Here is a 72,089-nt window from a genome sequence, read left to right as displayed (position 1 = left end):
TCATTTACTATGTGCTTAAATTGTGATGCATGAAGGAGAAGTAGTCTGTGCAGGTGTAACCTAATTAGTATGTTTACTATTTCTTTCAACTCATGTTACTATGCAACATATGGCGCAAGGCCGGAGGTGGTGGGTGCAATGGTAACCAAATTAATTCTTTTACTATATTTTACAATGATTGTTACTATGATTAGAAGAACGCTGGGGATTACTATTCTAGTAGCTATTTTAGCAGGAATAGAATAAAGTCTAGTTTGCCGAGCGGAGTGTTGTGCGTGACTAGCAGTAACCATTTTAATTCCATTACTTTTTCCTGCATCCGGTTTTACCATTATGATTAGGGGTGGCACGGAGCCACGGGACGGTGGTGGGGCGCGTGAAGTGGTAACAGAAATTAAATGCATTACCATATTTTCTATTTCTGTTTACTCTCAAACAATTAGCGGGGACGAGGATTGCGCTGATTTAGCGACCGGCGCGTAGAATAAGAGCTTTGTGCTCTCGCTTAGTTTAGCGCCACCGTGTGTGTGTGTCTATATATATATATACCAACACCATTATTCACACATACACATGTATATACATATACAATTTCTCCTACATATGTTGCCTTGGTGCCTCCGGAGCACGATGACAAGTGGTTCATGGGGGCGGTAGCGGGTAATAGTATTCTCCTTTGGGATTTATGACCTGGTCGAGCAAAAATCCGGTTATTTCCTTTTGAAGTGCTTGTATGCGCTCCTCAGGTAGGAGCTTATCCCGCACCTCTCTGAACTGTTAAGAAGGAGATCAATAATATGCATGTGTGTTATTTGTGTGACTAGATATCGATAATAGTGTAAATAGTGTTCTGACAAACATACATAGTCCTGTCTATCAGATCTGCTCCTTTCGAACGTCATCATGCGAATGTTCTCGCAAACGTAAAATGCACACAGATTATTCCCCGGCGTCTGCTTCAGGGCCTTTACGAGAATGGAATTGAATCAGATAATGATTAATCAAGCATGATAATTAATTAATGATATTGAAACAAGAATTAAAGAGATGGTAGCTAGCTAGTACTACTTAATTACTTACCTTTGATCGATGCCAAAACAACTTTTGTTTCCATTCGCCTGGAGTCACCGCGATGAACTTTGCCCATGCCCTGCCCGCCAGCAAAGAAAATTAATAAAGAGGTTATTAAATAGTTCATATCAGAAAATGACGAACTAATAATAGGCCAAGATATATATAGTTAATAATGATTGAAATTACCTGTTGAATATCCCCTTCACGATGGTGAAGTCACTTTTTTCTTTAGTTAGCGAGTCCAGTAATTCAACTTTTCCTTCCTCAACTTTAATGTCTATCAAGACCCAGTGTCAACTGCATGCGCACACGTTTGCATGTCTTAAATAAGCGGGCATGTGCATAAAATTAATCAATTACCGTAAACCGTATGCACTTAATTATTAACATCTAGCTAGCTAGTAAGCATAAACAGAATTTGTAGTACAAGACAGTGTGATTCACGGGAAGTTGTAAGGAAGTAGTATATCTTCATTGCTATTGAGGCGCTTCAAGAACTCTACCATGCTGGCCTCTACACCTGCTTGATAAAATGGAAACTTCCATATGTCCTCATTAATGGTATTTGGGTCAATGAACCCAATGCCATAGCGTCCAGATTTTTTTATTTCATACATCTTCATCCTGCATATAATACCACAGAAAAGAATATAGTGAGGATAATTACATGTAATGATTGATCAAAATTATTACTACATAATTAGCTTGAAACTTAAATTACAGAAAGAAATCACTTACAGACAATAGCAACTGGCGATAGACTTGTCGAGTGCGTCTTGATTGAATAACTGATATAGTTCTGAATACTCAATGGACAGAGCTTTCTCATGGTAATAATGCTCCTTCTTGACATTCACCATGAGGGACACTCGATTGGAAATCTTGGTCATGTTCATGTACCATTGATGCAATTCATACATTCTCGTTGGGAGGTCCTTGACCTTGTCTGGATGGACCAAAGGTTGGCCCCAAGCATATTTCCATTTTATTTCCGATTCTTTAAGCGGAGACATGGACTCGATTTCGAGGAGTTGTCCAACAGAGATCTTGAGCATTTCAGCCTGCATTATATGCTCCTCCGTTATTACCACATCGCCCTGCTGGGGAACGCTAACAGTTTGACCACAATAATATTTGGTGCGCGTACCCCTCTCATGTGTTGTTGGCACAACAAGCGGGGTGATCTCTTGCGCCGCCTGTTCTCCCAGCTGGGGAACGGTTTTCCCGCATTTTTTGCCAGCTGCTTGTTGGCTCGAGATTGAGCTTGCTTCCTTCCGTAGCCGTGCTCGATGTAGCTTTTTGATTTGACGCTCATAGTCTGAGTCAACAGGCTTGGGACCTGGTGCTCTAGCCATATGAATGAAGTGGTCAATCGTTTTCTCAGGCACTTTCTCCTTTGGCGGCGGTGCCGATTTCGGTCCAAAATAGGCGTCCACTTGGGCCTGCACTATGGCTGCGTTTTGCTCCTCGGTCATGTCGTAAGGTCTCTGAGGAAGAGGAGCGAGGCTTGGACCATATTTATATCGCTTGTCTCTGCCTGTACTTCCTGGACTACCTCGACTCGTACCGCTACGCACCAAAGCTGCGGCATGTCTCTTCTGTGATTGCTGAGACGGCGGAGACGGCTGACGTGGAGTTGGACCAGGAGAAGTGGGCTGACGATGTGCCGGACTTGAAGCAGGAGGTGTGGCCTGACACGGTGCCGGACTTGAAACCGGAGAAGTGGCATGACGCTGTGCCGGACTTGAAACCGGAGGAGTCAGCTCACGCGTTCGGGGACTTGGAGGTGGTGGCGGACTTCGAGGAGGAGTCATCTCACGCGTTCGTGGACTTGGAGGAGCGGGAGTCTGCTGACTCGGTGGCGGACTTTGAGGACTCGGCAGACGACGCGGTGTCGGTGGACTTCGAAAGATGATGCAATCCTTTCTCCATAGGATGATACGATGTATGGCCTGTCCCAGTGTGCGCTCGTCTTCACCTCCAGGAATGTCAAGCGTTAGCCCCGAATATGGGTCCACCACTTCATCAACCATGACACGAGCATAGCCCTCTGGAATCGGGATGCAATGGTAGGTTGCTTCGGGGGTAACTGGAAAAGCAACGCCGTCCGCCACCTTCATGGATATGTTCTTCATTTTGGAGTGTAGCTCACAGTTAGTGTTCTCTATGATGTCATCCACAGGGTATGTATCCAGCAGTGTGTCGCCTGGAGCAGAACCAACGCTGCTTCTCGGCATGGATGGGATGGTGCTATCCAATGCTGGACGATCATCCGCTTGCTGTTGCCACTGCTGAGACCCCCTTTCCTGGCTAAGTGAGTCGATCTGCTGTTGCTGCTGCTGGAATTTGAGTGCCAGGTCCGCGTGCCTTGCTTCTAGGCCTTGAAGACGTTCTGCGTCCTTCTTCCACTGCTCCTCCTCCAGCTTCCTCTTCTTCTCCTCCTCCATCTTCTTTCTTGCACGGGACCTGTAGTCGTCATTCCAGTCTGAAAAGCCCTCATACCAGGGAATAACACCCATGCCTCGTGTTCTTTCCGGGTGTTCAGGATTTCCCAGGGGGCGCGTAAGCTTGTCGTTCTCTCTTGGGCGTGAACACCCCCGCTCGAGCTTATTCTATTGCATCAAGTATATTTTGTTCGACTCCTTTTAGACTTGCCTTCTTTGAAACTAGGCCTGTCTTCGGGTCCAACGCCCCCCCCCCCCATGCGCATAGAACCAAGTTCTGCACCTGAAGGGCCAGCTCCTAGTAATCAGAGTGACCCCTGCACCCTCCATCTCTTGCTCAGACTTATCCCACTTAGGCAATCCCACCGCGTAGCCACCTGGACCCAGCCTATGGAACTACGTCTTTCTTGCGGCATTTGCCTTGTTTTTCATCGACCGTTCCTTAGATAATTCTGAATCCTTGAAGGCCATGAAATCGTCCCAGTGTTCTCTTTGCTTCTCTAGTGTTTCCTTGAAATCTGGAGTCTTCCTTTCATTAGCGAGGTAGTTGGCCCATACAGTTTTCTTGTGGGTGTTGAATGCAATTGCCATCTTCTTAAGAGCAGCGGCCTTGACTTTCTCCACATCTGCTTTATTGAAATGATCTGGTAAGGTGAAATGTTCCATTAGAGATTTTACCAGGTCTTCTTTGGCTCTGCCATCGACCCAAGTAACACCTGGACTTTAGTCTTTGGCTCTTTCCATTCTTGAATGGAGACCGGGAGTTTGTCCTTCACAAGAACTCCGCACTGACGAGTCCACTTGCCCGCAACGTTCTTAGGCGTGAGGGGTTCGCCACTAAGTTTGGTGGATTCGATGTGGTACTTTACACCATCCTTCAACAATCTGCCCGGGCCTCGCTTTGTCTTGCTGTCTATAGAAGCAGATTTGCTCGATCCGGGGGGCTAAAAGAAGAAAGATCGATTCGTTAATATATCTTCAATAAAAAAACATGTGATGATCACCAGGATGCATGCTTATATAAATATATACCTCGCCAGAAGTCTTTGTTATTTGAAGATCAGCATTGTCTGTGTCATCACTAAAATTGTCTGTGTCATCATAATCATAGTTCATGACTTCATCAGCTCGGTCGTCGAGATCAAATATCTTTTCGTCACCCTCTCCGGTATTGTTCAGATATTGGGAGCCGTCATCATTCAGATCATCTAGCCTCTGAGGGCTGCGTATGATGTCGAACAATTCCTCTTCTCTCTCTCTGCCGGTATTGTCCGCCATAGCTTTTACTTTACTAATTAATACAGAAGAAATATAAAACAATTTAGTATTCAAATTACAATGCATGGATGCAATTAATCAATAAGGAAAAACTGAATCTCGAATACATCGTCTCGAATATATAATCTCGAATACATCATCGTCTTAATATATATAATCTCGAATACATCGTCTCGAATATTATATATCGAATACATCACTGGCTAGGTACCTAATAAAGATCGAGTACTACAAAAGAATCTAGGGCGCCACTCGCGGTTCCTGGGGCGCGGGCGGTGCACACCCAAAGAGAAGGAACCATCACAGGATCATATCTCCGGTCATCTGCCCAAAGAACCCGCCAAGTAGTGGAGAACCTGACGTCGTCCATAGCAGCTATGTACCGATGGACGTGCTCATCTTCCTCCCTGACACGGCGACGCACCACCTCCGGCGGGGCCGGCTGCCTCTGCACCGAATGTGGCCCACGCGAACGCCACCAAAGAAGATCAGGGTCGACGACGGGACCCGAGGTCGGGTTCCTCACCAAGCGGCGCGCCCCTCCAGGTAGCACCTCCCAGTGCCAGCCCTGCGGAGCCCAGTCCCGGACATGGGTCCTTTGAAGCATGACGTCGTCGCGAACGGGTCGACGGCGAGGATGTGGGCCGGGCATATCGTCGAGAACAAATACTATATGCCTGCAAAAAGTAACATTTTTTAAATGATTGGATTGTGATAACTAAAATTCTATATATATGCAAATTCTAACAATTTGACATTAATCTAATTCATCTAACTAAAACTAATTCTAAAATTTCTAGATTATATAACTAACATTTCTAATATTTATATAACTAAAAAACAGAAAAATTGCTAACATTTCTATAAATATTTCTATAACTAAAAAACAGAAAACATTTATAACATTTCTATATAACTAACATTTCTAATATTTATATAACTAAAAAACAGAATAATTTCCTAACATTTCTATAACTAAAAAACAGAAAGAAAAAAAATTAACAAAACAAACTAATAATGTGTGTGTGTAGTGTGTGTGTGTGTGTAGTGTGTGTGTGTGTGTGTGTGTATAGTGTGTGTGTGTGTGGACATGGCGGCCAGGGCGAGCTCACCGGCGAGGCGACGACGGGGCGGCGACGACGGGGCGACGGGACGGGGCGGCGACGACGACGGGGCGGGGCGGGGCGGGGCGCGGCGACGGGGACGACGGGGACGGGGACGGCCGGGGCGGCGACGTCGACGGGGGCGGCGACGAGGGGCGGGGACGGCCGGGGCGACGGGACGGTGCGCGGCGGGGCGCGGCGACGGGGACGACGGGGACGACGGGGACGGGGACGGCCGCGGCGGCGACGTCGACGGGGGCGGTGACGAGGGGCGGGGACGGCCGGGGTCGGCGACGAGGGGCGGGGGCGGCGACTTCGACGGGGACGGCATCGATCAGGGCAGGGCGGCGCGACGGAGGGAGGAAACAAAGGGAAACTGAATTTTTTTAAGTGTTGTATATATAGGATGGACCTTTAGTACCGGTTGGAGCCACCAACCGGTACTAAAGGTCTGTTTTGGCCAGGCGAAACGGCGGGAAGCGCACCCCCTTTAGTACCGGGTGGTGGCTCCAACCGGTACTAAAGGGGGGGTCTTTAGTACCGGTTGGAGCCACGACCCGGTACTAAAGGGGGTGCGCTGGCTCCAGGCGGTGCGCAAGTTTAGTCCCACCTCGCTACCCGAAGGGCTACCGCACTGGTTTATAAGCCCAGTGCGGTAGCTCTATCGAGCTCCTCTCCTAAGCAGGCCTACCGGGCCTACCTGTCCTCTTCTGCCCTGTGGGTCTACTGGGCCTTTGCAGGCCTGCATCCTGGCCCAACTAAAGGTTGTGTTCCTAGTCGTATGCAGGCCGCTTTGGCCTAGTAGGCGGGCTTTTTAATTTTCTTAATTTTTTTCACTTTATTTATTTATTTTTGAGTTGTTTTTTGCTGTATTTAGAGTTTCTTTGTGAATATTTTTGCTTTAGGTACAAAAATTTACAAACTTTCTGTTAGTGCCGGTAGTTTTCAAATTTGAATAGTTTAAATTTTGAATTATTTGAAATTTGTGTGAATCACTAGTTTGTGAATAACTTAACTTTGAAAAAAGTTTTTTCAGTGATTCTTTTTTCTTATGTTTAATATTAGTGTGTTTTATCATTATATTCAATTTGGTAATGCTTAGGTTATTTAAAAAATGAAATGCCTTTGTAACATTTCAGTTTTCGTCGGAAACCCTGATACTTCGAAAAAGATTGTCCATTTTGTACACGAAGTGTATCCAGTTTTTGCCGTAACCCTCTCTACTTTTTTGCACATGCTATTTGTATGGAATTATGATACCATGCCAACTTTCAACCTTTTCTGAGTTTATTTCAAATGCTTTTCAATTTCAGGGTCATTTAGCTGGAAAAAAATCAGTAAATGCATGAAAAGAATTAGTTTGCACATAAACTTTATTCGCGTTTCAAATGCCAAAACACATAATTAACTACCCTAACTATTACAGACATTCCCTCCTGGGTGTGAAACACAGAAGAAAGTGATGATAGTGAAGCCGATCACATCCCAGATCTTTGGGTGTGAAACTTTTTCTTCTCGTGTGTCCCTTTGCGCCGTAGCCATGGAAAATCTTCATCATTTAACTGGATGCTCGGGTCAATATTCACTGTGAATGGAGCAATTTCATCAAACTTTTCATAATCTTCTGACATGTCTGTCTTGTCATCCACTCCCACGATGTTTCTTTTTCCTGAAAGAACTATGTGGCGCTTTGGCTCGTCGCATGATCCATTCGCTTCCTTATCTTTTCTTTTTCTCGACCTGGTAGACATGTCTTTCACATAAAAAACCTGGGCCACATCATTGGCTAGGACGAATGGTTCGTCTGCATAAGCAAGATTGTTGAGATCCACTGTTGTCATTCCGTATTGCGGGTCTTTCGTTACCCCGCCTCGTGTCATATTGACCCATTTGCACCGAAACAAGGGACCTTCAAATCACCCGATCCATAGTTAAGTTCCCATATGTCCTCTATGTAACCATAATATGTTTCCTTTCCCGTGTTGGTTGTTGCATCAAAGCGGACACCACTGTTTTGGTTGGTGCTCTTCTTATCTTGGGCGATCGTGTAAAATGTATTCCCATTTATCTGGTACCCTTTGAAAGTCATTATATTCGAAGATGGTAACTGGGACAGCGAGTACAGGTCATTTTGAATATCGCCATCATTCAGGGCACGTTTCTGCAACCAACCGGCGAAAGTCCTCGTTTGTTCGCGTGTAATCCAGTCGTCAGAACTTCTCCGGGTGTTTGGACTGTAGAAAATTCTTCTGTTCCTCCATATACGGAGTCACCAAGGCGGAATTCTGTAGAACTATGTAGTGTGCTTCAGTGAGAGAATGCCCGTCCATACATATTATTTGATGCCCTCCTAGCGTGCCTTTTCCTTCTAGTCTGCCCTTATGCCGCGATTCAGGAACACCAATCGGCTTAAGGTCAGGAATAAAGTCAATACAAAACTCAATGACCTCCTCATTTTCATGGCCCTTCGAGATGCTTCCTTCTGGCCTAGCACGGTTATGAACATATTTCTTCAAGACTCCCATGAACCTTTCAAAGGGGAACATATTGTGTAGAAATACAGGACCCAAAACGTTAATCTCTTCGCAAAGGTGAACTAGGACATGCGTCATGATGTTGAAGAAGGATGGTGGGAACACCAACTCGAAACTGACAGGACATTGCACCAAATCATTCTGTAACCTTGGTATGATTTCTAGATTGATTACCTTCTGAGAGATTGCATTGAGGAATGCACATAGCTTCACAATGACCAATCGAACGTTTTCCAGTAGAAGCCCCCTCAATGCAACCGGAAGGAGTTGTATCATAATCACGTGGCAGTCATGAGACTTTAGGTTCTGGAACTTTTTCTCTGCCATATTTATTATTCCCTTTATATTCGATGAGAAGCCAGACGGTACCTTCATGTTGAGCAGGCATTCAAAGAAGATTTCCTTCTCTTCTTTGGTAAGAGCGTAGCTGGCCTGACCCTGATGTATGTCGTCTTTTCCGTGCATACGTTGCTGGTCCTCCCGTGCCTCTGGTGTATCTTCTGTCTTCCCATACACGCCCAAAAAGCCAAGCAGGGTCACGCAAAGATTCTTCGTCACGTGCATCACGTCGATTGCGGAGCGGACCTCTAGGTCTTTCCAATATGGCAGGTCCCAAAATATAGATTTCTTCTTCCACATGGGTGCGCGTCCGTCAGCGTCCTTCGGAACAGGTTGTTTGCCAGGACCCTTTCCAAAGATTACCTTCAAATCCTTGACCATATCATGTACATCAGCACCAGTACGGTGTCGAGGCTTCGTCCGGTGATCCGCCTCACCTTTGAAATGCTTGCCTTTCTTTCTTACAGGATGCCTGCTCGGAAGAAATCGACGATGTCCCAGGTACACATTCTTCTTACAACTATTCAAATATATACTGTCGGTATCATCCAAACAGTGCGTGCATTCGCGGTATCCCTTGTTTGTCTGTCCTGAAAGGTTACTGAGAGCAGGCCAATCATTGATGGTCACGAACAGCAACGCCTTTAGGTCAAATTCTTCCCCCATGTGCTCATCCCACGCACGTACACCTGTTCCATTCCACAGTTGTAAGAGTTCTTCAACTAATGGCCTTAGGTACACATCAATGTCATGGCCGGGTTGCTTATGGCCTTGGATGAGCACTGGCATCATAATGAACTTCCGCTTCATGAACAATCAAGGAGGAAGGTTATACAAACATAGAGTCACAGGCCACGTGCTATGGTTCCTGCTCTGCTCCCCAAAAGGATTAATGCCATCTGCGCTTAGACCAAACCATACGTTCATTGGGTCACCTGCAAACTCCTCCCAGTACTTTATCTCAATTTTTCTCCACTGCGAACCGTCAGTGGGTACTCTCAACTTTCCGTCTTTCTTACGGTCTTCTGCGTGCCACCGCATCGCCTTGGCATGCTCTTTGTTTTGGAACAAACGTTTCAATCGTGGTATTATAGGAGCATACCACATCACCTTGGCAGGAATCTTCTTCCTGGGGCGCTCACCCTCGACATCACCAGGGTCATCGCGACTGATCTTATAACGCAATGCACCGCATACCGGGCAAGCATTCAAATCCTCATACTCACCGCGGTAGAGGATGCGTCATTAGGGCATGCATGTATCTTTTGCACCTCTAACCCTAGAGGGCAGACATCCTTCTTTGCTTCATACGTACTCTCGGGCAATTCGTTGTCCTTTGGAAGCATATTCGTTATCATTACCAGCAACTTTCCAAATCCCTTGTCAGATACACCATTCTCTGCCTTCCATTGCAGCAATTCAAGTGTGGTGCCCAACTTTTTTTTGTCAGCTTCGCAATTCGGGTACAACAATTTCTTGTGATCCTCTAACATGCGCTGCAACTTCGTCCTCTCCAGATCACTTGCGCAGTTTCTCTTTGCATCAGCAATGGCCCGACCTAGATCATCAGCGGGCTCATCTGATGCCTCTTCTTCAGCTTCTTTCTGCATTGTCGGCTGAGCTTCTTCCCCCATTGTTGTATCATCGTATTCAGGGAACCCATGGCCAGGATAGCCATCGTCGTCCTCTTCTTCTTCATTGTCTTCCATTATAACCCCTATTTCTCCGTGCTTGGTCCAAACATTATAGTGGGGCATGAAACCGGACTCAAATAGGTGGACGTGAATGGTTCTTGACGTAGAGTAACCGTGACCATTCTTACAGCCAGCACATGGACAAGGCATAAAACCATCCGCCCGCTTGTTTGCCTCAACGGCAAGCAGAAAAGTATGCACGCCATTAATGAACTCGGGAGAGCATTTGTCATCATACATCCATTGTCGGCTCATCTTCATTACACAACACCGAATAGACCAAATTAATACAAGTTCATACATAAAGTTCATATACAACACTTAAATAAATGCAACATACAAATAACTCTCTAGTTAAAGAATTTAAATGCAACAACAAATGCGATGAAGATCGCAACTAAGGTAACAATTGATCCAACAGCATAATGATACCAAGCCACACTATCAATGGCATATTTTCTAATCTTTCTAATCTTCAACCTCATTTTCTCCATCTTGATCTTGTGATCATCGACGACATCGGTAACATGCAACTCCAATTCCATCTTCTCCCCCTCAATTCTTTTCAATTTTTCTTTCAAATACTCGTTTTCTCTTTCAACTAAATTTAACCTCTCGACAATAGGGTCGGTTGGAATTTCCGGTTCACATACCTCCTAGATAAAAATATCTATGTCAACTTGATGGGCATAATTTGTCATAAACACGAAATGCAATAACTAGTTTTAAATGAGAATATACCACATCCGAATCATAACAAGGACGAGGGCCGACGGGGACGGATATCAAAACCCATGGCACTATGTATAACAAACAACGTATGGGTAAGATAATTATACGAGTAACTATATATCCAAATCACACAAACATCAATTTGGTAATGTAAAACATTTATGAACAAGAGCCTCACCACAAGGTGGTGCCGGCGACGGGACGGTGCGGGCGATCGACGGTGGTTACGACGGAGATTTAGAAGGCACTAAGTAAACCACACCTACATATGCAAACTAAGTGTTATTTTTGACCTCAAATTGCATATAAATCAAATACTAGCAAATATAATTCCTCCCAAATTAATCACTATACAAAGCGTTGCAAGAGCTAATCTAGCAATGAGAGTTGAAAGGACAAAGTTGCTAACCTTTGTGATCATTTGAATGGATGGGGGCCTTCAAATCTTGACAAATTTTGTGAAATATTTGTGAGGATCTCGAGGAAGAGAGGGGAAGAACAGAGGAAGTGAGGGGAAAGGGGAAGAACAGAGTGGCTCGGGTGGACGAAGGGTTTATGTAGGTCGACCTTTAGTACTGGTTCGTGCCACGAACCGGTACTAAAGGTGCTGGAGGGGCCCCAGACTGACAACACCCTGCCACCACTCTCTTTAGTACCGGTTCGTGGCACGAACCGGTACTAATGAGAACGGCCAGCTAGCCGTTGGAACCGGCACTATTGGACACATTAGTGCCGGCTCAAAATCAAACCGGCACTAATGTGTCTCATATTAGGTCCTTTTTCTACTAGTGCCTTGAGCTCTACCAAAAGCAGCTAGACCATCACTGGCCTTATTTTACGACCACGAGATATGAGTAATACAAGATTGACGAAGACTAAGAACATATCTAATCTCCTTTACTAGAAAAGCATAAGCAGACCGATCACACCCATCACACGTGATCATAGACACCACCACAAGAGAATCCAATTCGACTGCAATAGGCAAATCTGACCGCTGTAAAGCATAGGAGAGACCCTCCATACAGGCGCACGATTCAGCCTCCAAAGCATCTCTACAGGAGTATAGAGCCTTGCACGCCTAGAAGATGATCTTTCCATCCGAGCCTCTCAGAATCATCCCTGCTCCAGCTATTTCACTTGAAACAAATGATCCATTTGTATTAAGTTTTACCCATCCATTCACTGGCCTAGACCAAGTCGGCGAAGCGCCCACCTCTTCATTTGTACGCTTAGTGGCTCCGTCCAGAACGATAGCCGACTTCCCCTTAGCTGGGTCACACCGCGAGTTTGACTTTACTGCCATCAAAGACTCCATGTAACTTTGCAAGAACCTTATGGATACGTTCATTGGTGGTGCATGTTTTGAGTGTACTAGATCATTCCGTACATACCAGCATCTTCAGAAGATCATCAACAACATGCACCGTTCTAAATCACTCAAGTCAGCTAGGGCATGCAGCAGCCATTCTTTGCCTGTAGGGATGAACGTGTCCACATTAGGCAAACTCCATATTTTTGCCATTGATCTATACAAGTCCCGACCATATTGGCACTTCACAAAGGGGTGGAAATTGTCTTCTGTCTCAACTCCACAAACTGGGCACATACTAGTGATCTCAAGGCCGATCCTGCACTTATTCTTCCAGGTCAGAAGACTGTCTGTTGCCACTCGCCATGCAAAGTTTGCTATCGATGGCGGAGCGCCGCAATTCCAGATGAACTTATAGCAACCCCTCGCTCTCGTCGGCTCTGTGCTGGAGGAGGACACGGATCCTTGGTGCAGATCGTCAAACGCCAGGCGGTAGGCGCTCCTAACTATGAAGATTCCATGTTTTTCAGGTGCCCATGCAAGGAAATCATCATCCAATCTTGGGGAGGCCCTGATTGTCGTGGTTCTAAGTCTGACAGTAGAATGGGGGGTAGGTATGGAGAGGCAAGATCCTAGCTATGGAGTAGTTGTACACACGAGTGTTTAGCGAGTTCAGGCCCTTCTCGGAGGATGTAACAGACCTATGTCTCGGAGGCCGGAGGCGGTCGACTGGTTTCTGTGTATATGAGTTACAGGGGTGCGAACCCTTCTACCAGTGGAGGGGGTGGCTTATATAGAGGACGCCAGGACCCCAGCCAACCCACGTAGCAGAGGGTTAAAGTACATTAAGGCCGGGCGTTACTAGTAACGCCCTACATAAAGTGTCATCATGACCATTAAGACTACTTAATTACAGACCGTTTGGATACAGAGTAGATCCTGAACTCCTGGTGGTCGAGTGAGTCTTCATGGTCGAGTGTCTTTAAGTTCGCCGAGTGTCTTCTAGCCGGTCGAGTGGAGTCCCTCTTGATCGACTGGAAGGTAGCTTCGTCTAAGGATGTCCCTGGGTATGGTATCCTAGGTAGGTCCATGACCCTACCCTAGGTACATAACATCATCATTAGCCCCCGAATGGATCGAGGTTCGAGTGAGGAAGGAGTTGATGATTTTCTCCGACCCATTCTTCGTGCTTTGAATATGTCATATCTTGGATCGGCGATTTTTCTTTCGGCGTTGGCGTCAACTTTTACTTCAGTCGCCTTGATCCATTCTTGTCTTCTGTCGAGTGAACTTTTGAACTTTAGTGAACTTCCGAGCGACGAATCGCAGGAAAGATATCATCTGACAGATTGATCTGCTGTTAGCGGATTTTACGGGATCCGAATTTTGGGAAGCGCGCGAAGCGGGGCGGACCGCGGTACTCGGATGGGACAAGGCGTGGATGCCTCGATTTCTGCGCCACCTTTTTCGCCACGTATCGTGCGTGCGCGACTGTTTCGGGATGTGACAGGACTGCCCGGGCCTACTCGTCAGCCACTCGGAAGTGTCCTTATATAAAGCGTCGGGCGAGGGTTTTTTGAACAGTGCCTCCCCATTCTTCTCTCTGCCCTCTTTGCCTCCGCCCACTACGCCTGCTCTTATCTCCGCCTATCCACTCCTCGCGTGCTTCGCCGGCGACAATGGTGAAGGAGAAGACGGCGGCCTTGGAGCGTGCGAAGAAGGCGACGGTGACGGGGAAAGCGAAGGGGAGACCGTCCAGTCGGAGCGGATCTTCGTCAAGGTCCCGCCTGCCAAAAGGTTGGGTCCAATGGGATTGGATCCGCTCGACCATCACCGAGAAATATCTCAATGACCTGGCCAATGAGGGACTGATCCCCCACGGGTCAGCAAGGCTTTCGGGGACCGAGTGTCAACCGCAGCCGCAGGAGGGTGAGTGCGTTCTCCTGGCCACTCACATAGATCGTGGATTCTCTTTGTCGCCGAGTGTTTTCTTCTGAGGGTTTCTGAACTTTTTTGGGGCGCAACTCCACCATTTCACTCCCAACTCAATCGCCCATCTTGCTGCTTTCGTGTCCATGTGTGAAAACTTCCTGGGTTGTCGACCGCACTGGGGTCTCTTTAAGCACATATTCACATGTCGCTCACAGACGGTGAAAAAGGCGAGTCCAGACGATGAGAGGACCAAGGTTATTCAGATGTGCGGGGGTCTTGGGATTCAGATGAGGAATAAGAGCACTTTCCCGGCCATGACCCTTCCTGAGTCGGTCAGAGGGTGGCAGTCGACTTGGTTCTACTGCCAAGACGAGTCGACGCCGGGGCAGTCGACTGGTCTCCCTCCGTTCTCCATGGACCGAATGGACAAACCATCTTCTCTGAAGGTGCTTCTTGAGGAGAAAGCCCAGGTAAAAATGTTGATGGAGCGCGTGGTCCAACTCGTTCGGGACGGAGTGACGGGCATGGATCTTCTGGAAGTCTTCCTTAGGCGGTGCATCCAACCGCTTCAGTACCGAGGCCACCCGATGTGGCTGTACTGCGGTACTGAAGACACCACTCGGGTCCATCCAGAAGCGGTCGACGACGCCAGGCTGGAGAGGTGGGTGGCCGCCATCACAGGGAACAAGGACAACCCACGAGGGGCTAGGAGGATCCCGCCACTCGACTGTACCTATACGCCGAACACGGTATGACCACTTATCTCCGATTGTAATCTTGCTTTATCCATTCTGCTTTGCCGCGAATTGGTCGATTGATCTTTGTTTTGCTTTTTTGTCTGACAGGCCACCACTGAGTTATACTCGATGCCCAATGGAGCGCAGACACCGACTGAGGAGGAGGAAGGAAGTGGGGGCGAAAGCCCGAAGGAGTGGGATTCGGATGCTGACGACGATGATGAGGGCGATGACTCTGGTGAGGAGGAAGAAGAGGAGTAGGAGGAGGAAGTTGTACCTCCTCGCTCAGAGAGACGCTCGAAGCTTGTCCATGATCCCGCGGTCGAGCGCTGTAAGGGGGTCGCAACCGTCACACAGTCGTCCAAGCGCCCTCGGACTACTTCTCCGGCACCGACTGAGAAAGCTCTGAAGCAATCTCGAGTGGCGCCGTCGAAGCCGACGAAGGTCCTGCCGAAGATGAAGATGGTGATCCCCACTATCTCAGGGTAATGGTAGTCTTAAGTTTTACCGTTTCATGAACTTGTTCTTGGTCGACTCATGGGTCAATCGACTGACTTCTGGAACTGCAGTGCTTCTACTTCTGATACTTCTACCAGGGCTGAAGACCACGAGATGGAGGATGTTGTTACCTCAAAACCTGGTATGACTCTTGTGATGCCGTTTTCAGTCGATTGACTTATTGTCTCTAATTTCGATTCTTTCTGCAGCTTCATCCAACATTGTTATTGATCTTCCCGACGACGACGACGAGGAACCACCAAGGCAGAGGAGGAGCAAGAAGGCGTCTGCTGGCAAGGCGACTCAGGACGTGCCAGCACCCGAGACATTGGTCGTGGAGGGAGACAACGTCACTCGGCCTACCGTAACCTTTGTGGTGCCGTTGACGAGTGCTCGTCCTTCGTCGTCGAGTGCTGCTCAACCCTCGCTTTTCTCAACCTACCCCGTTCTAGAAGACCAAGCTAGTGCTGCCAAAGAAGCAATACGCCAAGCGGGGGTCATGATGGAGCAAGTGAAGGCAATACGAGAAGCCAGCCAGGCAGCCTATGACGCCAGTTCAGCTCTTCAGAGTAATGTTCAGGTCAGTCGGTCACTGCCTGTTCTGTTAGGATATGATACCTGAAAACACTTCTTTCTGAAATTCTTAGAGTTTGTCTTACACCCACTGGGTGTGTCGATTGAAATTCCGGATTAGTGGGGGCACCCATTGTATTGCACCCGTTGTATTTGAACCCGACCTTTCGCAATGGTGCATACTCAGGGAGAACACTTCTTGATAATTAGTGAGAGATCATCTTAAAATGCTACCGTCAATCAAAGCAAGATAAGATGCATAAAGGATAAACATCACATGCAGTCAATATATGTGATATGATATGGCCATCATCATCTTGTGCTTGTGATCTCCATCTTCGAAGCACCGTCGTGATCACCATCGTCACCGGCGCGACACCTTGATCTCCATCGTAGCATCGTTGTCGTTACGTCATCTATTGCTTCTACGACTATCGCTACCGCATAGAGATAAAGTAAAGCAATTACAGGGCGTTTGCATTTCATACAATAAAGCGACAACCATATGGCTCCTGCCAGTTGTCGATAACTTCGGTTACAAAACATGATCATCTCATACAATAAAATATAGCATCACGTCTTGACCATATCACATCACAACATGCCCTGCAAAAACAAGTTAGACGTCCTCTACTTTGTTGTTGCAAATTTTACGTGGCTGCTATGGGTTTAGCAAGAACCGTTCTTACCTACGCATCAAAACCACAACGATAGTTCGTCAAGTTAGTGTTGTTTTAACCTTCGCAAGGACCGGGCGTAGCCACACTCGATTCAGCTAAAGTGAGAGATACAGACACCCGCCAGCCACCTTTAAGCACGAGTGCTCGTAACGGTGAAACCAGTCTCGCGTAAGCGTACGCGTAATGTTGGTCCGGGCTGCTTCATCTCACAATGCCGCCGAACCAAAGTATGACATGCTGGTAAGCAGTATGACTTGTATCGCCCACAACTCACTTGTGTTCTACTCGTGCATATGACATCTACGCATAAAACCTAGGCGCTGATACCACTGTTGGGGAACGTAGTAATTTCAAAAAAATTCCTACGCACACGCAAGATCATGGTGATGTCATAGCAACGAGAGGGGAGAGTGTTGTCCACGTACCCTCGTAGACCGTAAGCGGAAGCGTTAACACAATGCGGTTGATGTAGTCGTATGTCTTCACGATCTGACCGATCCAAGCACCGAACGTACGGCACCTCCAAGTTCAGCACACGTTCAGCTCGATGATGATCCCCGGGCTCCGATCCAGCAAAGCTTCAGGGATGAGTTCCGTCAGCATGATGGCATGGTGACGATGATGATGTTCTACCAGCGCAGGGCTTCGCCTAAACTCCGCGACGATATGACCGAGGTGGAATATGGTGGAGGGGGGCACCGCACACGGCTAAGGAACGATCCGTAGATCAACTTGTGTGTCTATGGGGTGCCCCCCGCCCCCGTATATAAAGGAGCCAGGGGGGAGGAGGCGGCCGGCCAAGGAGGGCGCGCCAAGGGGGGAGTCCTACTCCCACCGGGAGTAGGACTCCCTTCTTTCCTAGTTGGAATAGGAGAAGGGGGGAAAGAGGAGGAAGAGGGGAAGGAAAGGGGGGGCGCCGCCCCCCTTCCCTTGTCCTATTCGGACTAGGAAGGGGAGGGGCGCGCGGCCCCCTCCTGCCTCCTTCCCTCTTCTCCCCCGAGGCCCATGTAGGCCCAATAACCCCCCGGGGGGTTCCGGTAACCTCCCGATGCTCCGGTAAAATGCCGATTTCACCCAGAACGATTCCGATGTCCAAATATAGGCTTCCAATATATCGATCTTTATGTCTCGACCATTTCGAGACTCCTCGTTACGTCCGTGATCACATCCGGGACTCCAAACAAACTTCGGTACATCAAAACTTATAAACTCATAATAAAACTGTCATCGTAACGTTAAGCGTGCGGACCCTACGGGTTCGAGAACTATGTAGACATGACCTAGAACTATTCTCGGTCAATAACCAATAGCGGAACCTGGATGCCCATATTGGTTCCTACATATTCTACGAAGATCTTTATCGGTCAAACCGCATAACAACATACGTTGTTCCCTTTGTCATCGGTATGTTACTTGCCCGAGATTTGATCGTCGGTATCCAATACCTAGTTCAATCTCATTACCGGAAAGTCTCTTTACTCATTCCGTAATGCATCATTCCGTAACCAACTCATTTGGTCACATTGCTTGCAAGGCTTATAAAGATGTGCATTACCGAGAGGGCCCAGAGATACCTCTCCGACAATCGGAGTGACAAAACCTAATCTCGAAATACGCCAACTCAACATGTACCTTCGGAGACACCTGTAGTACTCCTTTATAATCACCCAGTTATGTTGTGACGTTTGGTAGTACCCAAAGTGTTCCTCCGGTAAACAGGAGTTGCATATTTCTCATAGTTACAGGAACATGTATAAGTCATGAAGAAAGCAATAGTAATATACTAAACGATCAAGTGCTAGGCTAACGGAATGGGTCATGTCAATCACATCATTCTTCTAATGACGTGATCCTATTAATCAAATGACAACACATGTCTATGGTTAGGAAACATAACCATCTTTGATTAATGAGCTAGTCAAGTAGAGGCATACTAGTGACACTATGTTTGTCTATGTATTCACACATGTATTATGTTTCCGGTTAATACAATTCTAGCATGAATAATAAACATTTATCATGAAATAAGGAAATAAATAATAACTTTATTATTGCCTCTAGGGCATATTTCCTTCAGTTTGCTCTCCACTCGGCAGGATTTTTAGATACTTAGGCAAGCACTGGGCTGCAGCTAAGCCCCCGAGTGGGAGGTCTGCTCTCCACTCGGTAGGATTTTGTATTGGTGGCGTAGCAGTCGACCTGCGCCTCGTCCTCCTTGCAGAGTGCACGTTGTACTTGTGGCGTAGCTCGGAAGGAGAGGGTAGCAGTTGACCTGCACCTCGTCCTCCTTGCAGAGCGCACGTTGTACTTGTGGCGTAGCTCGGAAGGAGAGGGTAGCAGTCGACCTGCACCTCGTCCTCCTTGCAGAGCGCATGTTTTATTTGTACTTAGGCGAGCTCAATGCTGCAGCTAAGCCTCCGAGTGGAAGGCTGGCTTACCACTCGGTAGGATTTTTGTTTATCTTAGGCGAGTACTTGGACTGCAGCTAAGCCTCCGAGTGGAAGGCTGGCTTACCACTCGGTAGGATTTTGTTTTTCTTAGGCGAGTACTTGGACTGCCGCTAAGCCTCCGAGTGGAATGCTGGCTTATCACTCGGTAGGATTTTGTTTATCTTAGGCGAGTACTTGGACTGCAGCTAAGCCTCCGAGTGGAAGGCTGGCTTACCACTTGGTAGGATTTTGTTTATCTTAGGTGAGTACTTGGACTGCAGCTAAGCCTCCGAGTGGAAGGCTGGCTTATCACTCGGTAGGATTTTGTTTATCTTAGGCGAGTACTTGGACTGCAGCTAAGCCTCCAAGTGGAAGGCTGGCTTACCACTAGGTAGGATTTTGTTTACCTTAGGCGAAACGGATTTCGCAGCTAAGCCTCCGAGTGGAAGGCTGGCTTACCACTCGACAGGATTTTTTTACAGACTTGGGCGAATCGGATTCGCAGCCAAGCCACCCACTGGGGGATTGTTTTGTGTGGACAAAAGAAATAACGATTACTGGGAAAATTATAAAGCTCTTGTCTTTGATTAATAAACTACAGAAGTACTTTTATTACAACTCATCCGAGTGAAAACTTAAGTGTAAAAGGGGCGGAGAAGCTCCGCGTTCCAAGCTCGGGGCTCGTCGATTTGATGCTCGACATTGTAAAGACGGTATGCTCCATTGTGGAGAACCTTGGTGACGATGAAGGGACCTTCCCAAGAAGGAGCAAGCTTGTGTGGTTTCTGCTGATCCACTCGGAGAACTAAATCTCCTTCCTGGAAGGCTCGACTCTTCACGTTTTTGGCGTGGAAGCGACACAAGTCTTGTTGGTAAATGGTCGATCTGATCAGAGCCATCTCCCTTTCTTCCTCTAGAAGGTCGACTGCATCCTGCCGCGCTTGTTCTGCTTTAGCTTCGGTGTAGAGCTCGACCGGGGAGCATTGTGGAGAAGGTCACTCGGCAAGACTGCTTCAGCTCCGTAGACCAAGAAGAATGGAGTTCTCCCAGTCGACCGGTTGGGCGTGGTCCTTAACCCCCAAAGCACCGAAGGAAGTTCGTCAACCCATGCACCAGTCGCATGCTTAAGATCACGCATCAAACGGGGTTTCAACCCTTTGAGAATCAAACCATTGGCTTGTTCTGCCTGTCCATTCGACTGTGGATGAGCGACTGAAGCATAGTCAACTCGTGTGCCTTGAGACGTGCAGAAAGCTCTGAACTCTTCGGAGTCGAAGTTTGACCCATTGTCAGTGATGATGTTGTGCGGGACTCCATATCTGAATATCAATTCTCTGATGAAGCTGACAGCAGTACCGGCATCGAGGTTCTTGATGGGTTTAGCTTCGATCCACTTAGTGAACTTGTCGACTGCTACCAGCACATGAGTAAAACCGCTTCTGCCTGTTCTCAAAGGACCGACCATATCCAGACCCCACACTGCAAAGGGCCAGACGAGTGGTATAGTCTTCAAAGCTGACGCGGGCTTGTGTGACATATTGGAGTAAAATTGACATCCCTCGCACTTGTCGACTATCTCCTTCGCCATTTCATTCGCTCTTGGCCAATAAAATCCGGCTCGGTATGCTTTGGCGACGATGGTCCGAGAGGACGCATGATGGCCACAGGTCCCCGAGTGGATGTCATCAAGGATTATTCGACCTTCCTCTGGTGTTATGCATTTCTGACCAACTCCAGTCGCGCTTTCTCTGTACAACTGTCCCCTTATCATGGTAAAGGCTTTAGATCGACGGACGATCTGTCGTGCGTCTTCTTCGTCCTCCGGGAGTTCTTTCTTCAAGATATACGCGATATATGGTACTGTCCAATCGGGAGTGATCACTAAAACTTCCATGATCAGGTCGACCACTGCTGGGAATTCAACCTCAGTCGGATCCGTAACACTCTTAGGTTGCGGAGCTTCATCGGTAAAAGGATCTTTTACGACTGACGGAGTGTGGATATGCTCCAAGAACACATCACTGGGGATGGCTTCTCTCTTGGATCCTATCTTCGCCAGATCGTTAGCTGCTTGATTTTTCAGTCGGGGTATGTGGTGGAGCTCTAACCCTTCGAACTTCTTTTCGAGCTTCCTCACTGCATTGCAGTATCCAGTCATGGCTGGGCTTCTAACGTCCCACTCCTTCATCACCTGATTGACCACCAAATCTGAATCGCCATAGACCATAAGGCGACGGACGCCGAGTGAAATGGCCATGCACAACCCATACAAGAGTGCTTCATATTCTGCTTCATTGTTGGAGGAATCAAAGTGGATCTGGAGCACATATCTGAGCTTGTCTCCTCGGGGGGAAACCAAAACAACCCCAACACCAGAACCATTTAACATCTTAGAGCCATCAAAGAACATGGTCCAATGCTCCGAGTGAACTTGAGTCAGCTGTTGTTGCTCAATCCACTCGGCAAGGAAATCTGCTATAGCCTGGGACTTAATGGCTTTCTTTGCCTCGAATTTGACATCAAGGGGAAGGAGTTCAATCGCCCATTTAGCCACTCAACCAGTTGCATCTCTGTTGTGTAGAATCTCTGACAATGGTGCGTCGCTGACGACTGTAATGTCATGATCAGAGAAATAATGAGCAACCTTCTTCATGGTCATGTAGATCCCATATACAAGCTTCTGATAATGAGGATATTTTTGCTTCGATGGGGTCAAAACTTCAGAGAGATAATACACTGGGCGCTGAACTTTGAAGGCTTTCCCTTCTTCTTCCCGCTCGACCGTAAGTACTGTACTGACGACTTGTCCTGTGGCTGCAATATAAAGCAACAGAGGCTCTTTGCTGATTGGAGCAGCAAGCACCGGATGGGTGGAGAGCAGAGTTTTTAACTCGGCAAACGTTGCATCAGCTTCTGGAGTCCACTCGAACTTGTCTGCCTTCTTCATCAGTCGGTAAAGGGGCAATGCCTTTTCACCGAGGTGAGAGATGAATCGACTTAATGCGGCCAAGCATCCAGTAAGCTTCTGGACGTCGTGCACACGCACAGGCCGCTTCATTCGGAGTATGGTGCCAACTTTTTCTGGGTTCGCATCGATTCCTCGTTCTGAAACAAGAAAACCGAGTAACTTTCCGCCAGGTACTCTGAATGTGCACTTCGATGGATTGAGCTTGATATCATACCTTCTGAGATTGGCAAATGTTTCAGCTAGGTCGGTCAATAGGTCGGAACCCTTTCGCGACTTGACCATGATATCATCCATGTACGCTTCCACATTCCGACTGATTTGAGTGAGTAAACACTTTTGAATCATTCTCATGAACGTGGCTCCGGCATTCTTGAGGCCGAATGGCATGGTGATATAGGAGAAGCACCCGAATGGAGTGATGAAAGCTGTTTTGATTTCGTCAGGCCCATACAGATGGATCTGATGATACCCGGAATAAGCGTCTAAAAAAGACAACCTCTCGCACCCTGCGGTCGAGTCGACAATTTGGTCGATGCGAGGGAGAGGAAAATGATCTTTTGGGCAGGCCCGATTGATATGTTTGAAATCAATGCACATGCGAAGTGAGTTGTCCTTCTTGGGAACCATGACATTGGCGAGCCACTCGGAGTGGTATATCTCTCGGATAAACTCTACTGCAAGGAGTCGAGCCACTTCCTCGCCAATGGCTTTTTTCTTCTGAACAGCGGACCGTTGAAGATGTTCTTTAACAGGTTTCGCTTTTGAGTCGACTCTAAGGCGATGCTCAGCCAGCCCCCTGGGAACACCCGACATGTCAGCTGGCTTCCATGCAAAGATGTCCCAGTTCTCACGGAGGAACTGGATGAGCGCTTCTTCCTATTTAGAGTCGAGTGTTGTGGAAATATGGGTCGGAGCTGCATTGGGGTCAGTCGGGTGGATATGGACTGGCTTCGTCTCCCCAGACGACTGAAATGCTGACTCTGTGGCGGGTTTCTTGGCCCGCAGCAAATCACTCGGATCTGCGTTCTTCTTGTATTCCTCTAGCTCTACCACTGTTATCTGGTCATCCGCAATCTTTGAGCCTTTCTGGAAACACTCTTCTGCCTTCTTCCGGCTGCCAGTGATAGTGATCACGCCTTTGGGACCAGGCATCTTCAATTTGAGGTACACATAACATGGTCGAGCCATGAAGCGGGCATAGGCTGGTCTTCCCAAAATAGCGTGGTAGGCGCTTCGGAAATCCACGACTTCAAATGTCAGCTTCTCTTTGCGGAAATGCTTCGAGTCTCCGAACACTACATCCAGAACTATTTGGCCGAGTGACTCAGCCTTCTTTCCTGGGATGACTCCATGAAAAATCATGTTGCTGGAACTGAGCCTGGACATCGGAATGCCCATTCCCTTGAGCGTCTCTGCATACAGTATATTCAATCCACTGCCGCCATCCATCAGTACCTTCATCAGTCGAGTGCCTTCGACGACTGGGTCGACCACCAGTGCTTGCCTCCCAGGGGTGGCAATGTGAGTAGGGTGATTAGACTGGTCGAAAGTAATGGGAGTTTGCGACCATCTCAGATAGCTTGGTATCGTCGGGGCGACCATATTGACCTCACAGTTGATCACTTTCAGTCGAGTTTTGCTCTCTACATCAGCGAAAATCATCAGAGTGGAGTTGACATGAGGGTACTATCCATCACTGTCCTCCTTGTCCTCGGCCTTGTCCGACTCCTTCTCTTTGTCCTTCGGCTGTTTTCCTTTGGGTAGATGAAGAGCCGGCACTGGCGAGTGGTATGCTTTGGGTAGATGAAGTTACTCTCTTCGTCTTTCTTCGTGTGGATATGACACGGTAGATCCATCACGTCATTACCTTCCTTATCCTTTACCTTCTTGGGGTTCCAAGATCCTTTGGGCTTCCCTTTGAATTTGCCCTGAGTCACGGCCAGAGCCTCTCCAGGAGCAGCCGGCTCGGCCTTCCATTTCTGCTTCCGACTGGAGTTTCCTTTCTTCGACTGACTCGGCTTGTACTTGCCACTCCGGAGTCGGTCCTCTTCTTTGCCATTGGCGTACTTGGTGGCTATTTCCATCATCCGACTCAGGGTCATATCTCCAGTTCGACCAAACTTCAGGCTCAACTCTCTGTTCTTGACACCATCCTTGAAGGCGCAGACCGCTTGATGGTCTGACACATTCTCTACAGTATGATGCAGGGTGATCCATCTCTGGATGTAATCTCTCAATGTTTCACTCGACTTTTGTACGCAAACTTGTAGCTCTGTCAATCCGGCCGGTCGCTTGCAAGTTCCCTCAAACGTCCTGACGAACACTCGGGAAAGATCTTCCCAAGTGTAAATGCTGCTAGGAGCTAACTGATTCAACCATGCGCTGGCCGAACCCTCTAGCATAAGTGGCAAATGCTTCATGGCCACCTCATCATTACCGCCACCAATTTGTACAGCCACTCGGTAGTCTTCAAGCCAAGTTTCAGGCTTAGACTCTCCGGTGAACTTACTTACTCCAATCGCCAACCTGAAGTTGGGGGGTATCACTGCGGCTCTGATGGCTCTGATAAAGCATTCCGGACCTGAAACGTGGACTCGGCTGCTTGTGGGCACATCTCTGTCATGGCCACCTCTATGAGCTCTGTTCCGGTCGACCAAACCTTGCATGATGATGGATCTCGCTGTTGGAAATATGCCCTAGAGGCAATAATAAAAGTATTATTATTATATTTCCTAGTTCATGATAATTGTCTTTTATTCATGCTATAACTGTATTATCCGGAAATCGTAATACACGTGTGAATACATAGACCACAATATGTCCCTAGTGAGCCTCTAGTTGACTAGCTCGTTGTGATCAACAGATAGTCATGGTTTCCTGGCTATGGACATTGGATGTCGTTGATAACGGGATCACATCATTAGGAGAATGATGTGATGGACAAGACCCAATCCTAAGCATAGCACAAAGATCGTGTAGTTCGTTTGCTAGAGCTTTGCCAATGTCAAGTATCTCTTCCTTTGACCATGAGATCGTGTAACTCCTGGATACCGTAGGAATGCTTTGGGTGTATCAAACGTCACAACGTAACTGGGTGACTATAAAGGTGCACTACAGGTATCTCCGAAAGTATCTATTGTTTTATGCAGATCGAGACTGGGATTTGTCACTCCGTGTAAACGGAGAGGTATCTCTGGGCCCACTCGGTAGGACATCATCATATGCGCAATGTGACCAAGGAGTTGATCACGGGATGATGTGTTACGGAACGAGTAAAGTGACTTGCCGGTAACGAGATTGAACAAGGTATCGGTATACCGACGATCGAATCTCGGGCAAGTAAAATACCGCTAGACAAAAGGGAATTGAATACGGGATCGATTGAGTCCTTGACATCGTGGTTCATCCGATGAGATCATCGTGGAACATGTGGGAGCCAACATGGGTATCCAGATCCCGCTGTTGGTTATTGACCGGAGAACGTCTCGGTCATGTCTGCATGTCTCCCGAACCCATAGGGTCTACACACTTAAGGTTCGATGACGCTAGGGTTATAAAGGAAGCTTGTATGTGGTTACCGAATGTTGTTCGGAGTCCCGGATGAGATCCCGGACGTCACGAGGAGTTCCGGAATGGTCCGGAGGTAAAGATTTATATATAGGAAGTCCTGTTTCGGCCATCGGGACAAGTTTCGGGGTCATCGGTATTGTACCGGGACCATCGGAAGGGTCCCGGGGGCCCACCGGGTGGGGCCACCTGCCCCGGGGGGCCACATGGGCTGTAGGGGGTGCGCCTTGGCCTACATGGGCCAAGGGCACCAGCCCCTAGAGGCCCATGCGCCAATATAAAGGAAAAAGGGAAGAGTCCTAAAGGGAGAAGGCACCTCCGAGGTGCCTTGGGGAGGATGGACTCCTCCCCATCCTTAGCCGCACCCCTTCCTTGGAGGAGGGGGCAAGGCTGCGCCTCCCCCCTCTCCCTTGGCCCTATATATAGTGGGGAAAAGGAGGAGCAATCATACCCAAGGCCTTTGGTTGCCTCCCTCTCCCTCCCGTGACACATCTCCTCTCCCGTAGGTGCTCGGTGAAGCCCTGCGGGATTGCCACGCTCCTCCACCACCACCACGCCGTTGTGCTGCTGTTGGATGGAGTCTTCCTCAACCTCTCCCTCTCCCCTTGCTGGATCAAGGCGTGGGAGACGTCAGCGGGCTGTACGTGTGTTGAACGCGGAGGTGCCGTCCGTTCGGCACTTGATCATCGGTGATCTGAATCACGACGAGTACGACTCCATCAACCCCGTTCACTTGAACGCTTCCGCTTAGCGATCTACAAGGGTATGTAGATGCAAACTCTCCTCTCTTTCTACTCGTTGCTGGTCTCTCCATAGATAGATCTTGGTGTTACGTAGGAAATTTTTTGAATTTCTGCTACGTTCCCCAACAGTGGCATCATGAGCTAGGTCTATTGCGTAGATTCTTTGCACGAGTAGAACACAAAGTAGTTGTGGGCATTGATGTTGTTCAATATGCTTACCGTTACTAGTCCAATCTTGTTTCGACGGTATTGTGGGATGAAGCGGCCCGGACCGACCTTACACGTACTCTTACGTGAGAGAGGTTCCACCGATTGACATGCACTTGGTGCATAAGGTGGCTAGCGGGTGCCAGTCTCTCCCACTTTAGTCGGAACGGATTCGATGAAAAGGGTCCTTATGAAGGGTAAATAGCAATTGGCATATCACGTTGTGGTCTTGCGTAGGTAAGAAACGTTCTTGCTAGAAACCCATAGCAGCCACGTAAAACATGCAACAACAATTAGAGGACGTCTAACTTGTTTTTGCAGGGTATGCTATGTGATGTGATATGGCCAAAAGGATGTGATGAATGATATATGTGATGTATGAAATTGATCATGTTCTTGTAATAGGATTCACGACTTGCATGTCGATGAGTATGACAACCGGTAGGAGCCATAGGAGTTGTCTTTATTTTTTGTATGACCTGCGTGTCATTGAAGAACGCCATGTAACTTACTTTACTTTATTGCTAAACGCGTTAGCCATAGAAGTAGAAGTAGTCGTTGGCGTGACAACTTCATGAAGACACGATGATGGAGATCATGATGATGGAGATCATGGTGTCATGCCGGTGACAAGATGATTATGGAGCCCCGAAGATGAAGATCAAAAGGAGCAAAATGATATTGGCCATATCATGTCACTATTTGATTGCATGTGATGTTTATCATGTTTATGCATCTTGTTTACTTAGGACGACGGTAGTAAATAAGATGATCCCTTACAAAATTTCAAGAAGTGTTCTCCCCTAACTGTGCACCGTTGCTACAGTTCGTCGCTTCTAAGCACCACGTGATGATCGGGTGTGATGGATTCTTACGTTCACATACAACGGGTGTAAGACAGTTTTACACAGCGAAAACACTTAGGGTTAACTTGACGAGCCTAGCATGTGCAGACATGGCCTCGGAACACGGAGACCGAAAGGTCGAGCATGAGTCGTATAGTAGATACGATCAACATGAAGATGTTCACCGACGTTAACTAGTCCGTCTCACGTGATGATCGGACACGGCCTAGTTGACTCGGATCATGTGATCACTTAGATGACCAGAGGGATGTCTATCTGAGTGGGAGTTCATAAGATGAACTTAATTATCCTGAACATAGTCAAAAGACCCTTTGCAAATTATGTCGTAGCTCGCGTTTTAGTTCTACTGTTTAGATATGTTCCTAGAGAAAATTATAGTTGAAAGTTGATAGTAGCGATTATGCGATCAGTAGAAAGCTTATGTCCTTAATGCACCGCTCAGTGTGCTGAACCCCAACGTCGTTTTGTCGATGTTGCGAACATCGGACATACACGTTTTGATAACTACATGATAGTTCAATTAAATGGTTTAAGTAGAGGCACCAAAGACGTTTTCGAAACGTCGCGGAACATATGAGATGTTTCGAGGGCTGAAATTGGGATTTCAGGCTCGTGCCCACGTCAAGAGGTATAAGACCTCCGACGATTTTCTTAGCCTGCAAACTAAGGAGAGAAGCTCAATTGTTGAGCTTGTGCTCAGATTGTCTGAGTGCAACAATCACTTGAATCAAGTGGGAGTTGATCTTCCAGATGAAATAGTGATAGTTCCTCCGAAGTCATTGCCACCAAGCTACTAGAGCTTCGTGATGAACTATAACATATCAGGGATAGATATGATGATCTTTGAAATATTCGCGTTGTTTGACATCGCAAAAGTAGAAATCAAGAAGGAGCATCAATTGTTGATGGTTGATGAAACCACTAGTTTCAAGAAGGGCAAGGGGAAAGAAGGGATACTTCATGAAACGGCAAATCAGCTGCTGCACCAATGAAGAAACCCGAGGTTGAACCCAAACCCGAGACTAAGTGCTTCTGTAATAAGGGGAACAACCACTGGAGCAGCATTACCCTAGATACTTGGTAGATGAGAGGGCTGGCAAAGTCGATAGAAGTATATTGGATATACATTATGTTAATGTGTACTTTACTAGTACTCCTAGTAGCACCAGGGTATTAGATACCGGTTCGGTTGCTAAGTGTTAGTAACTCGAAATAAAAGCTACGGAATAAAACGGAGACTAGCTAAAGGTGAGATGACGATATGTGTTGGAAATATTTCCAAGGTTGATCAAATATCGTACGCTCCCTCTACCATCGAGATTGGTGTTTGCGTTGAGCATAGACATGATTGGATTATGTCTATCGAAATACAGTTATTCATTTAAGGAGAATAATGGTTACTCTGTTTATTTGAATAATACCTTCAATGGTCTTACACCTGAAATGAATGGTTTATTGAATCTCGATCGTAGTGATACACATGTTCATGCCAAAAGATAGTAATGATAGTACCACCTACTTGTGGCACTGCTGTGTAAGTCATATTGGTATAAAACGCATGAAGAAGCTCCATGTTGATGGATCTTTGGACTCACTCGTTTTTGAAAAGTTTGAGACATGCGAACCATGTCTATTGGTATATATGCATGAAGAAACTCCATGCAAATGGACCGTTTGAACTCACTTGATTTTGAATTACTTGAGATATGCAAATCATACCACTTAGGCAAGATGACTGAAAAGCCTCGGTTTCAGTAAAATGGAACAAGATAGCAACTTATTGGAAGCAACACATTTTGATGTGTGCAGTCCAATGAGTGCTGAGGCATGCAGTGAATATCGTTATGTTCTTACTTCACAGATGATTCGAGTAGATGTTGAGAATATTTACTTGATGAAACACAAGTCTGAATTATTGAATGGTTCAAATAATTTCAGAGTGAAGTAGAAGATCATTGTGACAAGAGGATAAAATGTCTATGATATGATCATAGAGATGAATATCTGAGTTACGAGTTTTGGCACACAATTAAGACATTGTGGAAATTGTTTCGCAATTAATACCGCCTGGAACACCATAATGTGATGGTGTGTCCGAACATCATAGTTGCACCCTATTGGATATAGTGCGTACCATGATGTCTCTTATCGAATTACCACTATCGTTCATGGGTTAGGCATTAGAGACAACCACATTCACTTTAAATAGGGCACCACGTAATTCCGATGAGATGACACCGTATGAATTATGGTTTAGAGAAACCTAAGTTGTCGTTTCTTAAAAGTTTGGGGCTACGACGCTCATATGAAAAAGTTTCAGGTTGATAAGCTCGAACCCAAAGCGGATAAAATGCATCTTCATAGGAAACCCAAAACAGTTGGGTATACCTCCTAATTCAGATCCGAAAGCAATATGGATTGTTTCTAAAATCGGGTCCTTTCTCGAGGAAAGGTTTCTCTCGAAAGAGTTGAGTGGGAGGATGGTGGAGACTTGATGAGGTTATTGAACCGTCTCTTCAACTAGTGTGTGGCAGGGCACAGGTAGTTGTTCCTGTGGCACCTACACCAATTGAAGTGGAAGCTTATGATATTGATCATAAAACTTCGGATCAAGTCACTACCAAACCTCGTAGGACGACAAGGACACGTACTACTTCGGAGTGGTATGGTGATCCTGTCTTGGAAGTCATGTTGCTGGACAACAATGAACCTATGAGCTATGGAGAAGCGATGGTGGGCCCGGATTTCGATAAATGGCTCGAGGCCATAAAATCCGAGAACGGATCCATGGACTTTGGTGGACTTGCCCGATGATCGGCAAGCCATTAAGATAAATGGATCTTTAAGAAGAAGACGGACGTGGGTGGTAATGTCACCGTCCATGAAGCTCGACTTGTGGCGAAAAGTTTTTCACAAGTTCAAGGAGTTGACTACGATGAGATTTTCTCATCCGTAGCGATGCTTAAAGTCCGTCGGATTCATGTTAGCATTAGCTGTATTTATGAAATCTGGCAGAAGGATATCAAAACGAGTTTCCTTACCAGTTTTCGTGAGGAAAGATTGTAGGTAATACAATCAGAAAGTTTTTGTCGATCCTAAGGATGCTAAAAGGTATGCTAGCTCCAGCAATCCTTCTAAGGACTGGAGTGAGCATCTCGGAGTTGGAATGTATGCTTTGATGATGATCAAAGATTTTGGGTTTGTACAAAGTTTATGAGAAACTTGTATTTCCAAAGAAGTGAGTGGGAGCACTATAGAATTTCTGATGAGTATATGTTGTTGACATATTGATGATCAGAGATGATGTAGAAAGCATATAGGGTTATTTTGAAAGTGTTTTTCAATGGAAAACCTGGATTAAGCTGCTTGAGCATTGAGCATCAAGATCTATAAGGATAGATCAAAATGCTTAATGGTACTTTCAAATGAGCACATACCTTGACATGATCTTGAAAGCGTTCAAGATGGACCAGTCAAAGAAGGAGTTCTTGCCTGAGTTGTAAGGTACGAAGTTAAGACTTAAAGCTCGACCACGGCAGAATAGAGAGAAAGGACGAAGGTCGTCCCCTATGCTTAAGACGTAGGCTCTTCAGTATGCTATGCTGTGTACCGCACCTGAAGTGTGCCTTGCCATGAGTCGGTCAAGGGGTACAAGAGTGATCCAAGAATGGCTCACAGGACAGCGGTCAAAGTTATCCTTAGTAACTAGTGGACTAAGGAATTTTTCTCGATTATGGAGGTGGTAAAAGAGTTCGTCGTAAAGGGTTATGACGATGCAAGCTTGACACCTATCCGGATAGCTCTGAGTAGAGAGACCGGATACATATAATGGAGCAATAATTTAGAATAGCTCCAAGTAGAACAGTTGTTTGGAATAGCTCCAAATAGAGCGTGGTAGCTGCATCTAGGAGATGACATAGAGATTTGTAAAGCACACACGGATCTGAAAGGTTCAGACCCGTTGACTAAGACCTCTCTCACAAGCAACATGATCAAACATAAAACTCATTGAGTGTTAATCACATAGTGATGTGAACTAGACTAATGACTCTAGTAAACTCTTGGGTGTTAGTCACATGGCGATGTGACCTGTGAGTGTTAATCACATGGCGATGTGAACTAGATTATTGACTCTAGTGCAAGTGGGAGACTGTTGGAAATATGCCCTAGAGGCAATAATAAAAGTATTATTATTATATTTCCTTGTTCATGATAATTGTCTTTTATTCATGCTATAACTGTATTATCCGGAAATCGTAATACACGTGTGAATACATAGACCACAATATGTCCCTAGTGAGCCTCTAGTTGACTAGCTCGTTGTGATCAACAGATAGTCATGGTTTCCTGGCTATGGACATTGGATGTCGTTGATAACGGGATCACATCATTAGGAGAATGATGTGATGGACAAGACCCAATCCTAAGCATAGCACAAAGATCGTGTAGTTCGTTTGCTAGAACTTTGCCAATGTCAAGTATCTCTTCCTTTGACCATGAGATCGTGTAACTCCTGGATACCGTAGGAGTGCTTTGGGTGTATCAAACGTCACAACGTAACTGGGTGACTATAAAGGTGCACTACAGGTATCTCCGAAAGTATCTATTGTTTTATGCGGATCGAGACTGGGATTTGTCACTCCGTGTAAACGGAGAGGTATCTCTGGGCCCACTCGGTAGGACATCATCATATGCGCAATGTGACCAAGGAGTTGATCACGGGATGATGTGTTACGGAACGAGTAAAGTGACTTGCCGGTAACGAGATTGAACAAGGTATTGGATACCGACGATCGAATCTCGGGCAAGTAACATACCGATAGACAAAGGGAATTGAATACGGGATCGATTGAGTCCTTGACATCGTGGTTCATCCGATGAGATCATCGTGGAACATGTGGGAGCCATCATGGGTATCCAGATCCCGCTGTTGGTTATTGACCGGAGAACGTCTCGGTCATGTCTGCATGTCTCCCGAACCCGTAGGGTCTACACACTTAAGGTTCGATGACGCTAGGGTTATAAAGGAAGCTTGTATGTGGTTACCGAATGTTGTTCGGAGTCCCGGATGAGATCCCGGACGTCACGAGGAGTTCCGGAATGGTCCGGAGGTAAGATTTATATATAGGAAGTCCTGTTTCGGCCATCGGGACAAGTTTCGGGGTCATCGGTATTGTACCGGGACCACCGGAAGGGTCCCGGGGGGCCCACCGGGTGGGGCCACCTGCCCCGGGGGGCCACATGGGCTGTAGGGGGTGCGCCTTGGCCTACATGGGCCAAGGGCACCAGCCCCTAGAGGCCCATGCGCCAAGATAAAGGAAAAAGGGAAGAGTCCTAAAGGGGGAAGGCACCTCCGAGGTGCCTTGGGGAGGATGGACTCCTCCCCATCCTTAGCCGCACCCCTTCCTTGGAGGAGGGGGCAAGGCTGCGCCTCCCCCCTCTCCCTTGGCCCTATATATAGTGGGGAAAAGGAGGAGCAATCATACCCAAGGCCTTTGGTTGCCTCCCTCTCCCTCCCGTGACACATCTCCTCTCCCGTAGGTGCTCGGTGAAGCCCTGCGGGATTGCCACGCTCCTCCACCACCACCACGCCGTTGTGCTGCTGTTGGATGGAGTCTTCCTCAACCTCTCCCTCTCCCCTTGCTGGATCAAGGCGTGGGAGACGTCACCGGGCTGTACGTGTGTTGAACGCGGAGGTGCCGTCCGTTCGGCACTTGATCATCGGTGATCTGAATCACGACGAGTACGACTCCATCAACCCCGTTCACTTGAACGCTTCCGCTTAGCGATCTACAAGGGTATGTAGATGCAAACTCTCCTCTCTTTCTACTCGTTGCTGGTCTCTCCATAGATAGATCTTGGTGTTACGTAGGAAAATTTTTGAATTTCTGCTACGTTCCCCAACACTCGCGTCAAAGCCTGGTTCTCTGGGGTCGACTGGAGCTCTCCGCCCAACACTGAGCTAGCGCCTGTCATCTTGCTGCCAATGGGCATTAGACCCACTTCTTGGGGTAGGAGTGGGCACTCGACGCCTATCATCATGATCAAAACGATCATCATAGTGGTCCCGCCAGCCTTCACGTCCCACTCGCCTCGGAGGCGACCTTGGGCTATGTGCCGACTGAACAGTATTCGCAGCGACGGATTGACTGTGAATCCTGTTGCGCGATTGCGACACAGCTGAATTCTGATCTCCTGCCGCCCGGAGCAAATCTCTGATCTGCATCAAGCCTCTTCCAGCCTCCGACTGAGAGGGCTGAATTGACTCCGCTATACGGGCTGCAGCTGCCAAATTTTGAATCGGGGTTCGATATACCTGAGTCGGTTGCGGAAAGAGCTGACGTCAGCGGGAGTCGGGTGCTCGCTGACGCGCAGGCTCGTCGAGTGCTTGCTGGAGGTTCTCCAGTCGAGTGCGTTCAGCCAAGTTGGCCAAACGCACCTCTTCCAGGGATCGAGCCTCAGGAGTTTCTCCTGCAATGGGAGTATGCAGGGCATCCATGTTCCGGCAGTGAAGTTCTTCCCTCTGCAGAGAAGTGAGTGGCTCGGGCTGATACTCTTCGTGGGCCTGAGCGGGGTCGCCCCCATCGTCCATCCCGTCGTTGCGGGGGAAACCGGGAGGGCTACGAGGCCCGTTGACCATCAGGACCTCCGCTGCTGGATCGTTGCTATCGCACTCGGATGCAGTCTCTACGGAGTCAGTCGATAGGTCGAACAGGCCGTAGAGGGATTCGTCGGGCTCAGTTGCCGCGACTTAGGTGGTGGCCGATTGGCGAGCCACTGCGTGTCTCACCCATCGCTGAAGTCTCGACCGACCAGAGCGCTTGCGCTGGCGGGAGACAGGGAGGGAAGACGGCACAGGAGTCGACCGGTATGGGGTCGACGGCTGCAGCAGCAGGACACCACGGACACACGCCCGAAAGTGTGTCGCCCCGCGGACAGGGAGCGCGTCGATGTTGAGTGGTGCCTCCTGGATCCAAGCGGAGTCGTCGGCGATGAAAGCGAGCGCGCCGAGACGGATCTCGCGGCCCTCGACCAGAGCTCCGCCGGAAACCATGATGAAGGCAATCGGACAAATTGCAACTTCTCCAAAAAGTCGCTAAGACACCCGCCCCACGGTGGGCGCCAACTGTCGTGGTTCTAAGTCTGACAGTAGAATGGGGGTAGGTATGGAGAGGCAAGATCCTAGCTATGGAGTAGTTGTACACACGAGTGTTTAGCGAGTTCAGGCCCTTCTCGGAGGAAGTAACAGCCCTACATCTCGGAGCCCGGAGGCGGTCGACTGGTTTCTGTGTATATGAGTTACAGGGGTGCGAACCCTTCTACCAGTGGAGGGGGGTGGCTTATATAGAGGACGCCAGGACCCCAGCCAACCCACGTAGCAGAGGGTTTAAGTACATTAAGGCCGGGCGTTACTGGTAACGCCCTACATAAAGTGTCATCATGACCATTAAGACTACTTAATTACAGAACGTTTGGATACAGAGTAGATCCTGAACTCCTGGTGGTCGAGTGAGTCTTCATGGTCGAGTGTCTTTAAGTTCGTCGAGTGTCTTCTAGCCGGTCGAGTGGAGTCCCTCTTGATCGACTGGAAGGTAGCTTCGTCTAAGGATGTCCCTGGGTATGGTATCCTAGGTAGGTCCATGACCCTACCCTAGGTACATAACATCATCACTAATCTTCAGGATCTCTTCAACATAAGCAGCAACAAAATATCGAGAGAGCAGCTCAACCTTCCATGAACCATTATCATTCAACAAGTCAGAGACAAAACGCATACGGCACACGCCTTGCCGTGAGATGGGCCTGAACAAAAAAGGTTGGGGGATCCAATTGTCTCGCCACACTCTTATACGTCTGTCGTTCCCAATACGCCATATTAATCCTTTCTTTAGCAAATCTAGACCATGGCTAATTGCTTGCCATGAGTAGGAGGCGTTACCCGTGAAAACAGTATCCTCAAGCTTGTCGTGTGGATAGTACCGTGCTTTGAGAACTTGTGCACATATGCTTTCCGGTCTGGATATTAGTCACCATGCCTGGCGAGTCAACAGGGCTTGATTGAACAAACGAAAATCCTGAAAACCATGCCACCCTATCCTTGGGCTGCAGCAAATAATCCCACCCTTTCCAATGAACTTTCCTTTTGCCTTTTTTTCGATCCCCAATAGAAATTCCTTACCATCCTTGTGAGGTCATCGCACACCGAGTATGGCAGTTTGAACACACCCATAATGTACGTTAGTAACGCTTGGGCTACTGACTTTATCAAAACTTCTCTTCCTGGCTGGGCTAGGTGACCATCACCCCACTGAACGAGTCGCTTAGTGAGACTGGTTTGAAGATTCTGAAACTTGCCCTTAGACATGCGACCCTCGGGTGTAGGAAGGCCTAAGTATTTCTCCTCGAAGACCAAGATGGTGACCTTCAACACATCTTTGACTTCCTCTTGTACAGCGGCCGGACAAGACTCACCAAAGAAAATTGAGCACTTGTTATAATTAAGGCTTTGACCTGTAGCTAAACCATACATATCCAGTGCCTCTTTTGCAATCTCCGCTTGGGCTCTAGAGGCCTCAAAAAACAACATGGTGTCGTCAGCAAATAACAAGTGGGATATACCTGGCGCCCTTCTACAACTCAAACTGGTGAGAGGACGCCGATTTGCACTTTATTTTTCAGAATTGCCGAAAGTCCATCCGCCATAAACAAAAATAGATATGGTGAAAGAGGGTCCCCCCTGCCGAAGCCCTTGGGACGATGCAAATGAATCCAAGAGAGTTCCATTAAGTTTGACAGAATACCTCATCGATGTGACACACGTCATTATCCAGTCAAACCATCACTGAGAGAAACCCAACTTTTGCATCACCTGCTTCAAGTAGTAACCTAGTCCACCCTATCATAAGCTTTAGATAGATCGAGCTTATAAGCGCAAAAAATCTTCGTAGGATCCTTCTCTTGCTTAATGTAGTGGAGGCACTCAAAGGCCACCAAAGCGTTATCAGTTATCATTCTGCCAAGAATAAACGCACTCTGTTCCGCCGAGATTAAATCATCAAGGAGTGGCCGCAAACGGTTCACAAGGCATTTTGAAATGACCTTGCAAATCATGTTACATAAGCTAATAGGCCTGTATTCAGACAACTTTGTAGGGTGATGTCTACTACGCAACCTTCTTCTTGTAGACGTTGTTGGGCCTCCAAGTGCAGAGGTTTGTAGGACAGTAGCAAATTTACCTCAAGTGGATGACCTAAGGTTTATCAATCCGTGGGAGGCGTAGGATGAAGATGGTCTCTCTCAAACAACCCTGCAACCAAATAACAAAGAGTCTCTTGTGTCCCCAACACACCCAATACAATGGTAAATTGTATAGGTGCACTAGTTCGGCGAAGAGATGGTGATACAAGTGCAATATGGATTGTAGATATAGGTTTTTGTAATATGAAAATATAAAAACAGCAAGGTAACTAATGATAAAAGTGAGCACAAACGGTATTGCAATGCTAGGAAACAAGGCCTAGGGTTCATACTTTCACTAGTGCAAGTTCTCTCAACAATAATAACATAATTAGATCATATAACTATCCCTTAGCATGCAACAAAGAGTCACTCCAAAGCGACTAATAGCGGAGAACAAACGAAGATATTATGGTAGGGTACGAAACCACCTCAAAGTTATCATTTCTGTTCTATCTATTCAAGGGTCTGTAGTAAAATAACATGAAGCTATTCTTTCCGTTCAATCTATCATAGAGTTTATACTAGAATAACACCTTAAGACACAAATCAACCAAAACCCTAATGTCACCTAGATACTCCATTGTCACCTCAAGTATTCGTGGGCATGATTATACGATATGCATCACACAATCTCAGATTCATCTATTCAACCAACACAAAGTACTTCAAAGAGTACCCCAAAGTTTCTACCAGAGAGTCATGACAAAAATGTGTGCCAACCCCTATGCATAGGTTCATGGGCGGAACCCGCAAGTTGATCACCAAAACATACATCAAGTGGATCACGTGATATCCCATTGTCACTACAGATAAGCACGGCAAGACATACATCAAGTGTTCTCAAATCCTTAAAGACTCAATCCGATAAGATAACTTCAAAGGGAAAACTCAATCCATTGCAAGCGAGCAGAGGGGGGAGAAACATCATAAGATCCAACCATAATAGCAAAGCTCGCGATACATCAAGATCGTGCCATAGAGAGAACACGAGAGAGAGAGAGAGAGAGAGAGAGAGAGAGAGAGAGAGAGAGAGAGAGAGATCAAACACATAGCTACTGGTACATACCCTCAGCCCCGAGGGTGAACTACTCCCTCCTCATCATGGAGAGCGCCGGGATGATGAAGATGGCCACCGGTGAGGGATCCCCCCTCCAGCAGGGTGCCGGAACGGGCTCCCGGGAGGTTTTTGGTGGCTACAGAGGCTTGCGGTGGCGGAACTCCCGATCTATTGTGTCCTCCGAAGGTTTTAGGGCATATGGACTTATATAGGCGAAAGAAGTCGGTCAGGGGAGCCACGAGGGGCCCACAAGGGGCCCACGAGGTTTTGATGGGGTCAGCTACGATTTTCTATTGGGTTCATGCAACTAAATCCTTAAACTTGTGTACATAGCAGAGAAAACTCGTTGGGTTCAGCTGAACCCAATAATTATAAGCTGGCTTCGCCCTTGATATATGTATTCTGATTCCAACAAGGAAGGAGGATTTTCAATGCGGTTTCATGTCGCCTGAACTTGCTGAAGCTTTTGGCGGCTGCCTTCTCTTCAGTGGCATTTCATCACGTCGGTCGTTCTCTCATCTCAATGAAACGGCGCACATTTTAGCTAGGTCTGCTTTTGTTTCAAGTTATGCTCTGGGAATCTTTGTGTTCCGATATTATGTGATCAATAAAGCATTGTCTTCTCTCACAAGAGAACAAGTGGAAACTGAGAATGTTATGTGGAACCAACTAGCAACACATACGAAACCGACTCAGTGTAGACTTCGGTGCTGCAATCTCTTTTACACACTTTCAGTCACGAGCTAATAGATAAACAGAGCAACCAAAAACAAAATTACTTGATTAAATCAGTTGGCTTTGGGCCGCTCTTACAAGCTCACGTAATAATGATAATCATTTTAGAGCCCATTATCACGGAGTCATACACTCACATCGCGAGCATTCACACTCTCAATATTATGGTGAATCCTATTTGACGCCCGTTGCGATACTTAATGGTAAAGGTGTTTCAGCAAACAGACGAACACCCCCATCCCACAAAGGTAGCTCATTGGGCCGACCCTTGTAGGCTTTTTTCTTTCTCAACAACACACACACCTGAAATGGACGAGCCACACTGTTTGTTTTCTCGGGAGAACCAAACGTTTTCGTGAAGCTTCTAGAAGCTTCTGGCCAGTTTTGGGAAGCTTCTAGAAGCTTCTAACAAGTTTTTTCGTATTTTGGAAGGTTTTTATCCGGTGTTGATTATATTTTCTTTTCTTTTGTCCTTTTTGTTTTTTCTTAAATTTGAGAATTTTGTTTTTTCAAAATCAGTGAACCTTTGTTCAAAATCAATGAACTTTTTTTCAAATTTGATGAGCTTTTTTCAAATTTGTAATTTAAAAAAATCGATGAACTTTCTCAAATGTGCACATTTTTTTTCAAAATCAATGAACTTTTTCAAGTTTGTGGACTTTAATTCAAAATGGATGAACTTTTTTTCAAATCAATGAACTTTTCTCAAATATGTGACTTTTTTTGAAAATGGATGAACTTTTTTCAAAATGGATGAACTTTTTTCAAAAGGATAACTTTTTTAGAAAATCCATAAACCCTTTTGATTTCACAATTTTTTCATGAGTATTAGAAAATCAGCCAGTTATTCTCCCAAGCGAGCGGCCGAGCGAGCGAAGTGAGCGGGGGAACAAACGTTACTAGGCCGTGGCCCAACTGGCGCTCACTCGACTTGCGCCACAAGTGAGCGCCAGTTATTCTTCCGGGAACTTAAGGTGTTGTTTAGGAGGAAGCCAATATTGTTGCCTCTCTCCTTTATCCATCCCAAGCTTTAACCCCGCCTAGCTGTGAGGGTCTAATAAAATATCTGTTGTAATTATGTGTGTACAATTGTGATATATTTCGGTAGAATATGTGTGATCACCTATCTTACATGGCTAGCTTAAGAATCAAGGCATATCAACCAAATTAATATGTAATCTTCTGTAATCCTACTGAATGGCACGTGGTGAATATATATGTGATGCCTGAGACCAAAGGGTTATACGCTCCACCAACACACATCTTGCTCTCTTATAGGTCGATGCACTGATCTACGGGCCTTGGAGAAGCCGCCAAGAGAAAGAGACATGGCTTCACGATGAAGGGCCATCCGCTGGCGACCAACTGCCTCAACGATGACGCTTCGCCTCATTCGATGGGGCCACTCCCTGCCATTGTCCTTGTAGCTTTTGAGGTTTTATCGACGCTTCTTCAATCTTGTTTCTTATTCTTCTTTTGAACAAGACCTTCTTCCAATCATTTACTACCACCTTCTTCCAATCATCGACTACCCCCTTCTTCCAAGGAACCTTAAACAAGTCGTTTCGACAATTTAAAGGAAAAGTAGTAGGAGCAGCAACCCATGGAAAACCACCCGAGGACGCCCTGGTAGAGATCCTTTTGCGGGTGCCATACAAGTCGCTGTGCTGATTCAAGTGTGTGTCCAAGCCATGACTCACCCTCTGCTCCTCACAGGATATCCGCAAGAGTTCATTGAAAACTAGGTTCTTCTACAAGATAATCAATGGCCTCAATATAAATCTCCATTCGGTAATTTGAAAAGTAGAGATCCACCTTTGGTTGACCCATTTCTCCCATTCTTGTGCATGAACTACGACCATATTTGTATCCGACAAGTGTGCGTCGGCTTTCTCCTCTGTTGTTGCTTGACTTCCACAGGAAACCCAGCCGATCATGTTGTGTGCAAACATGCAACCGAGTGGTCTGTGATGCCTTCCCCAGGACGTCCAGGTCGATCCATTCCAATCGCTTTCTGAGGCTTCGAAACGATTGTTCCATGCCGCTTTGTGGTGTTTGCTCTCCAAGTCCTTGGTGTGCATGATACTCTAAATGTGGCAATATACTCATCAGAAACTGGACAATGGACTTATGTGTAGAGTAAGTCACCATCGCCACTTCCCGTGGACCATAGCAAGTACACACGTGTCTTCCCAAATGACACTATGCATTTCACTACCGTTCATAACTCAATAGCCATAGTTGATGCGGAGGGGAAAGTTTGGAGGGTGACTAAAATGCCAGATGACTTGCCAGCATGTTCTGATGTAGGGCAATGACATGGACGCTTGTATGCATGGAAGATAGATAATTCTCATGGTTGTCAACTCTATATTTGGGTTCTTAAGGATAATTCTCATGGTTGTTCGGAAGGCATTGTCGCAAAGATGATGGTTCTTGTGTGATGTTTGCAATTCATCCATATTGTCATGTTATTTTCCTTACCGACAAGGATAAGATGGCATTGACATGGATAACTAAGAAGTGCGTCTTATCTGCACTGAGTTCATATATGGTCCACCTTATGTTCCCTTTTTTGAGGAATTGTCATCGACTACTGGTCACTAAGGATTAGTGGTAGCTTTGGGCTTACTCTTTTAGTTTCATGGCATCGCTTAGATATGTTGTAACCCATATGTGCACAGTTTGCTATTCCTATATGTTGGTGTTCGGGTGATTGTCTTTTGTGGATTTGAACAATATTTGTTAGCCAAGACTTTGCAAGCGTATTGTTTACTTTTATAAATGAACACGCTCTCACACGACCAGAGTACTTGAGAGAACCAATTCAAAAAAAAAACCAATTCATGCAAGAGTAGAATGGGGAGAGGGCTGAGAAGCTATGAGGATCCGTTGGGCCGTTTCTAGAGCCCACACTAATCCTAGAGCCCGTCATCACGGAGTACACGCTCTCACAGGACTCCCTGTGACTCACGCTCCCAGTCCCAAGCCAGCCGCCGCCCCATTCCCTACTCCGCGCCCTAGCCCCGGCGAGCAGCGGCGGCCGGCGTCGTGACCGTCGAATCGACTGCCTCGAGGCACGGGTCCGCGGGCCGGGCAGGAGGCGATGCCGCCAGGAGGTGGAGAAGGAGAAGGCGAGCATGGCAGCGCGGTGCAGAGCCACCCACCGGCGACCGTCCGCCGAGACGAGGACGCCCCGCCCCATTCTACACCGCCGCTCCCCGAAATTCCTCCGGTAGCTTCCGAGGTCCGTTTTTAGAGCCCACACTAATCTTAAAGCCCGTCATAAGGGAATACACATTACACGGTCTCACAGTCACTCCCACTCAAGTCCTCATAAAAAAAGGTCACTCCCTCCCGTGTCACTTCCAGCCGCTGCCCATCCCCACTCCGAGCCCTAGCCCCGGGGAGTAGCGGCGGCCGGCATCACGACCGGCACGGATCCGCGGGCCGGGCAGGAGGCGATGCCGCCAGGAGGTGGAGAAGGACTATATGTATGGGATGACGGGTGGCTGTAGCGGCATCGAGAAACTGAATTAAGAATTGGAGAGAGGAAGCTAACCTCCCCTCATAGCATCTCCAGCCGCGCCCCCAACAGGCCCCCAAGGCGTTTTTTTAGCGCTGGCGGCCGAAAATCAGCCCAGTCGCGCCCCTAGGATCCCATTTAGCGCCGGTTTGGGCCGAAATAACATCCGGCGAACCCGAGCCGAACCCAAGCGCCCGGGGTCGCCTGGGGGCGCCGGCAGAAGCGAAAAGGGGCGTGGGGCCGTTCTGTCGGTGAGAGGAGGCCCTTTTCCCGCCGTTTCCTCCCGCACCCCCCCTCGGCTTCCCTTTAATTCTCCATTCCCGCCAATCTCCTCCTCCTCCCCTCCCAGCCGGCCGCCATGCCGTCGAAGAAGTATGTGCCTCCCCCCCCCCCCCCGGCACCGCGACGGATGCCACCGCCGCCGCCGCCACCACCCAGCCGAAGCAGAGGAAGCAGAGGGCGCCGCCATCCAAGCCCCCGGGCATGTCTAACGCCGACTGAAGGGCGGAACAGGGCCAACACCAAGAAGGCCCGGGACAGGGCGGCGCTCGCGGCTGCGTCGGTGGCGGAGCAGGGACCCCACCATCTGATGCATTGCCCACGCGCCTTTTCTTTTCGCCCGCCGAACTTTTCATTTGATCGCCGAACTGTGGCAAGATGATCGCCGAACTGTGGCGCTGGTCGTCGGACTTGTGGCGTTTTTTGAAAACGGGAATGGACCAAGTTTAAATTTACGACACCTTGAAGACGGCACCTTGGAGCGTGGCTGGAACCTAAATCGCCGTGAAGCATAAAAATCGCTGGGCGATCGCCCCAAAAAGCTTCGGCCTATGCATGGAGGGCCGAACGAGTGGTGATGCTCTCACCTACGTACCTTTCTTGCAACCCGTCTTGTCCTTCCTCCTCCTCAGATCCCCTTCCTCCTCCTCCTCCTCCTCGATCCCCAACTCTCGCCGGTACCCTAGGCTAGATCGAGGCCCGTTACACACTAATCCTAGAAGCAAAGCAATCCCACTCCAACCCAGCCGCCGCCCCATTCCCCGCTCCGAGCCCTAGCCGCCCCGTCGAGCGGCGGCGGCCGGCGTCGCGACCGTCGAACCGACTGCCTTGAGGCACGGATCCGCGGGCCGGGCTGGAGGCGATGCCGCCAGGAGGAGAAGGGGAAGGAGAAGGAGAAGGCGAGAATGGCATCACGGTGCAGAGCCACCCACCGGCGACCGTCCGCCGCGACGAGGACGCCCCGCCCCATTCTACGCCGCCGCTCCCCGACGTTCCTCCGGTAGCTTCCAAGGTTTGCTCCACGCCTCTTCGATCTCCTTTCTTTTTTTCTAACAAGACCTTCCACCAATCTTGGATCCAAGAAAAGGAATCAGGAACCTGAACCAGCCGTTGCTATCATTTGCACAGGACAAGAAGCAGAATCTGGAGCCCGTGCCGAACCTTCCCGAGGGCGCCCTCGTCGAGATCCTTTCGCGGGTGCCCTACAGGTCGCTCTGCCGCTTCAAGTGCGTGTCCAAGCCGTGGCTCGCCCTCTGCTCCGCCCCCGACATCCGCAAGAGGTCGCCGCAGACCCTCTCCGGCTTCTTCTACTACCAAGGTGAACGCCTTTGTTTCCGCAATTTGTCTGGGAGAGGTCCGCCTCTGGTCGACCCTTCCCTGCCTTTCTTGCGCCGCAGCTACAAAAACGTTCATGTCGAACAATTCTGCGATAGTCTTCTCCTCTGCAGCTGCTGGAATTCGTGTTTACCAAGCAAACGCGATTATGTTGTGTGCAATCCTGCCACTCGAGAGTGGATTGTGCTGCCTCCTCTAGTATTTTTGGGTCAGGATCAAGAGGTCAGCCACAACTTCCCATCAAGTGTTTACTTGGGCTTCGAAGCCGCTGTTCCATCCCGCTTTCTGGTGTTTGCAACACCTTACAATGCTGACCGCCTTCCTGGACAAATGGCGATCTACTCGTCAGAAACTGGACAGTGGACTTATGTGCAGACTAAGTGGGCATCCGAATCTCTCCTGGATCTTAATAGACGCATACGTGTCTTCTTGAATGGCACTATGCATTTGACTACCCGTTATAACTATAATACAATGCTCACTGTTGACGCGGAGGGCAAAGTTTGGAGGGAGATTCCAATGCCATCACCAAAGAAATCTGTTATTTTTTGCACTGGGCAGTCTCAAGGACGCTTGTATGCGTGGCAGATGGATTATCGTTATGGTTGCCAACTCTATATTTGGGTTCTCGAGGATTATGGTACTGGAAAGTGGGCCCTGAAGCATACTGTCAATGTTTTGGAACTGTTTGGAAGGCATTGTCGCAAAGATGGTCAATATTATGAGATGTTTGCATTTCATCCAGATTGCAATGTGATTTTCCTTACCGACGTGAAGGAGATGACAGTGTCATACGACATGGATAGTCAGAAAGTGAGTGTTATCTGCACTAAAGGCATGAAGGGTATGCCTTATACTCCCTGTTTTGCAGAACTGCAATCAGCTAGTCATTGAATATGAGTGCAGCATCACGTGCTCAGCATGGGACAACACCTGTTGTGAAAATTAGTGGTTGCTATGGACCTACTCCTAATTTCATGGCAACAGTGTGGTATTCCTATTTGTTGGTATTCAGGTGCATGTCTTTGTTGCTTTGAACAATGTATATTAGCCAAGAATTTGTAAGGTTAATGAGTCATTGTATGAATGAACCTAGTCATTTAATCTATTAGCTGTCATGTAGTACTAATTATCGTGGCCACTCATTAGCTGTTGATGTGGGGTAATATAAGACGCTGAGAGTACATTATTGATGTTTAACATTGCTTGCACTTTCATTTCTTTACTAACACTTATTTATGCAAGTGAATATCTTCAATCTATAGCTTGTTATCCATAGGTGGTAGCTCTGTTTCTATGCATTTGAAAGAGTTGAGAATATTATCTGTGGATTATCTTTTCTATACTGCAGCATATACAGGTAGGGTGAAGAAACATTAGTTTGTGTAACCCACATGGACCTCCATTGGTGGTGTTCGGAAACTTGGGCAGCTAAAATTTTGTGGGGAAGCACTTACTGATACTACTATGTTTGTTGTAAGACTGGGGTAATACGGGTACAACTTCACCATCCATTGTTTTTTACTTATGCTTCTCCATTGCGTTTTTAATATAGTTCATCATTCTCCTACATGAATCCTGACTAGACTGTAAAAGTTCTAGGTTGCTTAATGTTGCTATAGAGTCCTGCTCTCTACTAGAGAGCTGAGCATGACAATGTTCTTTTTATAGTAATGACCACATCGGAATGAACATGGTGTATTGACTGTCCGAAATGAGGACCAAGAACCAGATTCTGTAAACTCTTTGTAATAAGTAGAATCAATTGTATAGCCTCGCTTTTGATTAGCTGCCATAGGATGGGATTACAGGATGCCTGGCACCTGTCCTGGTAGATGCTATTTCCCATGCCAAGTGCTCCAAGTGTACAGTAGAACATATGTAAACTCTCAGGCGAATGACTGTCAGAAAGTAGGACCCACATAACCGGATTCTGTAAACTCTCAGTAACTAGAAATATGTGCTGCATCAATGTGAAGATAAGGGTGGTCTCACTATCACGGCTGTTTTGGTTGAAGGTTCAGTTCTCCCTGAATCTGTGAAATTACAGCATGACAGGCCCCTGTTCTGGCATTAGGATGCGATTCAATTACTACCTTTAGCTTACTATCTTCCCCAGCAATTTTCACTTGGTGCTCATATGTGTATACTGTGAGAACTGTCGGTTGACCTCACACATCACTTCAAATCTTTTTTGGGCAGAATCTGTGCTTACTTTTGTTAGGGGAGCTAGCAGCTGGTGTCGTTGTGTTAATCCGGAACATGACAGTGATTAATTTGATACTAGGTTATACTATGTTGCGATTTACAATTAACATGAAACCAGTGTTGCTGTCTGCCGTGTCATGATGCATCTTATGAGCTTGTCGTGGGATTTCGAAATCCATATGTGTCTCGAGAGAGGACTGAATGTGATGTTGCATTATTGCTAGCGCCCCTGTCTAACGAGACACGACAATGTAACCGCTGGCATTTCAGAAGAGTCTTGGAGACCTGTTAGAATGGTCACCACATCTCGCTAGGATAATAATCTCCCCAAAAAAGTGTTTAAACGACATTTCAAGCAGCGAAAACTCTGGGACGACACGGTTTACAGGCAGGGCGGGGGCTGCATCCGCCGTCACTGAGCTGAATTCAGTTTCCAAGGGCGAAAAACAGGGGAGACCAATTCCATTTCGAAGGAGGTTCTGAATTCAGTTTCCAAGGGCAAAAAACAGGGGAGATCAATTCCATTTTGAAGGAGGTCCTTTTAATCTTGATAATGTTAATTGCTTCGAAAACTAGCTAATATTGGGTGCCAACAAGTATCCCAGAATGTTCTCAGCTTAGACTTTGGTGCTGCAAGCTATTTTACACTCTTACAGTCATCAGCTCGTGGATTAAACAAACCAAACAAAAAACAAATTATTTGACAAACTCAGGCGCGAGGGCTGGCGACGTATCAGGATCCACTGGGCCGGTCTTAGAAGCCCACGTAATAATGATAATCATCTTTAGAGCTCATTGTCACGGCGAGCAGTCCCACTCCCAATGCCGCCGCCGCTCCGTTCTTCCAATCCGAGCCTTAATTAACCCCGGCGAGCTGCGACGGTGTGTTAGACTATTTGCTAGTAGTAATTATGTGTGTACAATTGTGATATGATCGGCAGGATATGGCTGATTACTTGCCATGTATAGCTAGCTCATGAATCAGGGCATATCAACCGAATTAATCAGCGATCTTTTGAAATCCTGCCTATTGGCGCAGTCAACATATATGTGCGGCTCGAGGCCAAAGGGTTATACGCTTCACCAAAATGCATCTCGTTTTCTTATAGGTCGAGGCTCTGATCCGCGAGCCAGGGAGAAGGTGATACCACCATGAGATGGAAAAGAGCATGGTTGCATGATGAAGGGCCATTCGCTGGTGACCGCCTGCCACCATGACGACGCTCCGCTCCATTCGATGGAGCTACTCCCCATCATTGTCCCGATAGCTTTTGAGGTTACTCCACGCATCTTCAATCTTTTTTTCTTCTTTTTTTGAACACGACCTTCTTCCAATCATCGACTACCCCCGTCTTCCAAGGAACCTTAAACAAGCCGTTTCTACCATTTATAGGAGAAGAAGCAGGAGCAGCAACCCACGCCGAGCCTCCTCAAGGACTCCCTGGTCGAGATCCTTTCGTGAGTGCCGTACAGGTCGCTATGCTGATTCAAGTGCGTGTCCAAGCCCTGGCTCACCCTCTGCTCCTCCTAGGATATCCGCAAGAGGTCGCCACAGACTTTGTCTAGGTTCTTCTACATAATAATCAATGGCCTCAATGTGAGCCCATTTTCGTAATTTGAATGGTAGAATGAAAGCTGGTAGAATCCAGTCTACTAAGGAAAGGGCATTGAAACAACTTTCTGTCTGGATTGATAAATATGCTTCAAGCAGGGTGAAAGAAGATCTTATCAAGTTAGTAGTTCAGGCTCTTCCGGTGTACGCCATGGGTATTTTCAAATTTCATGCTTCTCTTTGTGAGGATTTATCGCAGATTATAAGGATTTTTTGGTGGGGCGATGAGGAGGATAGGACGGTGAGGGTAGAATGGGCTTCCACGACCTGAGGTTATTTAATCAAGGTCTTCTCGCAAAACAAGCTTGGCCTTTACTGGTTAAACCGGACTCGTTATGTGCTAAGGTAATGAAGGCAAAATACTATTCTCATGGGCATCTTCTTGGTCACGGGTTTTCCTCAATCAACCTCAGTGACATGGCAAGGTATTATGCATTGTCTGGAACTCCTTGAAAACGGTGTCATTTGGAGAGTGGTTGATGGAGGTAATATCAATATTTGAAGGGACAATTTGCTTCCAAGGATTTCTGGCCTCAAATTTTTTGGCAAGAAGAACAGATCAAGACTAAAATGGGTTTCAGATTTATTCAAGAGCGAGTCTAGGGATTGGGATGAAAATAGCATTAGACATATTTTTTATCCGTATGACACGGAAGAGATCTTGAAGTTGCGGATTCAATTATCAGGGGATGGTGATTTCATTGCTGGCATTTTGAAAAGAATGGACTATTCTCAGTGAAGAGTGTGTACAATCTAGCGTTAAAGCTTAAGGATCAGAAAGAGAATGTTGGGCAATCTAGTACTACTATTAACAGAGAAATGAGGTTGTGGCATATCATCTCGAAGGCCACATCCCACAAAAGATTAGATTTTTTGGATGGCGTGAAACATCTGGTAGCCTGGCGGTTCAGGTTAATAGAGTTTTACATCATCAAGCTACCATGCGTACTTGCTCTATATGCAGGGTTGAGGATGAGAGCAATTTCCACGTCTTGTTTGAGGAAAGTTTGGAATTTGCCAGGGGAAGAGGTTTTCAATTATTCAGGTCCAGACTGGTTACTTATTTTATTAAACCGTTACAAGATCTGCTATGTTTCTGGAAAGCTACTAGTCTTCCTTTTGGTCATGTCAGCCTCCAAATGAGGCAGTCCCTAATTACAAAGGAAATGAGGTGGTGGCTGGTTTTGGTGCAAGTACTACTATTATGAGATCCAAAGAGGTGTGGCAACCGCCTCCTTCTAGCCACATCAAGATCAATGTTGATGCGAGTTTTGTGGAGACACTCAGTGCTGCGAGCATTGGGAGTGGCCAGGAGCTGTACGGGTGATATCATTGTCTCATCTTGGGACTTCATTGGGTTATGCTCTGGTGTGGATGAAGCGGAGCTTGGAGCATGCATTGCTGGGCTTTATATTGGTATTTTTGTTAACATGCCTATTATTTTGGAAACTAATTGTGCATTTGTGACTTCTTTCCTTGCAAATGAAAGTTGTGACAGATCCCCGCTCGTTGACCTCAAGAAGGAAGCGCTTGGCATCATCAGGCTTTTGGTAAACTTCAAGTTGTCAAAAATAAATAAGGGCCAATTCAGTAGCACATGAGATTGCTAAATTTAGTTTTGATAATAGATCTGATGGTTTTCTTTTTAATGATTTCTTGTCCTGCGTGGCGTCTGTTGTTATGAACGATTGTAATGACGTTTTAATTAATTAATACATGGAGAGGTGTTCTAAAGAAAAGGACCAGCTAGGCTATAAGCCACTACATAACCGAAAAAACCTGGATTTTACGACTAATTATTACATGCTAGAGATAGTTTTTCATGGCTAACTAGGGGGGAGGGAAATGAAAAACCAAAAAGGTCTATAGGAGACTTTTTTTTTCTCCCTCCCTGCTTCAAGCTCCGCGCACCATGTCAACATATGTCCCTCGGAGTCGTTTCATCACCTGCGCTTCAGGGGAGCAGGGCAGCTCCAGAGGTGTGACTGGACTGAGTGTGCTCTGTTTGGCAGTCGACTTCCTGGGGCTTCTTGGAGGGGAAACTGGGTTTGTTTCAGAACCCCCTGTCCTGCATGAGCTTCCCAAGTTCAAGTTGGACCGTAGCACCTGACTGAAAACACCTTTAGTGTTCTGGCTAGCAACAGTCACCCACTGTGATCTGCAGAGGAGCCTTGAGGATGTAAGAGACTTTCCCACAGAAATCCTCTACTTTGACTAGGACATCCTCCTAGTGGAGAATCACCCATCTCCTCATTGGCCCAAGAATCCGCCTCCACACATGATTAATATCCATCCAAAACACATTATTAAAAATGGAGAATTCCTACTTTTCCAAATGTCCCAAAGTACACAGGAGCAAATAGAGTTAAGAGATAAGGTGCTTTTTTTAGTCAATTACACCGGTGGTGCTTAAACTTGGCACAAATGATCACTTTGGTGCTAGAACTTGTGGCATACATTGAACTGGTGCAGAAACTTGTCTAGGCGTGCAAATATGGTGCTACTTTTTGGATACGAAATCGACCTGACTTGGCGTGGCGTGGGGCTTTTTATTTGCGAAAACCCCTAATTTTTTTATTTCTCACAAAAAAACCCTATCAACGCAACAGATGCCATTTCATTTTGACTCTATGACACATGAGGCCCGCCTATCAGTACATGAAAATAAAAATAGAACTGACGCCTACGCGTGTCGAACTCGAGACAAACCGTTGGATACCTAGCCGACCAAGCCACCCAACCATTCACGTTGCAACAGCCAAAACTGATAACAGTCTTTAATGTAGTACGAGGAGGACGCATATGGGACTTATATGACCTGCAAATAGCGCGGCCCATTTTGCAGGCACTAGTTTTTTAATACATTTGTAAAACCTAAGTAATAAAAATAATGTTCAAATTTCTATGCGTTATAAATATTATAAACAAACAATGATTAGTAAATAAAATAATTTAATTATACACTCATGTATTATTCAAAAATATTTGGTAAATATGGACATTTAAATGTTTATTAAATAAAATATTTAATGGACAAAAAATATTATACACTTGTAATATTTAAATTATACAAATATTCATGCTATATAATTTTCACTCATGGTTTATATTCAAAAAATTATATAATTTAAATATCAGCGACGATTGAATATTGATATGAAATTTTAAATTTTAAATCATGAATTTTTATTTATACAAACATTGAACTATAAAGATGTGCGTATAATTACGGAAATATTTGTATAATGAATATTTTGGAATTTTAATGTTAAAAATATTTGCATTGTTATTAATTATCCAAAAAGATTGTATTTCATAAATATTATTTTAAATATATGAATATTTTTAAAATAATATATCCACAATTATGAAACGTAAGTTATTTAGTTTGTATGTATAATATGTATACCACACAAATAATTAAAGGTTATTTGAATTACTGAGATTAGAATTTACATAACTTTTACAAATTTCTAAAAAAGAACAGGTGCAAATGTGCCACATTGATCGCACTCCATTTCAGCTGCATGAGCGTGTTTGTTCTGCTACATTAGTTATCCATTTTGTGACGTGAATACTACAAGGTGTAGTGGCTACGTCTTACTGTGTGCAAGGCATGGTCGAGGGTTCATGACAAGGGAGCTTCGTTTTTCATTAATTTTCACACTTCACTAATAGACGGGGCCCACCTCTCATAGAGGCGAAAAAATAAAATGCCAATTCAAGTGGGTTTTTGCACACAAAAAACAGGCATACGCCGTCCTCTCGGCCTTTCAATCACTGGCAGTGGGCCCCATGCCATGCTGGCATGCCAAGTTAGCATATTTTCGTATTCAAACGTGATTTGCACCGTATTTATACGTCTAAGCCAAGTTTTTCCACCAGTTCAATGTATGCCACAAGTTCTAACACCAAAGTGATCATTTCGCCAAGTTCAGGCACCACCGGTGTAATTGACTTTTTTTTTCTATAACAGCTTTTGTACTTGAAGGTTCAATTCTCGCTGAATCAATCAGTAAAATTACACCATGAGAGACACCTGCTGTGGCATTAGAATGAATGGGATTCGGTTACTACCTTTAGGCTTTAGCTTACTAGCTTTCCCAACAATCTTCACTTGGTGCTCATATATGTGGCGTCGAAATTTTAGCCCAGTGTATGACGTAGTATGTGATACTCCCTCCGTTCCAAAATGTAGCGCGCCCACGCTTTCCGAGGTTCAACTTTGACCATAAATTTAACCAACGAGACCGACTGCCGTGTGAGCAAAAACTATATCAGTGAATTCGTATTCAAAAGAAATTTTCAAATATATATTTTTTTCTCCCGCCGCAGTCAGTCTCATTGGTTAAACTTATGGTTAAAGTTGAAGCACGGAAAACAAGGACGAATTATATTTTGGAATGGAGGTAGTACATCCAACAGAACAGTTGTTAGATGGCCTTCCTTGTTTACAATGAATTTATCGCTGGGCCATGCTGAGAACAACGGGTAGATGATCTCGCACCTCACTTCAAATCGGTTTTGGCAGGCTCTGTGGAAGCTGCTGCCACCGCAATGGTTTGTGTTCATCCGGAACCCGGTGAGCGATTAATGCCCGTAGGTCATATGTTGCCCTAATGTGCAATTAAGCACAGTGCTAGTGTTGCTGTCTGCCGTGTAATAATGTATCATCTTAGTACGAGCCCATCGTGGAATTTGGACATCCATAAGACCCCAGAAGGAGAGGACTGAATGAGACGACGTTGCTCTCGATGTGACACTGTAGCTGCCGGTATCTCAGAAAAGTCTCATGCATTGGTCACCACATCTCGCCAAGGATAACAATCTCACGATAAAGGTGGTAAAGTGATATTTCAAATAGCGACCATTGCGTGGATGTTTACGGTGTATACAGTCGGCGATCACGAGAGCAAACTTCAGTTGGCGTTTCCGCTGCCGTTATGGTGATCTACAAGATGATATTCCGCAAACATTGCTCGGGCATTAGAATCGATCTGTAAAATTACACCATGACAGACACCTGTTCGGGCATTAGAATGGGATTTGGTTACTAGCTTTCCCAACAATCTTCACTTGGTGCTCACATATACGTGGCGTTGAAGTTTTATCCCAGGGGTGTAACGTAGTATCCGATACATAGATCCAACAGTTGTTAGACGGCCTTCTTGTTTACAATGTACTTATCGCTGGGCAATGGCGAGAGCTGCATGCAGGTTGATCACACACCTCACTTCGGATTTTGGGCAGAGTATTAATCCCGAACGCGGCGGGTGATCAATGCGATAGGTAATATGTTGTAATGTGCAATTAAACACAGTGCTGGTGTTGCTGTCTGCCGTGTAATGGTGTATCTTACGAGCCTGTCGTGGAATTTGGAAACCCATAAGGCCCAGTTCTTTTGCCAGAATCTGGGGATTCTCTCAGAATCCGATCTCTACCCAGCTTTTCCCAGAATCTTTGAGCCCCATTTGTTTTATAATCCTGTCTAATTAGACCCTCACTAGATAGGATTGTAAAACAAATGAGGTTCAAAGATTCTAGGAGAAGCTGGGTAGGGGTCGAATTCTGGGAGAATCCCCAGATTCTGGCAACATTGGGAATTTGGAAACCCATAAGACTCGGATGGAGAGGACTGAATGCGACGTTGGGTTCGACGCGACACTGCATCTGCTAGCATCTCAGTAAAAGTCTCTTGCATTGTTCACCACATTTCGCCAAGGATAACAGTCTCATGAAAAGGTGGTAAAGTGATATTTCAAATAGCGACCGTTGCTTGGATGGTTAAGTGTGTGTAGCCCGCGAACATTGCTGGGTGGCAGGCGATCACGAGACCAGTCTTCAGCAGGCGTTTTCGCTGCTGTTATGGCGATCTACAAGATGATCATGGTGGCCGCAAGGTGAGCCGTCTGGTCCCACTCCAAACACATCGACTGATTAAACTTGCTCGCAATAAATTTTGACTTAGCCATGGCATGGCACCCACATATACTCCGAAGAAATATCCAAAAGAATCTACTCCCTCCGTTCATAAATATTTGTTTTTTTTAGAGATTTCGAATGGACTACCACATATGGATGTATATAGACATATTTTAGAGTATAGATTCACTCATTTTGCTTCGTATGTAGTTACTTGTTAAAATCTCTATGAAGACAAATATTTAGGAATTGAGGGATTAGTTGATTACGTGCTGACATGAAGTTTTTTATTTAAAAGAAGGATGTACCATCGACTTTGCATCTGCACGATGCATGCAGTCATTTTATTAATTATTCATGAATACCTTACAAAGTAATACATCAATACATCTGAAGCCACCATCCAGACAACATATGTTGCTACTCCTATCCCCTTGATGAAGGGGTGTCAAATGTCCGAATCTAATACCAAACAGACATCACATCAAAGTCTAACATCTAACGCCAAATGCCCCGGTCTAGCCACACATCGGGACTGGGTCACACACCGGTCCGGCGCACTCACAATGGGCACAACATACGCACTCTGCAACACACTGCACCATCATCTTCCATCGATCCATCTCCAGACATCTCCAGAGCAGAAAGTGGCGCATCGACCGTGCCAGACCTCTCTGCCATCGACGCCACCACGACGCCAGACAACGTCATCCTCCTGCACGAGTCCATCCCCGCATATTGGAATTTGCACTGCACCACGCCGTCGAGATCCGTCGTCATCAATGTGGAGGATGAAGCACCGCTCCACCAAAGTTGCGGTCCATTGGTCACTCGAGTCCATGCACATCTCCAAGAACGATGCCCCGGGGAGAGAAATGACACAAGAGCGCCATCATCTTCCGATGTACTGATCTAGAGTTTTCCCCGAAGGTAGTAGATGTTGGCCTAGAACTTCTCCACAGTGATGCCTCCAAGAAGGGAACGACACCGAAGAGCGCCGCCATCACCGGCCTTGGCATCTAGCCGAGAGCAGGTTTTCACCTAGATCTGTTCGAAGAACTCCATCCAACTTTTTATGCACGGGTCGCCACCTTCTATGTCGGAGACCGGACCAAAGGGAACCAACCGCCGCCACCTAACCGGCCACGGAACCACCACGGTGCCAGAGTAGCCGGTTACGTCAGGCCCACCGCGCGAGCCTGCCGCCGTGCACCAGATCCGCCGGTCCGCCTAAGCCCAACTGGGCCCGGCGAGATCCGAGATTCCGGTCACCGCCACAGGGGCGCCTCCGCCGCGGGAGGCCGCGCCGCCGCCATCACATCCTCCACCGAGATCCCGCCACACAGGCCACCGAATCACCGGAGTGGCCATGTTGCCGCCGCCAGAGGAAGACACCACCGCATGCGAGGGAGAAGACCCCTGCAGCCGCCTTTACAGCCCACAGCCCGGGCTTCGCCGGCATGAACTCGGGCGGCGGAGGGAGGGAGAGATCAGGCAGAGGAGGCCTAGGGCGTGGCGGCGCGATCTTCCCGTGCTGACGTGGAGTGGCAAGGAAAAACATGTATTAGTACTGTGGGGTGACAGTATGATGACCAACCTGTACGTGTGTGCCGTTGCTAGCTAGCTATCCGTACGTACGTGTCAGCAGTTAAGCTTGGTCGATGTCGGAGGCAGCACGCGTCGTAGGCTGCAAGGAACATTTACGATCTTGCTAAGCTAGGTCGTGCTTCGCAGCCAGGCTTAATTAAGGCTGACGTGGACGTGTGATATGGTATGATATGATCGTATCGGATGATGTGGTTTAATTTTCGTGCGACTAATACGAAGAGTAAAGCTTGGGAAAGGAGAGTTGGTGCACTGAAGGAGACCGCTCCTGAACTTGCATCCTGAAAAATTCGATCAAGTTTGACTCCATGTTCCACGCAATACAAAATAAAAAGTTTTGGTTGGCTGTATGTTTCACTGAGAATTAATTTGGTTTCATCGATCAGCTGAGAATTTGGTTTCATCGATCAGCTGAGAATTTGGTTTGAATTTGATTTGAAAGAAGCTGATTATCGCACGGAGAGAAGCTGAGAATTTGAATTTGGTTTTCAGCAAGGACACTAATTATCTGGTCACTTCTGCTTCGGTAGACCCCCCTTAAACACATGAATGGTTTAGATTATCCGATACCCCTTCATTAGTAAGGGCATGATGGTCGTATTTGTAAAAGTGACCCGCCCGCACACGCACTACTGATATGTATTTTTACGCCCATGGTGTGAGGTGTTTTTTTCTCATCCGCGGTGAGTGGTGCAATTTGTTTTTTACGTGAGCGCCGGCCTCAATTTGTTTTCGAGATAGTAAAAAAAAAGCGGCGCCTGGGCGCATTAGCAAATGTGAGCTGGCCGCCACGGCCGGCATGCACGTAACGACACATTCTAAGTGTTTTGCTTTTTTTTAATCGTGGGGCAGCCATGATTTATTTTTGATTTATGTCTGCACCGGACCATGATATTTGTGTTGCGAGCACGCGTGACGATTTAACGCAACCGACGACAATCACGACTACATCCTTTGCCTGCTGATGCCTCGCTTGCCGCACCACTTCCGCTACCGCATATGCCGCCTCGCCCGCCCCGTCATTAAGTCGTCGCGTCGCATCGCCTGGCCCCGCATTCACACTGACGCGGCGCCTTCCAACCTCCTCCCGTCGCAGCCCCCGTCTATAAAAAGCCGGGGCCGGCCAACCGTCCATGGTGAGCTCCGGATCTGACAACAGCGATAGTCGATCTTGGCTGTCGACACTCTCATGGCCGCAGGCGGAGTTGAGCCACTTCAGGTTGCTCGCTTCATCGTCGGCGTGGTTGCCGAAGGATTGGCACATCACCACCGACGGATATGCGACATTGGGGCCTGGCGCAACACCGGAGCAGCTCCACTCCCACACAGAAATGAACGAATATCGACACCGAGCACGTTGCAACACGCCCGATCTTTGTTTTATGATTTTTTCACCGAGAAAAACCATAGAAAATGCATAGAATGTCGAAAATGAACGAATGCGGAGAAAATAAATCATGACCGCCCTATGTTTTAGGGAACTTTCACAAGGAAAACCATAGAAAATGCATAGAATGCTAGAAATGCATGAAACTTGGCATGAATGCTGGCCATTGTGTGGAACAAAATTGGGTATGTTTGGTGGAGGCAAAAAAATATGCTTCGAGAATTGCCCTACCGGCAGACCCGAACGTTCCCGATTGAACATGGTATATTTGTTGCCATGCACGAAATGACACCAAATTTTGCCAGCATGTGGGCATGCCCTTGGCAGTCCCCCACGCAAAATTTGAACAAATTCTGACACCGACTGCACGTTGCGTCACGTTCGCCTGTGTTTTAGGGTTTTTTTCACCGGGGAAACCGTAGAAAATGCATGAATTGTCGGAAACCAATGAAACTTGGAATGCATGGTTGCCATTATTTTTCTGTTGTGTGAAAAAAATTGGGTCAGTTTGGTGGAGGTGAAAAAAAGTGCTTCAAGACTTGCCATACCGGATACCTAAAAGGTCCAAGTTGTACATGGTGTGTTTGGTGCCATGCATAAAACGGCATACAATTTTGCAAGCGGGTGGGCATGCCCATGGTAGCCCCCCACACAAAATTTGAACGAATTCGGACACCGAACACACGCTCCGTCACGCTCGGCCTGTGTTTAAGATTTTTTCGCTGGGAAAACCCTAGAAAATGCATGAAATGTCGGAAACCAACGAAGCGTGGCATGCGTGTTTTCCATGGTGTTGCCGCTGTGTGAAAAAATATTGGGTATGTTTGGTGGAGGTATTAAAAGTGCTTCGAAACTTGCCCTACCGGCAGACCCGAACGGTCTTGATTGAACATGATGTATTTGTTGTCATGCACGAAATGACACCAAATTTTGCCAGCATGTGGATTGATAACAATTTGTGTTCAACATCAGTTGTTGCGAATTTGTTAACAATTTTAGAAAAAGTGTTCAAGTTTATAAAATTTTCATACACAATTTAAAATTCTAAAATTGTTGACAAGTTTCAAGGAATGGTTAGGATATAAGAAAATATTCATGTTGATTGATAACGACAGAAATTGCAAATAACCGAAGCATTTAAATTAGTAAAATCTACATTAAAACCACGCACAGACCGGTCGGCATCGTTTCGTTCGTTCCTTGAAACCCGTCTTATTTTTTGTTTTGCATTTAATTTAATTTTTTTCTGAGGACGGACATGGCGACTCATGTGACAAGAACCTGTACGTCATGTGTACACCATATCGCGGAATGAATCATCCATCTATCTTATACATGCGGACTGAAACACACTCACCTTTTATATTTAAATATATTTTGTTTGCGTTAACTGTATGTGTTTAACATCACGTGCACGACTGTTTTGTTAACAGGAGGACGAGAACGTGTTTTACAAAGAAAAAAAATAAAAAAATAAAACCGAATAATAAAATGGCCAAACAAAACAAAAAAGACAGAGAAGATGGACAACAAGAAGAATAAAAGGAGTAACTAGGCACAACAACTTAGTTGTCCTAGTTGGTTAGAGCTTGTGAAATTAAACCAAGAAGTTGGGTGTTCAAATCCTATCTCATGCACATATTTTTTGAAGGTTAAAAAAATGGATCAACCCAAGACGGAGGGGATGTGCGCTGGTTTGTGTGACGGGTTGGCGGACGCATATGTACAGTTTGTATACGAAGCTGGCTATACATTGATCAAATGACTATACTGTCCTTATACGGTTTGTGAGAGGGGGGGTCTACCGAAGCAAGGCTCCTATCTGGTTAGTTGCTTCATAAACCAACGGAGTATAATTCACAAGGTAAGTAGCAGTACTGAACCAAAGTTAAAAGGAACATATGAAATTGACTTTACACGCTCCGGTTACGAATACAAACTGATGATGATGATGATAAGCAAACAAGCAAAGTACAAACTCAAACAACAGCATGCATGCAGATCAAATGCTCTACGGATCCAGTACGTCGATGCGTCAGAAGGGGTGGTAGGTCCGCCGGAACGCGGTGGCGTTGGCGAAGAGCCCGACGAGGTCCTGCCTGTACGGGAGGAACGACCTCCGGCGCCCATCGTTGCCACCGCCCTTGTGCGCGTAGGAGCTCCAGACGTGCGCGTGGCCGCCGACGCCACCGGCACCCTCGGGGCCGCCGCCCCTGACCCCCTTGCGCCTGGAGCGGGAGGGGCTCGCGTCCAAGAAGACGAACTTCTCCTTGCCGTCGCTGTGGCTCCGGCCGAGGAGCCGCTGGCTCCACCGGAGGACCGACCCCGTGGAGCTGCTCTTCCGGCAGCGCGCCGGGGATGACGCTGACGCTGCCACCGCAGCCGGCGACCCGGGGCACCACGAACAGTAGCACGTCTTTGCCCGCTTGTCCCCGCCGTCCGGCTGCTGCTGCTCCGCTTCTGCTCGGAACGCGTCCACGAGCAGAAGCCGCCCGAGCGGCACGCGCGCGGTGGCCGTCGTCGTCTCCGTCTCCAGAGCCCGCTTGCGCGCCGGTGACCGCGGCTGGCCGAAGACCGGGTACAAGATGAGCATGCATGTTGGCCGCAAGGTGGGCCGTCTGGTCCCACTCCAAACATATCGATTATGTTCGGTCGATGTCGGAGGCAGCACGCGTCGTCGTTAATGGTGCTATCTTAGCAGTGTCATGTAAAAATAAATAATAAAGTAAGAAGAGAAAACTTATAAGAAAAGACTTGTCTTCTCTTATTTAAGAGAAGACATGAGATAATCTCTTAACACAATATGTCTCACCATATTTTTACGAATGGCTAGTTATTAAAAATAAGACTAAGAGATAACCCGTTGTAGACAATATTTTTTGTCATCTTTAAATTACATGCAAGACTTAAGATAAGAATACCTTATCAATCATTGTACATGCCCTTACTAATGAACGGAACCCGCTCGCGTGCATTATATTTCGTTCGTGATTGTTTGACTCGGCTCGCGGGGTCATTCCGTCGCGCGCGTGCACAATTGACGTGCACGTTTTTGGTCCCTTCCTTCTCTTGCCGCTCAAAAGAAAAAGAAAAAAACATCGCGTCCGCACGGGCAGGCCTTTTTTTGGGACGTTTTACGTCGGCGCACCGGCCGAACGCTGGGCCGGTCGCACGCCACTCACGAGGCTCCTCCTCGAATCGTTTTCCTCACGAGGCGCTATCTTCTCCCTTCCTTTTCTTTCAACTCCTTGCCTCCTGCCAAAGCCTTTTATTTAGGTTTGTGAGGAGCGACATGTGCTGCGTACGTGCCACAAAGGGCACACCCATCTTTTGCCAAAAACAAAATAAAGGTCAATTTTTCTGCTTTTCTTTTGAGCCGAGGGCGCAGCTTCTTTTTCACCTCGTTCCATTGCGCCAACGGGTCGAAAATAAGGAGCACGCATGTACGCACTCGGTTCCTCGCTCCTCCATCCTCGGTCAACTCCTCGCTCGGTTCCTCGCGCGCGCACGTATAGGGCTATAGGCCACGCACCTGCCAAGTAGACATAGTAGGAAGGAATCGCACCGCTCTCGCCCGCCGTCTCGTGCTCCCTCTCTCTTCCCGGCATGCCATCTATTAGGGCATGATAAGTAACATGTGGGACCGACGTTCAGCCAGGTCAAACAAACAAACTACTAGGACCCACATGGCATGCGCCTACTTGTCCGAAAATAATTGTCATCAAAATAGTAAAAATATACGTAGAACTAAAATGCATTTAGATACATTTCTTTTTATTCATATTGATGACAAGTATTTCCGGACGAAGAAAATATGATATTAATTAATGGCTCTGGCGCACCCCACGAGACCATATCTCGCCGTGGTGCGAGGCCTCAACAAGACGCGCCCTCGTTTCTTCTGGAACATGTACGTAGGACCCCAGATGTCATGTACTGTCTAGTTGGAACCTGCATGTATGACCTCAACGATGCATGCATGCCCGCCACCTATGCGCGTGATGCGAGACCGCAACAAGACGTCGGGCACACCACCTAGAGAATGAAACACCCATTAGCCCTGTGTCGTCGATTCCAGCCGTCCGTATTTAGGGTTCGCCCGTCGGTCGTGTTGATCGGCTACCCTAAAAAGTTTTTTTTCATCCTTTGGTTCGGATTCTTTTTTCTCTCGCCAATCATCTCGATCGATGTTTTTTTTGGTCTTCTGACCTATGCTTGATCGGTTTGCGTTGCCCGCCGTCACCGTCGACCCCCGCATCTCTACTCCGATATCGGCGTCGACTACACCGACCGCTTCGTCATCAACCACGCGGCCAGGTTGGACGCGCCGCCCAAGGGACACCTTCGTGTGTCGCTGCCGGCCGCTCGTCCGCGCGGTTTCCATCACCGGTCTGTCTTCGTCGTCGTCACCCAGGACATCACCGACAATGTCACCATCGACTCCGATCTACGCGTCATCCCCTCCATGGCGCATACACCGTCAGTCTGATCAACCGATCACGCGCCTGTCTTCGCCAAGCACGTCCCCGAGCACGCGCCTACTGCTGATCGAGCCACAAGTTGCCGTCACGTCGTCCCTTCGGACCACTGCATCGCCGCCGGAGGTCTTCATGTCGGCTGCCACGACCCGCGCGTCGCTCCTGGCGATGCCCGTTCGGGCTGTCGCGTCGCGGAACGCAGTCCATGCCACCGCCCTGAGATCCTCCCGCCGGCTACCCCCGTAGCCGCCGCCGCCTTTGCGTAGCCCCTTAGGGTTTTCGTGTCGCGGCACGCGGTCCACGCCGCCTCCCGTCGGGCCATCGCCCCCGGCTAGCGGTTCTCCACGTGGTTGCCCCGACCTGCGAGCCATCGCTACACCGCCTCTTCGGGCTGTAGTGTTGCAGCATGCGGTCACCGCTGTCGCCCGAGGCCGTCCCCGCGGTTGCACCGACCTGCGAGCCGCCGCTACACCGCCTCTTCGAGCTATAGAGATGCGGAACGCGGTCACCACCGCCACCCCGAGGTCTTTCCGCCGTCGCCCCGACCTGCCAGCCGCCGCTGCATCGCCCCTTGGGGTCATAGCATCGCGGCCCGCAGTCCACCCGCCGTCCGTGCACGTCGACTTCCCGTGATATGCGCTGCGCCGCCTCCCTTGACGCGGGAACACCATGTCCGCGCCGATCTCCGTCACGTTGTCAGGTTCCTCGCCTGCTTTGAGCATCGTCGTTGCGCTCCTAACCTAGTCGCCGCCACCCGTCCACCTCCTTCGTCTTCGTCCAGCACCAGCCCATCGCCAGCGTCACCATCATCTACCCCGACCACTTTGTCTACTCCGACAACCGCGGGCGACATCGACCCCGTATCGATAGATGCCGCAACCGTCGTCGAGTCCTTCTCTGCTGGCCTCTCCGACTCCTCGACATGGTGTACAGCTCGTGCAGGTCCCTCGTCTACGCATGCCCGGTACTGGCAACAGCGATGTGTGCCTTCCTCCACGACGTGTCCCCGAATCTGGCAAGCCTGGTCGGCGCTTCGTCAGCTTCGTCTGCGTCCGTCTAAGCATGCCCGGTGCTGGCAACACCGATGCATGCCTTCATCTACGACGTGTTTCCGGGTTTGGCAAACCCGGCGCGACGCCTCGTCAACATCATCCTCTACCCGGCGCACCCTACTTCGACACCACTGCGCCCATGACTAACTTGGCACCTCCTTGCGCCCGTGGCTCCATGGCGACTCCCTCGACACCGGATACCCTGACTCGACATCGACCACAGCGTTCTTGCACGGCTACCTTGACAACGGCTACACCACCCTACGCTCTCGGCCACCTCGACATCGGCACAAAATGTTATCATTCGCTTGAGCAACTCGTCGGCTTCCTCTACAGTGAACGCGTCCGCAACGCGACACCATCCACGACGCTCCCGCTAGGACTGCTGGGGGGAGGGGGGATGCCATTCTGTCGGCTGCTATTCTCTCCAGTCTGACAGTCCGCGATGTTCTTGTTGTTCGCAACGCTACCGTTACGACTGCGGGGGGATGTTAGAGATATATTTGGGTTATGCTAAAAATCTGAAACCAGAGCCGCTCCCGTGTCGCTCCGCGGGGCGACACCGGGGTGACCCCAACCCTATCCACCAGGTCCACCTCCACCACCACTCGCGACCTCTCCCACTTCAATCCAAGCCCACCCCTGCCTCACCGTCCGGTGCTCCCCTCCGCATCCACCATCGCCAGATCGAGGCGGCCCCCTGCATCGCCGGTGCCGAAGGAGGCTGTCGGGCCGATCCCGCGGCAGACGGCGGCGGCAAGGCCATGCTCTGCTCTCCGCCCGCGACATCAGCCTGCTCCCAAGATCCAAAATCCGCCTCCCACATCGTCCCGCCCGGAGCCACCAGTGCCCGTCGGCCGGCCGGCGCGTGTTGGCCCTCTGTCGGTGGCTGCTGCACCAATCATCTCGTCGCCGTCGATGGGGGTAGCTCCCGTGCTGCTCATCAGATCGAGCCGATGCTGCCCCCTCCCCCCGTTCCCGTGCTCGCGCGGGCTGGGCGGGCATGTGCCCGCGTCTCGTCCTCGGGTGCTGCACAGTGGTGGGTGCGCGCGAATGCGCTGATTTCCGATCTACCGCTTTTCGTCGCGGATCTGCTCGTCTGGGGGTGCTCCTTTCTCAGGGCTATCGGAATGAATCCTCTATGTCCGGTCAGTCGGAGGTTGGGTGTGGTGGTGGTGGAGGGTGTGAGGAGGCATGGAGAAATCCATGCCGGCGGCCGCCGGCTGCCAGCGGCGACGCCTGCGGGCGCCGCGTCCCACCATGGTGGCGCTGTACTGCCTCCTCCTCCTCCTTGTTGGACTTGGGGATGGGGAGAAATCTCTGCCGGTTCGTCCGACCACGACTGCGGCAGCGCACTCACGCCGCTCTTCCATGCTGATGGCGCGGTCTGCATCCCCTTCTTGTCCGTATGGTGATTCCTTTGCCCTCTGTTTTGACCTCCGAGTTTGCTTCAATTCTCTCATCGCCTCCCATCCACCCCGTACCACAATCGACTTCGCCTCTTCGCCAAGCCCTTCGTTGCCATTCATCCGCCCCTGCCCATCATCTGGTGTGTCGTCCATGTTGCTGTGCATGCTCAAGACCCTCCCACGGATGCCGTTGTGTTGCGGCGAGCTTCATGCTCTTGGTGTTGTCTCGGTTCATCTTTGCTCAACGACGATGCAAGATGCCTCTCCAACTTGCTAATCGTTCCGAATTCCTGTGGCGGAGTTCCCAGTCAAGGTTCGTGTCCAGGTGTGGCACTCGTTGATTGTGGATGCTGTTGTGTTGCGTCGTGGGCTTGGTACGCACGCCGGTGCGGTGCGTTAGGTTGCTTGCAAAGTCTTATTATTATGATCCCTTGATGGCACCCCACATCTACTTTGTCTCTCATGGTGATGGTCCTTCGGTCTGCTAGGTCGTGACATGTCCTGGGTGTCTTTTTTTTCTCATCTTCTGTAACTGTGTTGCTTGTACGGTTTTCGGCTCAAACGGGGTCAACTTGTTTAGGTTTTCGATCCGGTTTTCCTTATAAACTGGATCAGCCAAAGCTTAAGGGGTGACTCTTGGCTTTGGCAGCTTTTTTGAGCAATATATTCAGGTGGGGAACCTCCCCCCCCCCCCCCCCCCCCCGCGCGTGACCGTTCAAAAAAAGATATATTTAGGTTATATGTGTTTGGAAGTCTAGGATTTGTAATCCGTCTCCTACCTTATCTCTAGGAGAGGCGTCTTGTCCTTCAAGCCTTGTACTTAATATATAATCGCCCTCGAGGCTCAATAATACATCCGTCATATTCTGCAACAATGCCCCCCTCTCTCTTCTAACAGATCTCACACCTCACTTCAAATCAGTTTTGGCGGACTCTGTGGAAGCTGCTGCCACCGCAATGGTTTGTGTTGATCCGGAACCCGTCGAATGATTAATGCCGTAGGTGATATGTTGTGCTACTGTGAAATTAAGCACAGTGCTAGCGTTGCTGTCTGCCACGTAATAATGTAATGTATCTTACGAGCCTGTCGTGTAATTTGGACATCCATAAAGACTCAGAAGGAGAGGACTGAATGAGACGACGTTGCTCTCGACGTGACACCGTAGCCCCTGGTATCTCAGAAAAGTCCCATGCATTGGTCACCACATCTCGCCAAGGATAACAAGCTCACGATAAAGGTGGTAAAGTGATATTTCAAATAGCGACCATTGCTTGTGTATAGTTGTATGGTTACGAGTACATTTCTCGGTGGTATAGGCGATGTGCCCGTCGCTGGCCCGTACGTGATCACGAGTCGAGTCTTCAGCAGGCGTTTTCGCTGGTGTTATGGTGATCTAGCTACAAGATGATCATGCATGTTGGCCGCAGGGTGAGCCGTCTGGTCCCACTTCAAACACATCGGTTGGTTAAACTTGCTCGCAGTAAATTTTGACTTAGCCATGGCAATCGCACCCACATATATATACTCCGAAGAAATATCCAGAAAAATCTGGTTGATTACGGTCTGACGTGAAGTGGCAAGGAAAAACATGTATAGCTACTGTGTAGTAACAGTATGATGACCAGAATGTACTTGTGTGTCGTTGCTAGCTATCCGTGTCAGCAGTTATGCTTGGTCGATGTCGGAGGCAGCACGCGTCGTAGGCTGCAAGAAACGTTTACAATCTTGCTAGTCGTGCTTCGCAGCCAGGCTTAATTAAGGCTGACACGGACGTATGATATGATACGATCATATCGGATGATGTAATTTAATTTTCGTGCGACTAATACGAAGAGTAAAGCTTGGGAAAGGGGAGTTGGTGCCCGAGGGAGACCGCTCTTGAACTTGCATTATGAACTTGATCAAGTTTCACTGTATGCTCCCCGCAATATATACAAAACACAAAAAGTTTAACAGTTTGTTACAAACAAGAGAAAGGCTGCATCTACGTACTATAGTAATAGTTTCATCAGCTGAGAATTTGGTTCGAATTCGATTTAAAAGGGAAAAATGGTGGAAGACAATTCCATGTTTGAAGGAAGCTGATTTTTGTACGAAGAGAATTGTTTTTCATTTAGCAAGGACACTAATTATCTGGTTAATTGCTTCAAACCCAACGGAGTACCCTCTTTGCCCCTCTCACGACCGGGTTGTCCCCGCCGGTCGACCGGCTGCGCCACCATCCGCCTCCCCAAGAGCCCTCCCCGATCCCCTCTCCTCCTGCCGTCGTTGGCGTGCGTCGTCGGCCAAGACCCGGGCGGCGCTACCGGCAACGGCGCCCCCTGCTTTCCCCTCTCTGAGGTGCTTCTGCGCGGGGCGGCGCGGCTCTGGGTGGTTCTTCCAGGCTGCGGCGGCGGGGTGACTTGGTGCTGGCGAGGGTGGTCTGCGGAGGTGCAGCCTATGACACCCGTTCAACCTAGATATGGCCCCTTTGGGCCCATCTGAGCCAAGGCGGGCTGGCGGCTCTTCTGTCGATGGTGTAGCCTCCTGGTGGTGGAGGTCGTGAGTCGGGATTCTGGGTGGTGGCGGCGCTGTCGCCGGCTTGCTGCAACATGGCGGCGGAGGCTTTGCAGGCTCGATCTAGGCCCGTCTGGGCCCGGAGGCCTGGTGTGCCCCTGCTGACGCATCTGGCCGGCTACTGCGAAGGCGCTGGAGGCAGTGACCTCCCTCGCGATGGCAGTGGAGGCATTTCCCTCCCGCGTGGCCTCGATGATGCCGTCCTCGATTCCTTGCACTCCCATATTCCGTCCTCTAGGCCTCGCGATGGTGATATCAGTGAGACGACGTGGGTGGCGTTCAGATCGTGATGGCGCATGCTAGTGGGTGGCAAGCTAGATGGAAGGCTACGGATCATTTGGCTAGTGGTTTTTGGGTTTTGGAGAAATCCATGTTGGCTCATCTGGCACCGACGCGCTGATGCCTGTGGGTGCCGCCATTTTCCTGAAGGGCACCGGATGTACCCATTCCCCATTTTCCTCCGCGTGCCGGAGAAAACCCCAGGACATATCCGGGCAGCAGCGTTGTCGTTGTCGCATTCCTTCTTGAAAGTGTTGCTTGGTACGTGGCTTTTCGGGGTACTTGGAGTGTGGTGGGACGACTCCGGAGGGGGTAGCGGTGGCGGGTCATCCACGTTTCATCGAGTTGCCGTTGTTGACATTACTTTCTCTTTTCTTCTTTTTCTTTTAGGCTTGATGTGTTGTTTGCCCCAGCAGGTATTCCGTGCCGTTGCTATAATTATACAGCGGGGCGTAAGCCTTTTAAGTAGTAGCATTACTGAACAAAGTGTACTGCATAAAGTTCAAAGGAACATATGAAATTCACCCCCAAAAAAATATGAAATTGATTTTACACGCTCCGGTCACCAATAATACAAACCGATGATGAAATAGTACAACAAGCAAACAAGCAGGAGTACAAACTCAAAGAGTAGGATGTATGCAGACCAAATGCTCTACGGATCCGGTACGTCGTCAGAAGGGATGGTAGGTCCGCCGGAACGCGGTGGCGCTGGCGAAGAGCCCGACGAGGTCCTGTCTGTACGGGAGAAACGACCTCCGGCGCCCGTCATTGCCAGCGCCCTTGTGCGCGTAAGAGCTCCAGACGTGTGCGTGGCCGCCGACGCCGCCGCTCCTGACCCCCTTGCGCTTGGTCCCGGAGTTGGAAGGGCTGGCGTCCAGGAAGACGAACTTCTCCGTGCCGTCGCTGCGGCTCCGGCCGAGGAGCCGCTGGCTCCACCGGAGGACCGACCCCGTGGAGCCGCTCTTCCGGCAGCGCGTCGGGGATGACGCTGTCGCCGGCGTGGACGGTGATCCGGGACACCACGAACAGTTGCACGTCTTTGCCGACAGCTTGTCCCCGCCGTCCGGCTGCTGCTGCTCCGCTTCTGCTCGGAACGCGTCCACGAGCAGAAGCCGCCCGAGCGGCACGCGCGCGGTGCCCGTCGTCGTGTCCGTCTCCAGAGCCCGCTGGCGCGGCGGTGACCGCGGCTGGCCGAAGACCGGGTACAGCAGACCGGCGCCTACCCGTCGGCCGCCGGCGCCTGCCAGAGGCGCGGCCACGGCGAAGGTGAAGTCGCCGGCGCCTTCCATGCTCTCGCTACAGCTACTAGTTCTACTGTAACATCCGGTTCTCTTCTCACGCACCCGCCCTAACTACTACGTACCGCCATGTCCTAGTACGAGCTGTGCTCAGCTTCTCCTCTCAACTCAGAACCGTCCGTGGGCACATATACTTATACGAACCCGCCTTCCACTCCTGCTCGGCCTTCGACGTCAAAGTTGATCGAGACAACGAACGCTGAAATAGATGTGTCTTTAAACAATCATGGCCAAATCTCCCAAAGGATGGTGAGAGCTACCCATGGCCAAACGTTGTTGTCGAGACCAAAGGGGGCACGCAGAGTCCCAAACCAACTCGAGAGAAAATGGGGTCGAGAGGCTGGTGAGAGCCCAAACATTATGAGGGCGGCCAGTCTGCCGTGTTCCCATCTAGGGCACATGCTATTGTGAGTGATGGTCTTGTGGAAGAGGTTGGCCTTGGAATTGAGATTGTGCCCAAATAGAAGCCAGTCGGAGATATCGAGACTTTTGAGAACCAAGTTAGGTTCGGCGTTGTGGTCGGTGTGGTCTTCACGCATGAGGATGTTATCCACTGGTGTTGTGGGTGGAGAAGTTCTTCCCATGGAAGAGGAAGCGTTGTCATTGTCTTGACCTGGGCTGAAATCCTGCAACAGAAATAAAACAACATCCAACTATATCTTAGCAGCCGCAGTCAAACAATTTTGGAGGTTAACTAGCTAGCCACAATTGTCTGATATGTGAGAGAAATGATAGAGTCAATGTCGTGTGATAATGCGCTAGGGTTGGCTAGAGGGCCAAGTATTTCTATAGAAGAAGGCGGATCTACCATTGCTAGTGAGGACAAATGATATTTGTTTGAGGATGGGTGGTTGTTGCAAGACATGGTAAACCGTGTGAGGTGGCCCGATCTTTACGAATTGAAGGTGGATGTGAGGATGAACATGAAGAGCACGAGGAACTATGCGGAAAACACAAGAGAAACACTTAAATAAGAGATTCACCACTGAGTACTCATCTTATAACACAAAAGTCAATACAAGAGGGGCATCTTAGATCCAAATAACAAACAAAGGAAAAAAGGCAAGCAAAGGGTTTCCCCCACCCCAACTCCGAAGAGAAGGAGGTATCGTAATTTTCAGAGGAATCTTCTCGAATGGAGGTCATAATTACTCCAATAGAGTGTTCTCCACAAGTGGAAGCCTTGAAACCACTTGGGGAGATCCCCTCAAGGAGGTAGATGCGCAAACCTCTCCTAGTTTTGTCTATAATACATCGCTAACCGTACATCTAGGAAGGGGATATGACTTACATAGTCTAGGACCGAGAAGTAGGTGGGAAAAAGGCACATGGGCTTAGCCCACTCAGCATGTCAAATAGTTCGGTTTTTATTCTTCCGGCATTTGGTGGGAGTCACCAAGATAGTCTTGGGAGTTCATCTAGGGCCTCTCGATTTCGGCCCGAACAGTCATAACTGGTTCCCGAGCAGTCCGGAAGTGGTGAATCGGCAGAGGCGCATGCATGACCAGACTTTTCGGCTGATTCAACTGGGGCTTCTCGGCCTCGTCCTGGATAATCCGGCTCCCTGGCCGGAACAGTTGAGTTGTAGTGAAGGAGCACTTCTTCTCCTTATTTGAGTTTTCTCTCCTCGTGCTTCTCCATGGTCCTTGCCTTTGTACCTAAGCACGCACAAGGGTTCCAGATTGAGGCAGTAGCCATGTCTCATTTAAATTCATAGGGAGCTCAAAGAGGAGTGAAGTCACCTTAATTTGTATGTCGCTTGTACAAGCCCTTGTCATGGGTCCAATTGGACTTGACGGTGAGTTAGTGTTGATGTCTTTGGGATACTTTGAATCATGTTGGTTTATATTGTTCCAGAGGAAAGAGGGTTGAGAGGTGGGAGTGGCAATATTGGAGGACTGTTGAGTGTGAAACATTGCACCCAGGGGAGGTTTAACATTTTAGGAGCATTGAACGCAAAATTCATAAGGAGGCAATTATTTTGAGTAAGCAAGTCTTTGATGTATAGACCATTGAAACTTTTTGGTTTTGAAATATTTTTCAAACAATTAAACATAGTGCCCCCATCCATGTTTGCTCACCCGCCTAGAAGAAATCACGCCTAATCGCGCCTAGGCCTTTGTTCATTTTTTAGTAAGAGATGAGGGGCATACATAATCTGGACAAAAAGAGCATCAAGGACGGATGGAAGTAGAGTAAAACAACTAGAGTAGGATTTTTGCGTGCCAACAAGTGAGATAGTTTTAGAGGATTTTCAATGATAGGTTGAAACTTGAAAGGCGGAAGAGAGAGTATGTCTGGAGGTGGGTGGAGACAGAGCAATCAAGTTATGTGGTGATGGCAGTTGCAACGTCAGTTGTAATGTCCATAGGGACGGTCATAATTTCATGAAAGATGATGGACAAAGGCAACCTGATCGAGAATGATTTTGGGTGTTTAGCAACTTCGAGAAATGGAGGCGACGATTTTGGTTACGTTTTTCACAGGAGATAGATGATGTTGCGACCTATTACCTCCGTCGGAACTGCTCGTCCAAGAAATGAATGTATTTAGATGTATTTTAGTTGTAGATACATCCATTTTTATCCATTTTTGTGACAAGTAATTCCGAACAGAGGGAGTATGGAGAATGCAAGAGGAGAGCAAGGGTTCACACGTTGTCGGGCCTAGTTAAGATAGCCAGTTGGGAGCATAGTGATAAACTCACTTGGTTTGTCGGTTAAGTTGCCGGTTTCTATGATGTAATAGCTTGATCATCTCATTGCTACGGGAGAGGAAGGAATGTACTATAAAAAATTAATTTTCCTTCAAAGGGTACAAAACAATCAACCAATTGTAGTTGCACCAAGGACAAAAAATCCACCTACCATCATGACAAACTTCCCTTTGATAACATGAAAACAATTCTTAATAAATCAGTAAATTTAGATGAACATATGGATTCAGTGTATGCTTTGTGCTGCAGCAAGCTCTTTTACACACTATACCTCAGAAACGGACAGAGAAATTTTACCAATCGTACATTGACACGGTAGCATGCATGCAGATGAAATACTGTACGGGAGTATTAGTCAAAACAGGTGATAGCTCCGCCGGAACGCAGTGGTGCTGGCCAAGAGCCCGACGAGGTTCTGCCTGTACGGGAGATACGACCTCCGGCGGCCGCCATTGCCACCACCCTTCTTTCTGTTAGAATAAATCCGAGGCATATCGTCAATCATCCGAGGACCAAGCAATCACACGAGCATGACACCGAGATTTGTTAACGAGATTCACCGATATGGTACATCCCGGGGTCTGACTACGGGCGCTGCTTCCCGTGACACCGTCACAATACCATACCCGGTCGCCCTGGACACCGGCACATGCTATTATGTTGGCATAGGTTACATCGTGTGTCTACCCCCGCTATATATGAGAGGCCTAGGATACAAGTGTCCTACTAGGACACGACTCCACATCCTATGTAAACATAATTCAACTCATAGTCCAACTGTAACCTACCTTGTACACTATATTCGACACAACTCTAACAAACTTCACCCTGACGAATATTCTCCACCACCTTGAATTTGTTCATGCATCAAACTTTCATGTACATTGGACTTGAATTTATTCCATGAGCACTGCTGCTACTCCAAAGACTTCATATGACTCCACGTGCAACTTGTAGTCCCTTCTTTTCTTGATCATAGTCAACGCTCGAGCAAAATTAAGTTTCTCTTTACTCTAGTCTGTGCTCCCAACTTTCAGAGTATCCGTCCAATGTCATCACACACTGATCACTGACCTGCGTGAAAGTAAACAACTCACATATTGGGTGTCACACATAAGAGTTACCTGAATTCAATTTCACCGCTCCTTTCTTGACCGCCTGTCTGAAACTTGAAGGAATTTCACCATTGCTTGTAGCCATCCCGAGTCAAATTCGCAGTTGTCTCACCACATGTATGACCACCAGAGCCCTGACCCGTCTCCATGTCCCGTGCATGCCCGCACGCCTCGCCGCTATTATCACGTCGAGCCTCCGCTGTCCCGGTCGAGTCTCAAGGGTCACAAACCCACACCACTCAACCCCCACTGCAGAGTACCACCGATCATCACCGACCAATGACGAGTTTCACGCTTCCATCAGACCACTGGGCTCCAGTCCGAACTACGTGTCCCTCGCTCTTTCCCGTTGAAATAGGCTTCGACTCTCTGACGTCTTACGCCGTAGCCCCTCAATCAGCACTGAGTGAAGTCTTCCGTCAGACTCCAGCTCCACCTTCAACATGACTCCATGGTAGATGATCAGTCCACCCCTTCGCCTCATCGACTTCAAGCTTCGTGTATACACCACCTTGAATCAATCCCGCGCCATAGTCTTGTCGAAGCCGCACAAGCCCTCGGGCCTG

General features: G+C 48.0%; 3 protein-coding genes across 3 annotated transcripts; 1 reads left to right on the top strand and 2 right to left on the bottom strand.

Moving 5' to 3' along the window:
- The first annotated feature begins 43,088 nt into the window (after positions 1–43,088).
- On the top strand, positions 43,089–45,111 carry LOC123146920 (F-box protein At5g49610). Its single transcript, XM_044566182.1, has 2 exons — positions 43,089–43,559; positions 43,676–45,111. The coding sequence occupies exons 1-2, from the start codon at positions 43,410–43,412 to the stop codon at positions 44,774–44,776; spliced, it is 1,251 nt and encodes a 416-aa protein (XP_044422117.1). The 5' UTR covers positions 43,089–43,409; the 3' UTR covers positions 44,777–45,111.
- A 13,305-nt stretch (positions 45,112–58,416) lies between these two features.
- Positions 58,417–59,276, bottom strand: LOC123099469 (uncharacterized). The gene has a single exon (XM_044521621.1). The coding sequence runs from the start codon at positions 59,207–59,209 to the stop codon at positions 58,652–58,654; it is 558 nt and encodes a 185-aa protein (XP_044377556.1). The 5' UTR covers positions 59,210–59,276; the 3' UTR covers positions 58,417–58,651.
- Positions 59,277–66,925: 7,649 nt separating this feature from the next.
- LOC123099458 (uncharacterized) lies at positions 66,926–67,809 on the bottom strand. The gene has a single exon (XM_044521613.1). The coding sequence runs from the start codon at positions 67,681–67,683 to the stop codon at positions 67,066–67,068; it is 618 nt and encodes a 205-aa protein (XP_044377548.1). The 5' UTR covers positions 67,684–67,809; the 3' UTR covers positions 66,926–67,065.
- Positions 67,810–72,089: the final 4,280 nt, after the last annotated feature.

Source organism: Triticum aestivum, chromosome 1B (assembly GCF_018294505.1).
Source record: "Triticum aestivum cultivar Chinese Spring chromosome 1B, IWGSC CS RefSeq v2.1, whole genome shotgun sequence".
NCBI classification, from domain to species: domain Eukaryota; kingdom Viridiplantae; phylum Streptophyta; class Magnoliopsida; order Poales; family Poaceae; genus Triticum; species Triticum aestivum.
This window is presented reverse-complemented; position numbering and strand designations above follow the sequence as displayed.

What these genes read in the sequence shown, in the direction of transcription:
- LOC123099469 (XM_044521621.1), bottom strand. Translation starts at nt 59,209, where the DNA reads ATGCTCATCTTGTACCCGGTCTTCGGCCAGCCGCGGTCACCGGCGCGC.
- LOC123146920 (XM_044566182.1), top strand. Translation starts at nt 43,410, where the DNA reads ATGCCGCCAGGAGGAGAAGGGGAAGGAGAAGGAGAAGGCGAGAATGGC. An exon ending in TTCCTCCGGTAGCTTCCAAG is followed by an intron (nt 43,560 to 43,675) that starts GTTTGCTCCACG and finishes TCATTTGCACAG; the next exon opens with GACAAGAAGCAGAATCTGGA.
- LOC123099458 (XM_044521613.1), bottom strand. Translation starts at nt 67,683, where the DNA reads ATGGAAGGCGCCGGCGACTTCACCTTCGCCGTGGCCGCGCCTCTGGCA.